At 38.2% G+C, this 72,089-nt stretch overlaps 1 protein-coding gene across 2 annotated transcripts; it reads right to left on the minus strand.

The window, feature by feature from the left end:
* Positions 1–37,033: 37,033 nt before the first annotated feature.
* Positions 37,034–52,710, minus strand: INHBA (inhibin subunit beta A). 2 transcript variants are annotated; one of them, XM_088057904.1, is made up of 3 exons: positions 52,667–52,710; positions 49,495–50,016; positions 37,034–38,534 (listed from the first exon to the last, which is right to left on the minus strand). In XM_088057904.1, the coding sequence occupies exons 2-3, from the start codon at positions 49,880–49,882 to the stop codon at positions 37,648–37,650; spliced, it is 1,275 nt and encodes a 424-aa protein (XP_087914030.1). In that variant the 5' UTR covers positions 49,883–50,016; positions 52,667–52,710; the 3' UTR covers positions 37,034–37,647. The 2 variants fall into 2 exon arrangements, with proteins under 2 accessions (XP_087914030.1, XP_014114160.2); XM_014258685.2 differs by lacking the exon at positions 52,667–52,710 and having other exon boundaries at positions 49,495–50,287.
* Between the last annotated feature and the right edge of the window lie 19,379 nt (positions 52,711–72,089).

Genomic DNA, 72,089 nt, shown 5'->3' on the forward strand with positions numbered 1-72,089 from the left:
AGCCACATCTTCATTGCCCTCCTTTCAACACTGTCTAACAGCTCAATATCCTTCTTATATTGTGGCACCCAAAACTGCCCCCGGGACTTGAGGTGAGGTGGCCCCAGTGCAGAGCAGAGGGGACAGTCCCCTCCCTTGCCCAGCTGGCAGTGCTGTGCCTGATGCACCCCAGGACATGGGTGACCGCCCTGGCTGTGCAGGCACTGCTGACTCACATTCAACTTTCTGTCGACCAGGACCCCCAGGTCCCTTTCCATGGTGCTGCTCCTCCAGTGTCTTGTTCCCCAGTCCATCTGTACATCCAGGGTTGCCCCATCCCAGGTGCAGAATCTGGCATTTGTCTTTGTTCATATGCTTGATGGTTGCCCAGTCCTCTAATTTGTCCAGGTCTCTCAGCAGGGCATCCATACCTTTGATGGACTCAATGATTTCTCCCAATTTGCTGTAATTGGAAAACTTGTTTTAGTGTACTTTTGAGTCCTGTATTCAAGTGATTTATGAAGATGTTGATCACAGGGCCTAGGCTGGAGCCCTGCAGAACCCCACTAATGACAAGTCACCAGTCTGATGTGACCCCATTCACTGTGACCCTTTTTGCCCAACCTGTGAGCCAGTTGCTCACCCATCACATGATGTGTTTATCCAGCTGTGGGCTGAAAATTTTGTCCAGAAGGGTCCTGCAAGAGACAGTGTGGAAAGCTTTACTGAAATCCAAAAAGATTACATCAACTGGCTTCCCTTGATCAGGTGGGTGGGTTACTTTGTCATAAGTGGAAATTAAATTTGTCAAGTAGGACTTTCCCCTCATGGAGCCATGCTGGCTGTGACCAATGACTGCATTGTCCTTCAGATAATCTTCTCCATAATTTTCCTGATCACTGCAGAGACACCAACAGGCCTATAATTTCCAGGGTCATCTTTCTTGCTCTTCTTGAAAACTGGAAGAAGTCCCTACCGATCGGGTACATAAAAGAATAGGAAAAAGGTTCTTGTTTTTTTAAGGTACTGTAAACAGTACCTTAAAAATGCAGTCTCTGTTTTAATATACCATCTTAGCACTATAATCCTGCTAGCAATATACAGTATACTTGAGTTTCATAGAAACAGTCTAGTTAGTGCACTGAATACACTATTCAAGACATAAGAGTTTGACATGTGGAGTACAGCCCCCATGTATGCCAAGAAAAAATGTTGTTATTATACATAGAACTACAAGGAAATTTACATTATCAATGAGGCAATAGTATGTCATGTATTTCAGTTCATAAAATTGACATTTTTAATAAAAGGTGTTAGTTTAATTTAGAGCATAAGCAGAGAACCTAGGCAAATATTTTCCAATTCATTAGGCCACAGGTCCATAGCATGGAAATAAATTCTTCTGATGAGTCCTGTCACCACATTGTAATTCCAACACTGACATTTTCTGAAATTAAGCAGACCCATGCCACCCTTTGCTCTGCTGATGTAACTCCAAATATTTCACGTGAGTTTCCCAGGGCTGTGATGCTGCATAATAGTGGGAGCCATCTCACAGGATGTATATGGGGAATGGAAGGGGTGTTTTTCCCTGAGTAACTGGTTTAAGATTAAGTTGTGAGCTCATGAATCAGGAAAACAAGCTATTTTCAGTTTGTCCTCTCTTCCAAGTAATCATCTTGATGCCCACTCACACAAGCATATTTGTTCTGCATTTGTAGGACTCTAACAAGAGCAGGGTTTTGAGGATCCGAATATAAGCTGTGGATGCTACCCCAATGTAAGGAAGAGAAAAGAAGAAAGACCCAAGTCAGCGCTGCAGCTTCTGTGTTTTTGGGAGGGAGGAATTCTATCATGTGTGGCCTGTTGGAGGGGTTTCCCTACTTTATTGTGCCAACTGGCAAATCTCTTACTGAAACTTCTGTCAGTTTTCAGTATTACTACTAAAAATCAGTTGGCAGTTGTAATCCTTTTGTTTAGATAATTGCAATCCACTGTAGAACAAAAGATTTACATCATCTGCAAAAGTATCCGTTTGTAGATAGTGCATGGAATTTTTTGTTATTGCTGACATTTCCTTTCAGCCATTCATATTTATAAAGGAGTAAAATCTCTTGGCACGGCTTGCTTGGTGATTGCATTCAGGATAGATATTTGGAAACAAATATTGCTAAGCTATAGCACTGTTGATATTGGTAGGTGAGGTTTTTCAGATTGTCTCATCAGATGTGAACTGGTCAGAGAGGTGAGCACATCCCTTTTCCTTTTTCCCTCTTTTTATGAAACAGTCCATCATTAATTGTCGAACACTTAGTTTAGCATAAATTATGCAAAAAACAGTTCACTTATGGGAAATACTTAGAAAACATTTCCAAGTGGAAAAAGTGGATCACACCACTTAACAACAAAGATAAAAAAGTAGTTGGTTTTTTGGGGGTTTTTTTTGTTCGTTTGTTTTTTGAGATCTGGCTAATAATTGCACTGTGAATGATGTCTTTGTCCAACTCATAGATACAATATGGGCATGCTGGTGTTTGAGAAAATACCTTTGCTCTCCCAAGACCCCATTTGGAGTGCTGCATCCAACTCTAGGGTATCCAGCAAAAGAAAGATACGGACCTTTTAGAGAGAGTCCAGAGGAGGCCATGAATATGATCCGAGGGACCTATCCTGCAAAGACAGACTGAGAGAGCTGGGGTTGTTCAGCCAGGAGAAGAGAAAGCATTGGGGAAGCCTTACTGGGGTATTTTCAATATTTAAAGGGGGCTTTTAAGAACATTTTCGCTAAGGCCTGTTAATGGCAGGACAACAGGCAATGGTTTTAAACAGAAAGAGGGAAGGTTTGTTCTGTATATAAGGAATATTTTTTTTTTTTATTGTGAGGTTGGTGAGAAACTGCAAGAGGTTGCCCAGAGAAGTTGTGGATGACCCATCCTTGGAAGTGTTCAAGGCCAGGTTGGATGGGGCTTTGAGCAACCTGGTCAAGTAAAGGTATCCCTGCCTATGACAGGGAGTTTGGAACTAGATGAATTTTAATGTCCCATCCGACCCAAACCATTCTAATAATTCAAATAATTTTGTCATTCTATGATTCTATGAAAATTAGAGTTTCCTTCCATTTCTATTGGCAAGATATTGGGTCCAAAGGGAAAACCATGTGATCCAACACTGGACACAGCTGTCCTTTGTCCTGCAGCCCAACTTCCTTGGCCTCAATGTGAGTGCAGCCATCTTCTAATGATTATTAGAGAAATGGTCCTAATTTGATATTGAGAGGAACTTTGAGGGGAAACAAGAAATCGAGATGCAACAAAAAAAGGTCCCTGGAGACTGAATTTGGAATTAATCTTCCAGAGGTTTATATTGTGTCTACAAAATGTAGCATCATATACACAAATTTTTCAGTTACTGTGTTTTAGCAAGTAATAATATAAGAAGATTTTGCAAAAATTAGACAATTTAAGTGTACATTTCATGTAATTCTCTCCTATGGTTAGGAAATGAAAGAAAGTTTATGTGTGAAAGTATTGTTTCCCACTATCTTTTAATGAAAAAAAACTTGGATTTGGTTGCTGAACAAAATTTTCAGATTCAACAGTGCAAAGTACTATGCTCATACTTTTTTCTAAAGTGTTAAAAGCAAATATTGCACTTGAGGTAGATTTTTTCCTAAAGGTTTGTCACAAGAGCTTTTTAATTTGCTCCATTTCAGTGCCATGGTAACAGAGACATAAGATATCTGTGGATGTGGTATTTACAGTGCTATGTTAAATAATATAATTATAATCCTCTTAAGTACTTCTTGCATAAATCTAGATAGCATTAAACATATAGATTCTCTAGAAAGTATTGAAAGTACAGTACGTAGCCTCACATTAAGTAGCCCGCAACAGAATAGCCACTGAATTTGACAGTGCTCAGCCTAATTTGAGTATTATTTACATTATTTTGTTAAAGAAATAATTCACTATGTCTCCTGGTTATCAGAATTCTTATGTGGAAGTGTAATGCTTGTCATAGATTTGCACTAAAATCAGTGAAAGTATGCAAATTCTTAAAGATCTGTACTTTAAAATATTTAAAAAATCTGAATTAAAATCTGAATCCTGATTCAGATTTATATACCCTAAAGCATTGGAAGCCTTTTCACTGATACTAACAATAACTGGGTAGGAATACGAAGTGCAGTAGTAACCATATTTTTACCATAAATGGTAAGTAGATGACCCTATACTTGTCTTACATGCTTATATTTTTTGTTCTATTCCACTTTTTTTGCAAACAAGTTGTTGTAGCTGTGCTAATTTTTTTTTTTTTTTCAATGGGAACAGTTTCAAGGAAGGACATCTTTAATTGTTCCCTCTTAAAGCAGTAATAGATACTTCCATCTTGAAGCAAGGAATGTCTGGTTTTTGTTGGTTATATTTTTCTGTTCCCCGGATAACATAAAACCTCAAATATGCATAGGCATTATGTATAGTGATTAAGGTTTACATAGTAGAAAACATAAGTTATATATTCAGTTTTGCCACAAAATAGAAGTCCTTTTTTGCAAAGGAATGTCTGTATTTCCCCTATGTCAGTCTGGTTGAAGAGCACATGATTTTCTGTAATTTGTTTTGGTGTGTATTTTTTTTTTTTTTAAGGGAAGCTTTTCTATATTCTAGTTTTAAATAGTTTCTGGGAGAAACTAATAGGGTGCTAGAAGGAAGTTTGTCTTATTCAGTAGCCAAAAATAAGCATAATTGGAAGTTTGTGGAAGGGCATCTTATTAGTCTGGGTCTTGATTCAGATTTGTAGTTGTTGTTGATGTGGTGGTGTCTCCTGTTGCATCAGGCAAGTAGGTGGAATGGGGCAGGTGGTCCAGCTAATTGCGTTAGTGTTTATCATGTCTTGCATGGGGATTTTTACATCAAGGCACAGGATGAATGGATGATTAGGAGTTTGGCAAGAATGTTTTGTGGGAAGTAGCCTAGGAGGAATATCACTATTATAAGCATAGCACAAAATATAAAGATAAGCAGAAGAGAGAGCTTACAATGGCAAAACACAGTTTGTATCAGCTTAAACTTCTGAACTCATAATTTGGAGAAATTGGAGCAGTAGCTATTATCTGAGATCTACATGGGTCACTGAAATCTTTTACTACAGTCTGTGTGCAGACAGAACTTCCATTTCTTTTCATCTAATTGACAATCAAGAGGAAATTTTGGTCCACTGCCGGGACATTTAGCTTGCTGGATTGTGTTCACTGAGGTGATTTCCTAATACATGATGTCGTTGGTCATTTCAAATACCTTTAACCTCTGACTCTCACTACTAATTAAGAGGTGATTCTGTCATTTTGAAGATGAGCCTTCATCTTTAATAGATTTTGCATATTTCGTAGTAAATTCTCAGCTCTGATTTTATCTCTTTAGTCAAGCAGTATAGAGGGACCCAACCCAGATGTCTGCTAGAAATCTGAGGAATGCTACAGATGCTTTTAGGAATCTCCAGCTTAGCAAGATCTGGCAGAACTTAACTACAATCACCATCCCTCTCCTAGGTGCCAATGCATATGCCTCCCATAAGCCTCCACAATACATCTGCTTGTGCCACAGTTTGGCAGCACATATTCATTGCACAATTCCTGCTACCAATGTATTGTTTATTCATCTTTCTCATGGCTGGTCAATGGCAGTTTTATGCAATGTATGTCCATAAAGAAGAGCATTGCTTAGCTCAGACGTTTTTCCCCCAGAAGAACATTCCAATATATGCTGAAAAAGAGTTTCAGTAGCAAGTCTTTCCTTTGTCAGGAAATCTCACATTGTGCTGCCATGAATGTTGGGTTTTTTAATATCTTTTTAGTTACCCATTACTTTACCTATTACCTATTACCTATTTACCTATTACTTATGGTGAGCATTCATATTCTGTTATTGTACACAGTAGAGCTTTAAAAAGTGCATGCTGTCATTCTCAATATTTGTAAAAACCTGCTTCTCAAGTAGTTCCTCATTCAGTTTTGAGGTTACACGGGCAGAACATCAAGTATCATATAGCTGGGCCAGATATCATATCCATTGGACTGCTGGTTATTCCATATACTTAGGAAGTACATTGTCTGTGTAATATCTAAATCTCTACTTTCTTCCTCTTTCATCTTTTTGCAGCCACCAATTCACCTCTTCTAGTTTTTGTTTTGATTAATTATTTCTATAATTTCTCTTGAAGACTTTAATTTGGACTTTTTTTTCTTTTTGTAATTTCTTTTTCACAACTTTTTTCTTTTGACACAAGTGCTTTATTTATAGCTACGTACTTCATTTCATATGATTTTAATGAAACCCATCTTGCACAGCTACACAGGAGTATACAGCATTTATGATATTTTGACTTACTGAGATCATGAGCAGTAATAGAGGTAGTAGAATTATCAATGACTCAGTGTAAACAACTGGAAATAGGAGGGAAAAAGTGCAACAAACTGAACAACTGACTGCACTCCCCATCCCCTGTCCCTGACCTGAGCTTAAGGAGAGGCAGAGCTAATTCAAAACTGCGGTTGAACAAATAATCTGTGGAAGATAAAAGCAGTCTTTTGAAGTTATAAAATAGAATTTATGCTCTCTTGTTTTCCTTTCTGGCTGTCTTGGAGGCAGTTCTCTCAGAAATGGCTAATCTGCATGTTTTGCTATATGTAGTTCTGGCAGCTATGTTTTGCATAGTTATTTAAATGGAGAAAAAGGTTAACTGAGTAAGCAAATGTAATAATATTCTCCAGTGATAGTAAACACTAGGCCCAAACTGAGAGGGAGAATTGAGCTTAGAAAGCAGTTTTACACTGCTGGCATTAACATGTAGTCTTGAAAACACTGACTGGGCTCTGCTTCTCATATTCAGAGCAGGAGAAAATTGAAGCATAATGCTATCTGAATGTAAAAATACTATACTCCAATTTAGTTTTGAGTAGTATGATCCTAGTGAACAGAAGTCAGGTCAGATCAATTTGAGACCAAAAATCGTTTCACAAGCCCACCTCAAAATGTTAAAGCTGGTTTTGCCCTCACAAGGGTATTTTGAGGATTAATGTCCTGTCAGCACTTTGAAAATGTAAAGTGCTAAGTATATATTATTATAACCCTTTCCATTTATTACTTTTATTGATGGTCTCGTGGTTTCCATGACGCTATGTTGATTTGCACGGGATTTTCCTGCAGTGTGCATTTCATCTCATGAAGAATAAAAAAACAAATAGTTCTTTTTAGGCCTTGTGCCTTGTTGGATAATATCCAGTTACTGGGGGACTTGTTTATGACCCACTATCTCTGCTGTGAAAGCCTTACTGCAATACATTATGCAGCTGTTTGTTTTCAACTTTGTTTTCTCAACTGTATAAGCCTCTGCTGCTACTGAGACCCATGTGCTGCTCCTAACTGACTCCTAAGGGGTTCCTGAGTGAAAAGCAGACTTACCACCCACTGAACTTCTGTATTTTTTAGTAGTAGGTGCCTTTTTCTCATAGCTGTTCTGTTGTGTTCAAGGTGTGGGACTGAAGCCAGGCTTGTCAGTCATTGGCAATCAGGGAATATCTTGCTTGTTGAAGTTCAGTCCAGTTTTTTCTGCCTCTTCTGGCATTGGCATTACAGCCAGACCTCCTGGTAGCCAAGCTTTTCTGAGGAAAATTCTGAAATTTATTTCAAAATTTTAGATTTACACTTTGGCTCTGCGACACGTCTGTCTAACTCCCAGCCAAGTCCCCAGGCGGCATTTACTTTTGGAGCAGTTTGCCTTCTCAGCTCTGCTTTCCTGCAGACTTCAGGGATCAAGTTAGGCCAAGAAAAGCCAAACGCATATGAACCATGTGTGCCTTTTGCTTCCTCTTCTATTGAGACTCTCAGCATGGAGGTTGGCCCTGATCTGTCAACAGTGTTCCCTCAGCTGACAGCCTCAACCAGGTGGGTTTTCCTTGGCCCTCATCTCCCCTTAAGACATAAAGAGCTGTGGAAGCCACAGCTGCAGGTCAGCCAGCCCGTCTCTTGCAAAAGGTCATGTGACAGGGCAGAAGTGCAGCAGGTTGTGCCCAAATGCATGGATGAATTGCCACACAATGCAGATACCAAAGCTATCCAAGTCTGTGCTCTTGTGACACTGCTGACATTTTTTAGGGCTTGTATCAACTGCTGTACCTTTAACTATATCTCTCCACATCTTTTTCTCCAGGGGTCCAGGGGGCTTGGGGGTGGAAAAAACCAGAAGGTGTTGCAAAGAGCCTTGGAAATGCTACCGCTTGTAACCTTTCATGTCCCTTGCTGAATCATTTCACAGACTGACATCTCCAACACAGGTCCACTTCTTCCATGAAATACACACAATAAACTTTTTATCACATAGAACAGTGGATTAATGTAGGTTGGAAGGAACCTCAGAGGGTCATCTCCTGCTCAAATCCAAGCTAGGGTCACTAGGTAATAATCAGCAGTGTGGAGCATGCAATATGGTTTCTTTTCCAGAAATCTATCCTGAATATTTTTCTAGAGCATTTTCTTAGCTTAGTCTTCCTCTCTTTTTCAATTTAGTGAGAGAATAGAGTGCAGAGAGAAGGGATAAGAGGATAAAGAATCTAATGATGCAATCAACAATGTTTTGTTTAGCACCTTTGTGGACTAGAGCAGACGTGATATTGAGGAGTAATATTGAAACAACAAAACCTCAAATCTCATGATTCCTCTAGACAGACAGCACTCCAGTTCTGTCAAAGCAATTCCTTCTCTTAGTGAGATAAATTCCAGCTGTCCATGCTGGAGGAATAAGTAAAATATTCTAGCGTCTTAGGATGTTGATTAAAAATAATCAAAGAGCCAAAGGCTTTAACTTTATCCAACAAAACTCAAAAGTTTTGTTCTAAGAACAAAACTTGTTCTTAGAACTTGTTCTTGTTCCTTGTTCTCTATGAGGAAGAACAGCTGAGTTTTCCTGATACACCTAAAAGGTGCAGTTAATGTATTTAATGTGCCTAGTACCTGAACGTGCCTAGTACCTGCTGTATATTCCTCTCAAGGCATTAACTGCAGACTGCTATGGTCTCATGCTCACAGTATTGGTCCAAAAATGCTGCCATATCTACTTGGAATAGCTTATCTCCCTTCTTCTGTGTGCACTCCATATGACTGATGTGAAAAAAGAACAAAAGTCCAGACACTAAGAAAAAAAAATGCTCAAAAAGGAGCCTTTTTGACAGAATGCTTTGGTATAAAAAAGGAGTAGGAAGTTGTAACGCAGCGACTGCTCAAGACACAATTTAAGATCTTTGGGCACTGCCCCTTCCACAGGCATTGAGTGTCCCATCATGGTGCTTTGAAGTGTCTGGCATTGTTCCCACACAAGTCAGACAAGAACAATCAGCTTTATCTCCAAGAGAAACTGTCCTACTTCCGGTGGAGATCTATCTCTGTGTGTGCTGTCTGCTGAGAGGAAAGAAAAACACTAAGACATATACAGAAGAATTGCATGCAGAGGTACCTTTCTTGCATAGCTTTGTGGGCTGGCAACTGACTTCTTTGGCTGTCAGAATAGTCAACAAAAAACATCATGTAACCCGTCTGTATCTTGTGACCTCACAGATGAGTTGATAAATGATGTAAAGTTCAGAAAGTTCCTTGGTCTATGTGTGTCACAGTCCCATGTTTTCCATTGTTCCTCAAGGTGATGCTGAAGTAGTGAAGAAATTGAGAGGTGATGCTTGTTATGCCATGCTGTCTCTGAGGTTACAACTGTCATGTCAGATAAACAAAACAGATCTTTAATCTTAGAAGTTCCAAAGAAGAGAAAAGGACACATATTCTCTCTGGGACCAGTTAGGCTCAAAATAATGAGTAAATGAAATAATATTTCTCTGTTGATCTCAATTAAAAAAAAAAAAAAGAAAAATAAAGTAGAAGATGTTGCAGAGTTTGAGTTTTTTGTTTTGATTTGTGTATACATTTAAGGCCATTGTATAACTAATATAACCTATCTGCAACTTGGAGCGTTAAAGATGATATCCTTAGGAGATTGCTCACATGTATCAAATCCTGAAATGTAAAAAAGACAACATTTAACCTTATTTACTACCTAGAGTAAACCTTAGAGAGGATAACTATATTTCATGTGCTGTAAGAACACTTTCTCTTACAGGACTCTGATATCTACTGTTAATTCTGCACCTAATATTCAGAATTGCAATAGTGTTCACTCTTAAGCTACTGTTTCTTGAACTTACTGAAATATCCAACTACACTGTTTTACAACACTATGGGATTTGGGATCCGTTGTTCTAGAACCATGTTCCCCTACCTGTGATAAGCAGTCAGCTTATCACAGCTGGCCATCAACACATTAAGTGCTTCTGACAGCAGACAACCATCTCTTTTTTTTTTTACAGTTTTTACAGCTTTGTATTTCTTGCCCAGAAAACTTTTCTTCTTTTCTCCTGAGAAATTTTCATAAATCTACACTGTTTGGATAGCCATACATAAAAACTCTTTTCTACCCTTCTACATCTTTAGATGTGTGTGAGAATCCATTTGTTACTAAATCTACATCTGAATATGAAGGAGAAGAGGGATATTTATCCATACACATTTAAGTATTTTGTTCTTCTGGAAAATAATATTCTAAAATCTAACTCTTCACTGGAAAGAATATAATCCTAAATAGAAATGAGTACTGATGTCCAAGGACTGAAGTTTTTCTTGGAGCAGAAGAAGTCCTTCACGCTTTTTCCTCCTAGTGCTGAATATTTAACAAGATTGGTGGTCTGAGAAAATATGTCAGAGTTAGCCCTACTGTGCAGATTACATCAATTAGAGAGAATGTTGGGAGGCAGGGGATCCTCTGGTGTTAATGCCTTGAACAGTCAAATTTTGTGCCAAAGCATCTAGCAGGTTGAAAAAACACCCCATGGATGGACTTTTATGTTGTGTTACCTGATTGCAATACATTTGCAGCTGACCAAAGATTAATTGTCCTCAATTCCTGTTTTTCAGAAAGGCCAAGACCACATTTATGTTGCCCAAAAATCACTCAGAATCAATCACTGTAACCATGTAAACCCTTTGAGTTTATTTCTGTAAAATATGTCTCTGCTAAATGTTAATAAAAGTATTCAGTCTGAAAAAGTTTGGCCACTCACTGGACTTTCAATTAAATAGAAAGCTTTGAATGGGCCAAATATCTGTGTATTTTCAAATTAGTGCAGTAGCTGAGGAGTGACTGTAGGTTTCTGTCTTACTCCTCACATATAGCGTAAAACAAAGTAATAGATGAAAATCTGACTTTCTGCTTTATGGCTATGTAAAAGCATTGAAAGTGACATATGATGAATGTGAGGACGATTACAAAATCTTCATGTGCAATGCAACTTACTTGGCTGTTTCCTTTTCAAGGAAATCCAAGGAGGGCAGCTAGACTGTTAAATCTGGATTATAAAATAAATAGCATTAAAGGGAGAAGCTAACACTGGACATTATTTCTGCATTCACTATATTTTTCCAGTCTCTGGAGAATGATCAAATCTCCTACCAAATAGTAAAATACTTTAAACAAAATAGCTTCAATATATATGCCTGTATATGCCAAGATAGGTCAAATGCTTTATGAAAGGGATGCAGAAGTTCACTGTATTTTTTCTTTTACTTTACACATTGGAACAGACCCAAGTTATAGTATCATAGAAATGGAAAAGACCTATTAAATGATGTGTTTCCTTGCCAGTGGAAGTGTACTTCCAATGTACAGAACTTTCCATCTCAGGCTAATAGGCACCTACCCTGTCATTTGAGGACTCTATTCCACAGCATAATAAAATCACTGTTGGAAATTTTCCCTACATCTCAGCCTAAAAATAGATTTGTTCTCTTGTATTGCCTTACAACTGTAAGCCAACCTTTTCTGTGCTTGCTTCTTAAGAGTTAAACTATCAAACTCTTGTAAATTGTTGTGATATATACTCCAAATCCTGTGAAGTCAAACAAGTGCAAAAGCAAAGTGGAAAATATGTTTTTAAGCTGAAATTCCAGACAAACTGTTTTTATTTACTAGAGGTGAAATATCTTCCTCCTCTTTCACAAAATTTCACAGTTGTATCAGGTCAAAGCTCTTTGGACCAATTCTTACCTTTCTCAATGTCTTCCTGAGCATTTAGATGACTCAGAGATAAGAAGGGCAATATCACTGATACAGTTCTACACTTGCAATAGTATCTCAAATTTGACTTTAGAAACTGCTCAAGAGGTGTGTTTCTTTCATAGAAGTCTGCTACCTCATTTAACATGAGCTCCACTTCAGCTGTTCATAGAAAGAGTTAACTTGGGAAGCAAAAGCCCTAGTGAGCATGTTGTGTGCTGAGCTGGAACAGGTTCCTCCATAACTCCATATAGTAAGTGTAGTTTCATGGGCTTTATAACTTGTCTTTTAACTTGTGCCTTCAATCACTGCATTATTATTTCTTTTCTTACTTCTATTTTATTTGTTTCCCTTAAGCTCTTCATGGTAGGTAATGTGGACTGTATACAAATGGTGAAAAAAGACATTTGAAAGATGCAAAGAAGGTAACAGGCAAACATTCTAAATGTTCATGTTGGAGAAGGCCTGTGTACTTAAGGGGGAAAAAAAAAGGCGCCACCACTGGTTTGCATGGGAATTTGTGGGTCAGCTGCCCATTGTTAAATTAAGTCCATCTATTCATTTTCAAGAGTATTCATTTTCATCATACTACTTACCCTACTTTTTGCAGTGGATACAAGCCAGGTTGGGGATTTACAGCCTTCTATGGCTACTCTTGCCAACACAGAGATCTTGAGAAGGTTTTCAGTGTGCATGAAGAATCTTTAAAACAAAATTTGTTTGCTGTAGGCACTCACTGCTGCCTCTCTTTCCCTTCTTTCTCTCTGCCTCTCCACCACCTTAATTTGTCTGTGGACTTGGCTTCTTTGTTCTTTCATGACTAATATTACCATCTGTGACATTACATATCAAGATAGCAATGCAACATATTAAGTACAGGAAAACCCGGAATGTTTGAGCTCATCCAAGCATTTGTTGCTTAAAGCTCCAGCATTACTTGTAGCCACCTGAAGCATCCCAAAGTTTCTAAAAACACATTGCAATAAAACAGCAGGTTTCCATGTTGTTATTGAAATTGAGATGTAAGACCTTATTGGAGCTGCCTTCTTGCAAACAATCTTGGCAACTTACTCGATTTTATTTCTCACTAAAGGCTCATAAAAAGAGCTTTCTTTTTTATGGCCTTAGCCTAACTACCACCTAGGGCAGCTCATTTTGGGAACTCCCCAACTCACTTTTGTCAAGATCCTGTTCTTGTTGATCAAGTTCCTGCTCTGCAATGGAAGCACCATTCCCAGCTCAGACCTATGACCACAGCCTATGTGAGCTATGCCCTCATGCAGCAGAAGCCCAGCAAACAGGCAGGACCACAAACAAGTGCTTATCTCTGCCACCTTCCGCCCTTCCAAGGGTGATGAGGGGGCAGCAGGTGTGAAGAGAAATGTATCAAGTAAAAGAATCTTGAAATGGACACTTCTCAAGATGCAAGCTCAAAATCAGAATGGAGGTCTCCTCCTCCTGCTTCTCATATAGTGCTAGACAGATCCACATCTTATTTACCTAATAGGGATTGCAGTAACCACTAAGATCTGATATTCTGAGACAGAGTTTTCCCTCCCATTGCTGATTTTTCAGACAATGAGTTGCTTCACTGTTTATCTCAAAACCTGTATTTATCTGCAGACATCAATCTGTCCAATTTATCTCAGCATTAATAATTTTCCACTTCAAGTTCTAGTACCTTCATGTGGAATTCAATATTGAATAACTCTATGTTTCAGACTGTATCTTATTTGCATTATTACATTCTACATTTTAAAAGAAAAGAGCTATATCTATAGCACATAATAAAATAGTGACTTGTGAAGATCTGTGTAAGGTTAGGGGAGTTTCTTCATGTCCACATTAGAAGTCTGTTATCTCTTTTCTAATTTATCCAGATTGCCATTATCACAAGTGAGGTGATAGCAAGCTTCCTCCCCTTATCTGCTCTACCTTAGCACCCACAGCTCCTAAGAGCTGACAAGTTTATGAATCTGCTTCTCATACTTCCATATACATGTGTGGGTATGTACATTATATCACATTTCTATACTTTTTAATTCCCCTGTATTTGGACATTTACAAGTCTTTCATGTCTAAAATGACAAATAATCTAGTAGTTTCCTGATGAAAAAAAAACAACCAAACAAATAAATATAATTATTCTTTCTGTGTAAGTCAGAAATGAGAGCAGTATTTCACAAGAGAGATATAAAAAGCACTATGGTAATGTCACGAGATGGATTTGTTAATTTGATTTGGCATGATAGACTTAGAAAAATATGTAATGGTTGTATTATTCAGAGGAAGGAAAAGGTGAGCTGGAGAAAGGAGGAAACTGGAAGGGCAAAAAAAAGGGGAATGACAGCTGAGAAAGAGGAAAAGTGTGCTTCAACAGAAAGCCCCTCTTCTTTTGCCCTAGGCCTGCAATCAACCCTTCAGGGCCAAAATATTTGCTAGTGGTGACGTCACTAGCCTGTGTTCTGTGTGGACACTGGGTCATTTATGACCACTGTGTTGACATGTTAAGTTGTATGTGATTTATCACTACTGTAGGGTAAATAATCTTCCTATGAACAGGAATTTAGGGATAACCAACATGCATAGATAAATGTGTGCAGACTCAAGAGGGCACAAGTAACACTATAGATGAAAATCTGTCTGCATAGAAATCAACAGAAGTGCAGGTGTTGCCCCAAGTGTGCATACATTTTTAGACCATTGAACACATATGTTGAAATATGTGTGTAACTTACTGTAGTTGCAGTGAGAGATACAGTGTGATACAGAAAGTGTATTCAATATTCATTTGTGTAAGTTGTTCAGATCCTGCCCATTTCTGTAGCTGATGCTTTAAACACTAAAGTGTTATGGAAATACTGATAGTATACACATAGATGACTGAATTAGACATGTGGTTAACTTCTGATGTCCACCCCAAAACACCTCGGGGCCATAATTAAAGTTGATAGTGGCTTCTGTTTGTGAGCTGTCTTTCTGGCTCGGGTCCATGGGACCCCAATCAGCTGAGATCTTACCCAAGGAGGTGGGGCTGGGCACTTTCCTCAGTGGGGTGTAGAAAAATCTTCAGCAATGAACCACATTGCTCACCATCCCTCAGAAGTTTTTTATGCCACTGCTACCCCCTCCCTGTGGCTCCAAAATAGGGTTGATGAGGCACAGGAGACTTTCCCCTTGCTGTGGTCGCTCTTGGCCCCAGGCGCCCGTGGGGCGGCAGCAACCCCTGCGGAGATGGGGCTGGGGAAGGCAGGTGTTGTTCCCACGGCCAGAGCCCAGCTCCCAGGGGGGAAAAGTGGGGGTCAGGAAGTTAGCAAAGGTCAGCCAAGTCCCGCTGGCTCTTCTTAATCCTCTCTTCCACCCACAGCCCCTTGAAACTCCCCTGATTTCTCCCAGTGCGGTGTCTGGGGGAGTTGCTCTACTGCTTCAGGATTCAATTTATTTTTCTCGCTTCCAAACTATGCTTCTGCAGAGTCTCAAGTCAGTTTTGTTTCAGCTGGTGTCGAGCAACACACAGGAGAGATGCCGCTCTATTACACTGGTTTGTTTTTCTTTTCCTTCCCTTTTTTTAAACTTTTTTTTTTTTTTTTAGTATTTTGACAGGAAATCTTGCTCCTTTTTCTCTTGCATAAGTATGAAGTAACCCTGTAAAAACAAATACGATTACTTGTTGTTTACATGTGTAAAAATAAAAGGGCAGTTTTGCTGATCAAGTTATGTCTGAAGACTAGATTTGTATAAAGGATTTATTTATTTGTATTTTTATGATAGCTAAACAACAAAAAAAAACAACAATAAAAAAAATTCTTTTGGTCTACCCAGAATTAAAATTTGTCAGTTTTACTGCCAAACAGCAACATACAAATTTGAAAGAAATGTCATTCCAGGTCAGAAAACATTTCAAGTAGGGTTTTTAACGTTGATTAAAGATAAATATAGGTAAATTTCAAAAGAAACCCTTAATATAAAATGAGAACTGGAAAGTTTATGCTTGAAAACATCAATATGATTCTACTTTCAAAATGCTTCTTTTGACCGAAGAATTTCATTCTGCTGTAATAAAGATTTTTCGTTGTAAGGAAATTAGAGCAAGCTTTTTGAGATCAATGATGCTTCCTTACATAGAACTGGAAAGGTTAGAAAGTGGTTAACTAGCAACCTTCTTAGGTATAGCTGGAAAATGTACTTTTTGGGTTTGGCTTTAAACAAAGCATCCAGGCACTAAACCAAAATTAAAATACATAGGCTATAGTGTCTAGGGAAAGTTTTATCCAAACAAAATTTAAACAAATTTATGGATTTCACTTGGTTAAAAAAATCAAATAAACAAATAATTTTGCACGTATGTAATGGTCTCAAGATTTTGTAATTTCTCTTCTACTTTTAAAACAATAAAACCCAAATGTGGATAAAATCATCTCACTTTTCCCACTCAAAGTGAAGAACTTATTCCAAGTTCTTATGCAGAAAAAATGTGTTTCTTAGGAATTTATGATTAAAACGATATAGAATAAGGGTTTTAGTGCTCTAGTTAAGGAAAAATAAACAACTGCATTAGCTAATCTGAGTTCAAATAAACAGATGCATAAGCTGGGCTATCTCAAAGCAATACAGAACTGAACAGGGACCATTAACACTCAAAACACTTCATAACGTTCAGAGATTAACCTCTTCAAAGCAAAATGTGGCTAGGTCCTGCATTGTTGCACTGAGGGAGTGAGTAGTAACACCTCTACATAGTGGCAAGCTGCAACTGCATATTTGCTGAGCATGTATGCTGGTACACAGTGAGGCTCACATGAATTTAATTTTAAAGATGAAGAGAACAAAAAATGTGGTCTCATTTACTGTTTACTGCAGCCAGCAAAGCTGACCAGACATAGTGGTGTCCAATATGCTTTTGAGTCTTAGCAAAAAATTAAAATTTTCAGGAATGTTAACTTCCATGTGCCACAAGAAAGCCCGTTTGAGATATTACCTAAATGTTGTAAGATGGTATTGAGCCTTGCTTATTCAGCGCTGTGTACAAATGATTGGTGTCTCATTAAAACAATTTCATGATTTTTAAGAATATCTTGGCTATCTGTGCAGCTGGGTTACAGATGAATAGCACAAAATTTGTGCCTTGGTGTATTGTGGATTTTCAAACAGATCTCACAAGCTTTCAAGTCTACAGATTTTTAAAAAAACTCAAACCAACCAACCAATTAACCAGAAAAAAAAAAAAAACAACCAAAAAAAACCCCAAAAACAAAACAACACATAAAAACCCATGGCTAAAAAACCTAACAAACAAAAAACAGAACCATTTGAACTAGGAAAAGACTGTTGTATGTAGGTCTCAGAACACACAAGAAATGAGGGCCTCATGCAATAGTGCTGATATCCTGATAGAAAACAAAAGACCTGCCTGTTACTGATATGAAATGAGTCTTGACTTTTCAGGCAAGAGAGAGCGGTAATTCTGACATCCTAGGGTTACCCAAATCTCATTTTCACCTGCCTGGGGACTCTACGTCACTACAGAACCTCACCTCTCACCTGCTAAAGTATTTTTCCAAGCATTGTTTTGCAAATGCTTTAGATTCAAATCAGCACAGATTTCTTTTTATGAATTTTTGATTAAATCAGACTTCTTCATACTTCTATAAAATAATTCAGAATCACTGTTTGGCTTTTAACATTTCAGTTTATTGAGGGAAAGGGGGGAATATTTACCATTTTTTGAGATGCACCCAAACAAGATTTTTCTCCTCAGGAGTCCAGTCCAGGTTTTACATAGACTTCGGTACAAGCCAGGCTAGGATTTTGGTGTTTTAGCCAGCACTATGTCATTATACATAAAGAAATGATCAATAAGGTTTCTAGTTGCAGAGGTCACTATTAAAACCTTTACAATTGCCATTTGCACATAATTAATGTTACCACACAGTTTACTGTATTCCCCACGCTATGAATGCTGCTGTAAAGATAATTAGGGAAAAGTTAGAATTGTAAAGATTTGAATTTGTGTATTCCTTAATACAGAGTCTCAATGCTATGATTTAAGCTTCCCAATAACTGCAGAAGCTCCAGGGGACTTTGCATGGGAAAGGAAGAACAGTATTTCTTTTAAGAGCTTCTTAAAACTTTGTTCCACATATGAAATCCTCTATAGTATGTACTATTATAACCTAAATAATCTGTACTGTAACTCCAAATTTGCATATTTTAATTACTTCATTCTCTTAGCAAAACGACTGTTTCTTCTGTTGGAAGAATTTCGCTTGGAAATTTCATTTTCAGGATTCAATAAAAATAGCTGTAAGAACTCCTGATGAGCTTGAGGTCAGAGCTTTTAAACAGGTTTCCACGTTTGCCAGTTTTTACAGCCCATTTTGAAAATATGTGCAAGTGGCAAAGAAGCCCAGCTGCGCTGAAATGATAAACATGATGTAGGATGCTTCAGACTGTGGATGACCTCTTCAAAACACAGGAATGAGTCTTGACTTCTCAGGCAATAGAGAGGAGCAATTCTGACACCATAGGGCTTTCCTGCATTGTTCTAGGTGGATACTTATGTTCTTCCAAAACATGGGTCCATGGAATGTTCACTTTTCAGTAGAAAGCCATAAGCTATTTCAGCTGAGATGTGGTATCTCTCTGTTACCCCACAGCCTGCAGTGTAGACAAGTCCGGAGTGTATTTGAGATGTATAAACATAACCACAATCCAAAGAGTTTCATTGTTCAATACAGTTTTGTGCTGTGTTTGGAAATGGAATTATAAATTCCTTTCCATAAAAGCACCCTAAGGGTAACAGATGCCTAAAATATACTGGCTCCATTATCAAGAAGTAGACTATCCAAGCTGAATACACAGCATCAGAGTTTACTGTTTTGCATATAATCTACATTCTTAACATTTTCCTGGAGTGTTGTTAGCTTGAGTTAGTAGGACTTACTGTACTCTGAGCGTTGAAAGATGAATAGGCCTATCAACCGAACGGCATAATAAATTTATTAGGCTGCACACATCGTGTTCCACCTCTCTGTCGTTCCTCATCATGTATAATGTAGCCTAATGCAATATGGCAGCTGTTAGCAGAAAAATGGTGCAGCAGCCATAAAAAAGTGATTTATGTCTAAGTACCAAAGCAGCTAATATTAAGAAGCTGGTGTTTTGGAGGGCAGCGAACAAGTGAAATGTGAAACACAGCATATATATATTCATGAAACATAGGAAGCTGTGAAATGTTGGACTGACAGTGAAATTTTCCCTGGGTATCCACTGTAAGGTCAGATTAATAAAGGGGGTAATTGGTGGTGATGGTTGTGGATGTTCAGAGTTGCCCACACGTCACAGCTGCTTATGCTGGAGTATCAGAAGTATGTTAAATGCATCTCCTGATGGGAGCCCAAAGATCCTTACTACCAAATGACATAAGAAAGGCTAATTTAAGGTGGCAGCTGACAGAAAGAAAAACATATCAAGCAGGAAAGTTGTTCTTAGCAGCCATTATGTAGAGTGGAAACAGTGGGATGAGAGAAATAATGTGGGCCTCATTCCTCCGCTGCATTTTTCTACTGGTGTAAATCAACCAGTTTAAGGCTGCAGTCACAGATTATGGATTTCTCGACAGATACTGAAACTGCATCAGAGAAAATTCTGCCTTTACAACTCTCCTAATGTGACTAAACATGATCATGTTATGTGTTGTCAGTTTTGCCACTGAACGATGTAATAGATTAATATAAGACACGGTGAACTATGGCTGTCACGTCAGATTAATCCTTGGTTTCTGTTCAATGTATTCTGTGTGTATATATACTGAAAACTCACATATGTCTATATGTATATACTCATGCTGCTGCTAAGTGTGATGTTTTTGGTTCAGTGGGTGGCACTCTTCCTTCTCAGTCAGTACTAAACTAGTTCTTCCTCCCATGGTGCTTAAAGCATAGTGGAATATGGTCAGGTCAAAGAGGTTAATAGCCCTACTTTTGTGAAAAGTGCCATGGAATCTCTCTTAGCAAGCAGTGAGAACCTCACATTAACTACCCTCTGAAAGAGAGCCTGTGACTTGCTCAGAGTTACAAACTGGGGTGTTGCTGTAATGCAGAAATAGGGGGAACCATGCTATGTACTTAAGTGACTGAGTTGTCCTGCCCCCACAGACATTTACCAGATGCAGTGAAACTTTGCTTCTGTGGATCTACAAAATCGTACCAAAAGGTAGTATGGCTGGAAAATACTGGAGCTTTTCTTCGGCATTTTTTTAAAAATAAATATGAAAGAAGCTGTCACCTGGATGTGTGTAGTCATGTCGTAAATAATTTGGATGGAGATTTCTCAGACCCTTTGCTGTCATATTCTGGATTCAGTAAGTTCTGAACAAGTTCAAGCAAGTGAAACCTGTGGCAAAATGGCCACATTTTGTGTTGTTGCTAGAGGCCTTGCCTTGGAGAAAATTCCAGTCCTTTTAGGAAAGGGCTATAGGATTCCTAGCTGCTATGCTTTAGATGTCCTAAAGTACTTTCTAGCCACTGGTTAACCAGGATAGAAATTATTCTAACAGAATGTTTTATGCTTTGAAGTTTTGATCATATCCATGGCCAAATGAAACAGCCAGGAGAACTCTATTTTGTACAGCCCTGTTGAGCTCTTGCTCTTTACAACTCAGTGTGGCTAGAAACTTCACACTGGCAGCTATATGAGCTTTCTGGACAGCCACTGAAATTTAGCCATCAAAGTTTGTGTGGGTCCAGGACTAAGTACTGGTTTTGCAAATGCCAGCAGTGTTTTAATATTGTCCTAAAGAGGCTTATGTAACCACAGAGCATTTCTGTACCTAACTCCACAGAGACCCAGTAGGCCACTGCTAACACTGAACTTTTCAATTGTGATTCAAATCACATTGAGGTCCTCAAATAACCATTATCCAAGGGCATCAACCTTGCTGTCCTCTAACGTAGTGATGGTGAGTTTCCTGAAGATGCCACTGCAAATGTGGCTTCACTCCCCTTCTCAGTCTTTCTGTCCAGTGCCAAGGAAACCCTCTTGTGTGTTCAGAAGAGCCCAATCTCTGTTAGCCCATTGGTGTTGAATTCTGCCTCCACAAGCCACTTCAAATACCAATCATCAATCATTTGGGATTCAAATACCAATCATCAATCCATGCTATCATCTTTTATTTTTTCAGCACTGATTTATGCCAGAAGAAGGGAGCATGCCCTGCATTGCCGTCACTAGAATTGACTGACTTGCTGCAGCAACATGCCAAGGAACTCAAGCTGCCTCTGTACCCATGAGTGGTTTTGTCTTTGCCCTGTGCACCATGTGTAGGGAACCTGTAGCTACTAAACATGGCAAAATAGTTTGGGAACAATCCTAGCAAAAGGTGTACCTAGCGCAATAGGAATTCTTAGGAAAAGACTTGGGAAGGACAGCAAGATACATCCCACTGTCTCTGGGATTGAGACACCTCTTAATTGTGTCTCTACACCATAACTGTTTTCACAACCTAGATGATTAAATTCTATTGTGAAATTACGGTACCATACTATTAAACATAAACTTTTTCAGCAGTTTCTCTGCAATCTCTCTATTAGAGGATATGAAATAATATCTTTACATTTCTGGTTTTAAAAAAATCATAAATCCCTATGTTAGACAATACTGAAATAGTATTTCTATATTTATTATGTTGTTCAGTCACTACTTATCCCTTGAAAATTGTGATTGTTTCAGAAGTCCAAATTAGATGTTCAGCCTTAAGACTTATTCCAAGCACACAGCGATTTGTCAGATAATAACACCCCTGCGTTGGTATGGCCTGTTACCTGAATAGATTCCAAAAACTAAGTACAAACCATGTCAGAAATTACTTCAGCTCTCATTACTTTGTGGTATTCAAGGTGAAATGAGGTAATTTTTAAATAGTATGAAGTAAGATTGCATAATAATTTAGGTCAAAAAGTGAGTAATAAGTCATATAGCTGAGATGAGCAGAATATAGTGAGTGTAGAACTGCAATTACAAGGCATGCCTATCATAATTCTAGGTCCTATTAAACTATCCATTTCTTGAAGTCCAAGTAAGAAAATATGTTAACACTGCTTCCAGGAACTGTTCTTACAAAATTTGATTACAAAGGATGATTTGTATTTTTATGGGGACTGAGTGAAACATATTTAGAGATACAAGGAACAAGCAGTATACAATTATTGGAAAGCTGAAGAACTTTTCTCATGTGGTATAGCAGTTATTAAAACTGCAATAGAAAGAAGCAATTCCTGCCCACTACAGAAGGATCTCTTTGCCCAATTATAAAAGGCCGTGTGATACTGGAAGATAAAGCAATTCAGGCAAATTAAAGCATCTACTTTCTTGCCTTTCATTTTTGGAATGGGTGAGCAACACACATGGATCAAAGCAAAGGGCTTTGTTTGTGGCTGCAATCTCTACCATTTGTCTTTTATTTGCCAAATCACACAAAAGCATTCCAAAGCAAATTTTGCCAAATACTCCTAATCTTAAAGGATTATGATTAGGTTAACTTGTTATTCTATATAACTATTTTACTGACTCATCATTTTTATTATTTATGTGTTGTATTTCAGCTTGGTCAAGTATGCCATTGAAAAGAGTATGTTTCTACCTAAGAGTATGCTTTCTATCTTTCAGTGGCAACCTATGCTTTGGTTTTGTGTCCTTCCCCCTTTGCATGAATCACTAAAGAAATCCTTTACTTTTTAACAACTACCTTTGTAGATTAAAGACTTCCTTGATGGAAGCACCATAGCCACCTTGTTTGCAAGACAAGGAATGGGATCACATGTAATTTTCCATCTAAACAAATAAGTTTATATGCAGCTTTACTTTCAGATCAGAACTTCAAAAATCTGTCTTGTTCTTCTTGCCATATCTTAGAATACTTCTCTGACTTCCTGCCTATTCACTCTCTCACCTGACAAAATGCATAAAAGCATTTCCAGGGTCAGTATTTTAAGTAGCTTTACATGCTCCTTCCACCCCAGAGTCTTCCTCAAGAACACCCTGAACATCCTTGCAGTAATTCTAAATTAAGGAATTTATTTGACAGAACTGAGTTTCTGTGACTCTCTTCACATCAGCTGAAAGTACCTGAGCTTGGGTCAGACATCAGCTTTTCAAGAAGATCTATGTTGTGCTTATGTACCTTTTTGGCTTATGTAACTTTTCACTTTTTTGTATATTTTTTTATTTTTTTCTTTGACTGTGTTCAAGTGTTCCATAATGAAGGATATTTCTTCTCCTGTTTATTCCAGAGCTTGTTGGTCAAACTGGACTACATCGGAAGTAATCGAAATGTAGTAACTCCAAATCTCTTCTGGTGTCACTAAGATCAGGTCTGACTCACTTCTCCTATACCTAGTCTTTAAAATCAAATCCGTTCTTTTTCTCTTTAAAACTGTAATTTTATTCTGCTGTACTTTAAATTGTAGTATTACTTTGAAGAAAAAAAATGACATTTCAGGCTTCTATATTTGTCTGACAGTTGTTTCTGTTGCAGAAGTGCTCATTTTATAAGTTAAAAAGCTGTCTTTCCTAATACTTTCCTAAAACTTAGACCAGAATGCACAGGGTGTTATGATTCGAGTTATTGACACACCATCTTGATATTCTGCAACCACTGTAGGCCATTTTACATTTTAAAGCCTCTGTTTGCTTGCACCACCCTGTCTTCTTCAAATCATGCCCCTGGTAACACTGGCAGATTTTTTGCATTGCATAAGAATGTTACAGGTCTAAAGGATCATATTATGCAAGGCAAACGTACACTTCAGTAAAAAAAAAAAAAAGGCAGCTCAGACTTCAGGTTTGAATGGCAGGAATCACAGTTATTAATAACAGTAAAATTTCCTTTTCCTATCAGAAACAAATAAGGTTCTATTCAAGGTCATTCTTTGGGTGCCAGATTTAATGCATAGCACTTTCAGCACAGAGATCTGGCCACCACCAAATGAGTCAGGAAAGCCTTAATTTGCTCTCAGAGGAGAGTCTAAGAAAATTAGAACAGTACCTTTCAGTTTGGCAGAAGTGGTGGTGTGTTCAGCTGCTTTGTCAGGGAACATGCTGCTGAGGGTATACAGGCAGGAGTTGGCAGAGAAAGGGGTTAACTGAAAATTATTGATGTAGGACATTATAATGGCACCAAGCAAACTTCCACATCTCCTTGCAGTCAAAGGTCTGTCTTTCATTTTCTTTTATAAAATATCTCAACCCATTTAGCTTTAAAACTACAACTTCTGTCACATTGAGAATGTGTTGTAACACAAAGGAACAAAAACTGGAAGTTGAGGGAAATTTTAAAAAATGGAAGAAACAAAGAAAAAAATGAAGACATGAAAGAGTTGTGTTTATTTTGGAAAATAAAATAAACCAAAACAAAAACACCATCTTTCCCTTCCCTCCTTGCCTTTTTAAAAATATACTTGAAAATGCAACGTTTGGAAAAATCTACACATGTCTAAATTTAGGGTCTGTGTTACTTTACTCTGCATTTCTTTATCACACTTTGCTCATCCATATATCATTTTGTAGAAAGTCTATGTGGCAGGCTGATGCATGTCTTACTTTATAAATATTTATTACCCACTGGTGTATTCCTATCTTTGAAGTTACAACCACTTCTCCTTTTCAGTCCATGTTCCATCCTTTTTCTTATTAAAAAGAAGAATCTTGTCAAACAATTTTGTTTATGTGAAAATGCTGCGAAGACTAGTTTTGGTTTTAGCCTCATCTTTATTTTAGTTTGCCTTGCTTCCCCCCTCACTTTTCTTTTTAAAAAGCATAGGCCTGGAATAAGAATGTAAACAGCAGGATCTCGGCTGCTGTTGCATGAATGTAGCAAGGCAAACCTGGCCATTCATAGGCTCATATGCCCATGGATCTGTCTCCACAGGGACTCCTAAGACAGTAAGGAGGACTTGAGCTTGAGGGACTGGCCTTTGAAGAAAGTTCAGAGACAATCATCACAGGCTGTAGCTGCTCAAAAATGAGGATAATACAGTTTTGTGGTTTAACAGGAAGGGATCTTAAAAACATATTTAAAACATATTTAAAAACAAAACCCAACCAACTAACCAAAAACAACAACACAACAACAACCAATAAAACAAAACAAACAAAAAACACCCAAACAAACAACAACAAAGACCAAAACCACACATCCAAAAAAAAAAATCCCCCAAAAAAACACCAAAAACCCCAGAAAACCAAAAAACAAAACAAAACAAAACAAAAATCCCAAAACAGACAAAAAGGGCAACAAGAACCCAAAACCACCAAGTATTTGGCTATGTCAGAAGGATAACCAAACTGTCTGGTTTGCTACAGCATGAGTGTATTCTTGCCTTGTTATGCAGAGTGAATTCTCTCTGTCTACACAGGATCACTTTTTTCTCATAATCTGATCCACCATGTTATTCTACCAGAGAAAGTGGGGTAAAGGAAGTATTTTACAGTGCTAAAAGTGACATACCTAAGTGAGAATCAGCAAGTAGCTTTTCCAATCAGAAACATGATCACTTAAATTTATGTCTTATTTTTCTTCCCTATCTCTGTCCCTCAAAAAAAATTGCATGTGAAGAGTTTGAGTAAGCTGGACTCAGAGAGAGCAAAAGAGTGGCCTAATTGCTGTCTTGACCTACTTTTACCCCAGACACTTAAATCCAGGGGTTAAACCTAGCTTCTTCTGGGTAAACACAAAGGAGAAATATTGACCAGATATCCTCAAGAGGTAAAAATCACACTTAATTTTACTGGCAAGCTATGAAAAATCAAGGAATTTTGGCAAATTATTTAGTACATCATAAAGCACTTATCACAGCATAGACTTAGCCCAATCAACATAAAAACCTTTAAAGCCATTTTGATGTTACCTTCTGCAGAAGGAGAGTTAAAGAAGAAGAAACAGAGAAAAACAGAAAGAGAGGAAAGATATAGAAAGACAGTCATATAACCCCTCAACTCCAGTGTTTCTCTGATGTAATGGGTAGAAAACTCCAAGAAGCCTTACCTACTACCAAGAAGGTACAGTTAAGGAACAACATTCTTGCCTCATGGTCAGGCTTCTTACTGGCTCATCCTGGCCCTTCTTCCCAGGTGGGATTTATGGTCTCTTGCCCACTCAGGGGCTGGATTAGGCAAAATTGGGACTGCCTCCAGTGTGCATGACTGACAGACACTGTGGGGCCGGGGGTATGGGGGACAGGGCACTACCTCACCAGAGCAAAGCCTGACCCATGCCCTACTACACACTCCGAGAATCCCAAGATGTCTAGAGAGAAATTATTCTTTTCAATCTCTGACACCTACCAAATGAGAGTTTCTGTTTTACCCTAAAGTCTGCCATTCTCCTTCGATACTAAAAACCGTGTCTGCATTTTCCAGCTACACCAACCAGTCAAAAAAAATGTTTAGCTTCCTTTTCTTACTGGTAATGTGCATTTAGCTCACACTGACCATTATAATGCTCAACTCCCATTCCTGAGGGACAGTTCATTTCTATGCATGCAGCTCAGTTCTGTGCAAGTGTTCAAGGCCAGGCTGGATGGGGCTTTGAGTAACCAGGTCTAGTGAATGGCATTCCTGCCCATGGCAGGGGGATAGGAGCTAGATGATTTTTAAGCTTCCATCCAATATGAACCATTCCATGATTCTATGATTACTGATATTCAGCTGCTCTTTCATTATTTTGTGAAGTTCTTCAACAACTCCATGCCACCAACCTTTTTCTCATTCCCTTTTTCAGATTTTCATGCTTACAGCACAGTCCCTAATGCAGAGCTAGACACTAATGACATCTCTCCTTTTCTGTCATCTGTTTTAATTAAAACTATTACTTGTGTGCTGTCTTCTTTATTGCATGATAGGTTGGTTTCTTTAGGAAGAGTTAGGGGGGTATATTTGTAACATCCTCCTGAAAAATCCAAACTGACTGTGTCAGTGTGTTGGGGGGTTACCATGAACTTGTTAATTCCTTCATAGAAATGAAACAGGTTTTCCATATAGCAAGCACACATTTACCCTTATTGTAATTTATCTTATCTGATCTTTTAGCTCATTCTGAGATATTATGGATTTTGCAGGCTGTTTTCATTCTTTTGCTATTTTATCTAATACGTTTTTAGAATTACTTACTGACATTTCTGTTCAATTTTTCCTCAAATTTGACTTTTTCTACTGTCCCATCATACTGACTTTTGGTCTGTTTTTCAGTACTGTGGCTCTACTGCAGTATCCCTAAATAGTCTGCAAGCTGCTCTGAAATATTCAGCCATCCCTTTTAGCCTCCTGAAGTCTTCATTAAATTTTGCTTTTTATTCTTCTGCTGTAGCAGAAGAAGGTGGAAAGATGGACAAGTACAACTTACCTTCTTCCTATTTCAGAACAACATTATGATAATAGATTGGATTATGCAAAGAAGTTTCTTCTTTTCCTCTTGTTCAGATGCTCTCTGAAGAAGCCATTTGTGGCAGCAAAAATATTAACCTCTGCATCATGACCTGATATTATTATTGCCCAGGAGTAATTGAAAACACTCCCCTGTTGCTGCGTTTTCTCTCTCTGCAGTCTCTCTACTTTTCCTTGGATGCTACAGGCCCTCTCAGTACCTGGGTGGGTCACTGGCAGGGCAGGTCTAGTACTGGACTGCTCTTGTTCAGACTTGGAGTTTCTATTCGTAGAGAATGTCTCTTATTTGTTGACATAATTAATTTATTTATCTGATCTGTCTTCTTCCTGACCAGACATGTGGGGGTGGCATAAAGCTCCAATGCCTGAGGGTACTTTCTTAGGCTATAGAAATAGGAATGGAGGAGCAAAGCCTGAAACCTAAACCTAGAGACAATTTCACCACTACGGCTGTGTACAAATGACCAGGCTGCCCACTGAAAGCGTGAGAAAGGAGTAGGATTTTTATGAAAAGGTATGCATCTGAAAGCATGCCAGATTTGAACCTGATTCATACTAAGGTAGTTTTCCATTGCTGAGAAGGGCCTGAATTGCTTGTGAGGGTTGTGTCATCTGCTAGAAATTAAAAAAAAATGTAATAGTGTGGTATGTCACTTGTTAACCAATCTGTCTGCCCAGACTCAGATTTCTGGCCTCTGTATACTCTCCTGGTGGGAAAAGCACCAGGTTTTGCTGTGCAGGTTTGAGTGTCTGATGTCTGAAAGTGGTGCTGTGTCTTCTTCCTGATTTGTGCCTGATTTGTCCTGATTTCTGGGGCTGACATGACCTTGAGTCAGTGAAGAAGACACATAACTCATATGAGAACCAAGATTTAGACTTTTGAACGGGCTCCTTCAGTAGAAAGACCCTGTGAAACTGTATAATTGCCTTCTGTAACTGGAATTTCTTTACTTCTAGACTGATTTCAGTTATCTTCATGTTTTTCAAAGGTGTTCAACTCTAATCACTCTCATATGTAGTTCAGTGAGGTACACATATTTTCTGCCACCTTACTTACTGCTCGTTTATACTCAGTGATCTTTCTTGGAAAATAGGACTACATTTTGCTTTCAGTTAAGCCACCCAGGTCTGTAACACCTGTTCTGTAACACCCACCTGCCTTCATTAAGATCAAGCCAACTGCATCCTAATTCAGCCATCAGAGGCATTCTTCTGTGTGTCTAAGTTGTGGAGGAGCAGTCTGCTCAAGAGCCCCTCTAGGGATCTCCACTAGTATCTCTTGCCAACTTTCCTCTGAATGTTTTTGTTTGAATAAAGCTGCTATATTGTTTTTGTCTGCTGTTATATGACATTCTAGAAGCCATAATTCTGTTGGTATACATTTCTGTCTTCTCAGAAACAGTAATTTGCTAATGTAATAGAAACTGTATGAGTCAGATATAGTAAATAATTCATAGAATTGTAGAATGAATAGGTTTGAAGACACCTTAAAGATCATCTAATTCCCTGCCATGGGCAGGAACACCTTTCGGTAAACCAGGTTTCTCAGAGCCCCATCCAACCTCACCTTGAACACTTCCAGGGATGGGGCATCCACAGCTTTTCTGGGAATCCTGTGCCAGTATGTCACCACCCTCACAGTGAAGCATTATTTCTGTCATCTGATCTGAATCTACCCTGTTTAGTTTAAAGCCATTCCCCTTTGTCTTGGCACTGGAGGCTCGTGTAAAAAGTCCTCTCCAGCTCTCTCGTAGCCCCCTTTATGTACTGGAAGGCTGCTCTAAGGTCTCACAGGAGCTCTCTTTTCTCCAGATTTAAAAACTCCAGCTCTTTCAGCCTGTCTTTGTAGGAGAGGTGCTCCATCTCTCTGATCATCTTTTTGGCCGTCCACTGGACTTACTCCAGCAGGTCCATGTCTTTCTTATGCTGAAGCCCCCAGAGCTGAACACTGTACTCCAGGTGGGGTCTCACAGGAAGGGATAAAATTTGTTCCTGTGTCCTGTGCCATTCAAAGACAAACCCCTTCCCTCTCACAGTATAGATACTGTCTAGTCACATGGACCTTTTTCCCAGCTCTTTCACTTTTGGTGGTCAGAGTCAATGGCTATTGGAGGGAAAAAGGAAACCTCATTGTTCACTTAACTCTGTACTGCAGAGAATATTTGGGATTCTCTAGCAGACAGTGACTTTCTGCACTATTCTGCACAAGTCAATGCAATTTTAGCAAAGCTGATGAGAAACAACAGTAGACAGGAGAGATGAGATTATATGGTGACATTGTGATACAGCTCTTGTGAAACCATGAAGCACCCAAAGGTCACAGAAGTTGGGCAGCAGGTATTTGCAAGCCATGGATTTGATCACTGTGCTATACTTCTACCAGCAGTATAAGGGAGGACAGTCACTCTGACCCCTACGCAGTACTTCGGTCTGTGTTTGTATTTCCAGGAGACAGACAAACTTAAGTAAGAAATGAATCACTGAGGGCAGCCAAAACTTTGACTCTGTTAGCCTGTTGACAAGCATGGAAAGAATCGTGATATTCACTGAAACTAATCCAGTGACTCAATAGCCAAAGCAGCAGTGTGAAGATGCTCCTCTAAGGTATGAAATCCACACTGAGTAGAAACTATCCATGTATCTTTTTACCAGAATAATTTGGTATTATCTGCCTTTGTCTAACTTGGTCTAATTTGTTTAGGTTTGTTTTTTCAGTATTAGCATATTGTTCTACCTGTGAAAAAGGCAGCTCTTAGTTCTCCACTGTTCTTTTCAGATGGAGCATTTCAACAGGTTTATACAATAGCAACAATTCTCAACAGCATTCTTAAAGGAAAAAGTAAATAAAATGGCTGGAGAAAATGGAAAACGTTTGGATTGCACTATCTAGTACGGCACTCTCTGTCAGAACAGAGAAAGGATAGCTCTCAAGTGTAAGGATCAGTTGTACCAGGTTAATACACTAGCAGTTGGAATCAAGTAACTCTTACGGTTTTATTATCTTACAGCAACTTCCAAATACAGTTGGATTTGTCTTTGCTGGCAATAATAATCGTAGAATCATCTAGGTTGGAAAGACCTTTAATATCACTGAGTCCAACTGTATGAACAGTGATCATAATGAAGGGAAGAAATATTCAAACATGTCTTAGTGGTCTCTGAAACAAATGCTTTCTCTAGCACTGATTGCATTGACTTTTTATTTTTTTTTATATATATTTTCATTAAAAGGAAACCAATTCAGTTCTCCAGGCTTTGTAGAAAGGCTTCCAGTGCCTAATTATTTAAAGGCCTGCTGATAGCAGTGATGCTTGAGCACCATGCAAATAATCCATTTAAAGATCAATTTCAGAATTCTCACCCCACTGGAATGTAGCATTAGTCCATTCATCACCATAGGAATGCAATGACTGGTGAAAACCCTTCATAAATTCACCCTACTTTCAAATATGAGGATACTCAGATAATTTCTCATTAAGAGCAGGAATCAGATGCTTGTTATCAGGCCTCTGATCATTTAATCTGACAACTTATCAATTTATAAATTAACCCATGTTTACTGACAGCTTTCCAAATTTTTTTTCTTAGTAATGAAAATTCCCTTTTATCAGTGTAAGCATCTAGTACTGGATTATTTCAAGGGAATTGTGGTGATAATAGCTGAAGACCTAACAGTCTACAGGCAAATGGAAGTTGCAGTTGGCTTTAGCTTTTGTACACCATGTGTTTCACAAGGAGAAGTGAACAACCTAAAATTCCATTACTTGTTGGGCCATGAATTCAAATGTCCATTTAACATACTCACTCTGAAGAGAAAGATATAATGCTGTTCAGTCCAAAGAGATATTATTTCCCAAGTTCCCATGAATTTCCCAATAAGGAATACATATTAAGGAATGATTACACAAGGCTTGGTGAAACTCCCTTTATTTATTTCACTTGTGTTGTTGCTGCTGTTGTATAAGAAAGAGCAAAATAACAAAAAGAACAAAGTAAAATAAAGTAACAGCTGATCCAAACATTTTTAACATGTTGAAATCCCATTCCAAATGCAAAGACTCTTTCTTTCTGCCTTCTCTTTGCATTGATTTGCACAAGTATTTTCTCTGTGAGCCAAATACATCTCTGGTATAACTTCACTGAAGTCACTGGACTTACACCAGAGGTGTTTTTGGTCCTCTGTCCTGGGTAAATACAGTAGGAATAAATTGGTCACGCAGGCAGAGTGTCTGGCAATAAGTGCACTGAGTGGTCCTGGCAAATCAATAGGAAAAATCTAAAATAAAAAGCCCAAATAAGTCTTTTACTTAATATAGGGCCTAAAAATCTACTGGGAGCTGCTGAATACTGCCCACTAACTGTACAAAGTATAGGTAGCATGCCTTCCAAATATCAAAATACCAGACGGAATGCCGTGAAAATAAATAACTTCTAATATAAACAAATGAGAACATATCAAACTGTTACCTCTTTAAACATAATGTAAATAAAAAAAATACCAGTCCTTCTACACAATAAATATTAAGAAACCATTGACATAGTTGAAATGTACTCATATAAATTAACAACTTTAATTACATTAGCCAAACAGACATTGGTTAAAGCACTGCATGTAGTATGCAAAATAATAATAATAACAACAATAATAATAATATCAACAACAAAACACAAAATGATAAAAACAAAATAGGCTTCATAATATCTTGGCTTTCATAATTTATATATATGTATATACATATATATAGTTGTGTGTGTATATATATATACTGTAGACATATATATAATATGTATATATATAATATAATACAATGTAATATAACATAATATATTATATTATGTCATATTATATTTTATATATACATATTATTATGAAGATATATCTATATACATACATATAGATAATATATATGTGTATATATATATCTTCAACCCATTGTCAATGTATTGTTTTAGAAAGTATTTAAATACAAAGAAACCCATTGAGAATTAACAGATTCATTATATCTCAAAAAATAAATAGCTATAAAACCCAGAAGTGCTGCTTGTTTCAGCCCATGAAAACCTTGCTTCTAGTTGTTCACAAAAGATCAAGTTATGATTTTTATTTACTCATGCTGAAAACGTTTTACTCCACGTGTAATGCAGTGAGAGCATGTGGGGGAGTAAAGCTTTTTTCAGTGTAAGGAAAGGGATTGGCATCTGGTTCTTGTATTGATGCACACTATTGACATGAGGTTTAACTTAAAGAACTTAATAATTTCCATTGTATCTACCTACACTTCAGAAATAGATTTTGCTCAATATATTGGTGCTGACTGGTAGCATTTTAGGAAAGGAGACCCTCTGAAAATCAATGGCATTGCTTACAGAGTAAGGCACAATTCTACAAGAGTAACTATAGTCCATCAATTTTTAATTTTGCACATAGACTTTACAGATGCCTGAACTTCTCTACCTAAGAGATATTGCTGCTAGCTTCTACATGGTCTTGTGGTGTCATTGTTAAATGAACTTGAGGGGTTAATTCTCAACTAAATGCTAAAAAAAGGGGTATATATAATGGAGCCCTACTTTGCTTAGGAGACTGTTTCTGTTGAAGTCAATGACAAAACTCCCATTTCACTCGGTTCTATGGTTTTGGGCACTAGACCATATGAGTGCACAATAATTACAAGCATCTGTAAGCATTTCCTTTTGCTAAAACTAAAGAATACAAATACATTCAGCCCTCCCAAAGAAACATCTTAGCATGCACTTATGCCAGTACCTTAGGCTTTGTATCCAGTGAGCACCTGACATGGAGATGTGGAAAGACAACCAAATGTAGTCAACTCTCAAGCAAGAAGATTATGGAGGTACTAAACAAATGCATTTCTGTGATTAAGTATATATTGAAAATGTATTTTCAATATAAACACTAAGTAGGTTATATGGAAAAGAATGTGTTAGTAGTTAAGAGCCTTTCTTTTTTTTGGTACAGTCATACCTGAAAGTAGAAGTAATTTTTAAGGCTGCATGCCCTAGAACTGCTTAAATATGGTAACAATTTCTATTGCTATTTTAAGTACATGCAGATTTAATTAAATCAAATTATCAGGGATGGGCTATTTGCTGGAATCAGTCAGTCTTGATTAACATCCCAATTTCTTATTTTATTTTATCATACAGTTTTTCATTTCCCCCTGCTTTAAATAACTCTAACCACAAATCAAAACCCCGTGACTGATTCTAGAATTTGGAGGGAGAAATCTTTAAAATTTGTGACTAGTATACACACACGAGTGAAAGCTAAAAAGTAAGGCCTGGGAATAGTAACTTCTTGACTTGAAAACTTCTACCTGTTTTTGGTGTAGCTATCATGAAACATGCTCACAATATCTAAAATCCTATTTTCTTTCCTCACTTGGAAGTTGTCTCAGGCTAGTTTCATGTTTTTCAGGTCAGTCCCTATTCATCACTTTAAATCTGTAAAAATTCAGGATCAGAATTATTTTTTCAAGGATTTTTCTCCTTTAGCCATAGAAGCCATGAGTCTAAAACTACCTTGCTAGTAGACAGTGGGAGCTTTGCCATTGTCATCCAGGGAAAGGTCTCCAATTTCAGGGATTTCAGGTCTCCAATACTCTCTAAATAATCACTGTTGAGAATAATTTTTATCCGTGTGAGCCATCTGACCTCCTTCCCTTACCACTGTGCTCAGAGATCCACCATGATGCAAACAGCCTCATTTAAATGATTTAACGGTGTTGGCTATGGTGCCATTCATTCAGAATCCTTTCTCTCTGTTGACAATGCTCACAGCAGAAGGGACCTGTGATTCGACCTGGCACAACTTTACCCATATAAGTAGTTTTACTGATCTTGTTAGGAGACCAGTTGACATCAAAGGGCCTGTTGACATGAGTAACCATTCTAGGACATATGATGGTATAAATAAGGGTTCTGGGGCATCCAATTTTAAGGCCAAGTACAAAGACCAGTGAACTAAATGATACACTTCTCAACAATTCTTACAGTTTTTGAGGAGAATATCATATTGTGTCCCTGCTCCTGCTGTTCCAAAGCCTGGCTCTGCTTCTAGAAAAATCAACAGAAATTCTGTTTCAAATAAGCAGGGCCAGGAACTTGGTTAAAGTTATAAAGATAAATTAGTTGTGCATCTTTTTTTTTATTTTTTCTGATAGTTTTCCTGCTAGCATTTGGTAACCCTCCCTTTCCCCAGGAAGAAAACACAAAAAACCCAAGAAACTTTTGCAAATAATTTAAATCAGAAAGCCTTGATATTTTACAGAACACTTTAGTGACAAATTTAGTGTTTAACCAATTATATTTTTTCAACTTTTTTTTTTTTTTGCAAATTGCAAACAAGTCTGTAAAAAAATGCGTTGTATAAAAAGTACATAAATGTATAACCCATTAGCTGTACTATGCAATCTAAATATTGTGGAATAAATTAGATAGAAAACTTAGCTATATGCATGTATGTCGATACCTATTCAACAGAGGAAAGGGCTATTTTTTTTTCTTTATTTTTTTTTCTTTTTTTTCCCTTTTCTTTTTTATCTCTATAGATACATACAAATATGGACATGCGCCCATGCGCACATACATATGCACACGCAGAGAACACACACGCACACATGCACACACGAACAGTTTTGGCTGACAAAAAATGAAGGCCCTGATTACACTGTTTAAACATGGTTCTTGCCATGAAGGTGCTAACACACTATCCCTAGCCAATGTGACTGGGTTATATTGTGCTATCTTTTTTCAGTTTTCTTACTTTTCCTTTTTCTTTTTCTTTTTCTTTTTCTTTTTCTTTTTTTTTTTTTTTTGTGTTTTTTTTCTTTTTTAACAGACTGTGCTCTCAGCAAGACAGGGAGCCATGTTAGTACTTCGTTCCAGGAAAGGCATTTAGAAGCCTGTCCCATCAGAAGGCAGCTAACAGGCTTGGTTCAGCAAACCTGTGAGAGTCTGAAGTTTCAGGCTCAGGGTTCTCAAACTCAGTGTAAACAGGGCCTAAAGGTTTCTCCCATTCCCTCTTATCATCTCCCCCTACCCAAAGACAGATGTAAGTTTAACATTCTTTTAAATGTGACAGCAAAAAATTTTTAAAAAACAACTGCTATCTACCTATGCCCTACAGGTTGGACCCTTCAGGTTAGGTATTGACACTGAAAATTAGGTCTTACAGGTAATGCGCAAACCCATTAAGAGTTGTCATGCTAGAGGGTGGTGGTTGAGAAAGCCACTATTTCAGCAAAGACTATATTCCAAACAGAAATCCAACCACAGTTGCCATTTTCTGTATATTTGCAGGAGCAATGGTGGACAGGGCCCAAGGCTGCTTGCAATTTTACATCAACACTTTTTAAGTGTATATCAGCACTTTAGGTTTCTCTAGCACAAATACCATTTTGAACATGTAGCCTCCCACTTGGCAGTAAGAAACAAAAAATCTTTTAACATACTGTGCTTTTCACACAAACATTCATTGTTTTAAGAACAGTAAAATGAAGCCAGAAGTGCTTATACCTTGTGTATCCATACATATATATATACAGAAATATATACATATATATGTATATTCCTTGGACAAAATTGTTTCCCTACAGTGCACATTTGCTGTGCATCAGGGCCAAGTTCAGTGTTGTACATACAAAACAGTACAATTATGCTCAGATGGACCTCAGATCCGAGCACCTTGGATCCAAATCCCAGGGATTTTCTGGGCTTACTTCAAATGGCAATTTTCTGTTGAGGGCACTATTTGAATTCAACTGGTTAACAGATATTCTAGCCTGAATGTAATCAACCCCCCTGACTCTTAATTCAAACCCTCACTCATTACAGGTGAATGGTACCAACCACAAACAGACTTTATAGAGGCTTGCACAAATGTCTTTGGTGTATGTGTCTATTCATTTTAAGGTACAAAATAATAATAATTATTATAATAATAAAAATAGCTATTTTGTGTGCTGTAGCAGTTCTTGTATAGCTCACAATAAGTGCAGCTCTCAACCCCACCCACACCCAACCACCCTCCCTTGCAAATATTTGTTAAATAAGGATTAGACAGGTCAGACACCATTGTAGTGCAAATAGTAAACGATTAAAAATTTTTTTTTACAAAATATAGAAATGTTTGTCTCCAGTAACTGGACAAACATGTTCCTTTCAAGTATCTCTCACTGATGATTTTTTTTAAAACAAGTTACTTCAATTTTAAAAAAAAGTCTCTCTTTTTTTTTTCTTTCTCTTGCAGGTAAACAGTTTCAAACCATCTAGGTTGCATAGTTCTAACATTGTAAGCACCTTTACAGAATGTAACTTTTAATTTCATTAATTTTTTATTCTGTTTTTTTCTTCATTTTTCTTTTTTCCTTTTTTCTTCTTTTTTTTTTTTTTTTTTGTAAATGTAGTGCAGAAGATGAAGGTGTGTACACACCTGCACACTATTGATCCTTGATCAATGTTAAGTACATGTATTTGTATTGTGTCTGTATATATAAAGACATGTATATAAATACATAGCCATATATATATACAAACACAAACACAACACACCTACTCAGTTGCTCTGTAAATGTGGGGGGAAAGCGCCAGTGACTGTAGTGATCATACACATGGCTTTCATTGACCTATTGGACTTTGTCCAAATTTCTGCGGGTTAGATGAGCTGCTACCATGGCTTGACCTGATGGGTAACTAAGGGAGGGAACAGAACTTCCTTCCCCTAGTAAGTAACTAATGTTTAGTATACTATGTAACAAGATAAGGAGCATACTGAAAGGAAGGGGAAATCCCCAACCCATAACCAACATTCAGACCTATCTTATTCAAGCCCAGCTTCATGACATTTTTTTCCTTTTTATAGCTGAAGCCTTTACTGATCCTCCATAATTTATTTTTATTTCTTTTTCTCTCTCTCCCTTTTCTTGCTCTCTTCTGTTTTTGCTTATATTTCTGATGATTGTTTCACTCAAAAAATATTATACCATGTCTGGTCTTTCCTCTTCTTGGGCTTTTGATACATTTTCTTCTTAAAAAGAAGGGTCTTGTGCACACCAGTGTCTATGAACAGCCACATTCCTCCACAATCATATTCTGTATGTCTTTCTTAATGATGTTCTGGCCATCATCATAGTAGAGCATGGACATAGGCCGGAGCTTGGTGGGGACACAACATGATTTGAGGTTGGCAAAGGGGCTATGGCCCCGCATGCGGTAGTGGTTGATGACAGTGGAATGGAAAGATAATGATGAACCAGATGTGCCTGCTATATGGCTGGGACACTCTCCTTCGCAGTAGTTGGCGTGATAACCTGTAGGAGCAATGATCCAGTCACTCCATCCTATGTCCTTGAAGCTGACAAAGAACTGCTTCTTGCAGCAGATGTTGACTTTGCCATCACACTCCAGGCCTCGTCTCCGTCGCCTGTGCTGGCGATCCTCTGAGTGCCGGGCAAGCATCATCAAGAAGGGCCGATGTGATTGCTCCTTCTCCTCTTCTCCTGTGAATTCTCCAGCTTCCTTTTCTTTCCCTTCCCCATCGTCTTCCTTTTTCTTCTTCTTGCCCATTAGCACCAGGCTGGCTCCAGTCTCTTGACACAGGTCACAGGTAATCCGCACATCCAGAGAGTTCTTGCCTTGGTCCAGGAGTCTCTGGACACTGCTGGAGACAGGGAAGATGTGCCAAGTGCTCTTACGGGTGTCCACTGCCTTTTCTGAAATCAAAGTCTCACTCTTTTCACCTTTCAGCCCCCCATCCTCTGTATCTTCTGCTCCTTCAGAATTGCCTTTTGGCTGCCGCTGCTGTTGAAACAGGCGGATGGTGACTTTTGTCCTGCTCCGGTTGGCCTTGGAGACCTTCAGGAAGAGCCACACTTCAGCATGCTCCACCACCGATAATTCACTGCCTTCCTTGGAAATCTCAAAGTGCAACATTTTCTTGGCTGTGCCTGATTTGGTAAATGGAAATAGACAGGAAGAACTTGTTAGTATGTCTGCTTGCATTTTGTTAAAGAGACTTCTGTTACTATTTCCACAGGCATGAAGTGGCCTAGGTTTTCTATTTGGTTCTTTAAATTTTTATGGATCTTCTGTTCTAACCTTCCTTCACCCCCTCCTCAGTTTGTATTTTGTGAAAATTTTCTTTTTAGAAAACTATATATTTGCCTGTTTTCCAGCATATTTTAACCAGAGCATTTTTCATAGTAACAATATAGTCATCTCTTGGCAAATAAGCATCAGCGGGTGCCAAGGGTTCACTTGCTTAAGCTGTCTTTGTGATCACTGTTAGCTGAAAGGCAAAAATGCTTTGTGATGGCAGTCCGTATGTATCATATGCATAAAAATCTACACCTAATATCTGGTTAGGGAATGAGGTCCAGTGCTGCCAATTGTTAAGCAATACTTTGAAAATGTGGAAAAGAGGTTTACCCTTTCTCCCTCCGTAAAAATACATCCTTCATTTGCATCTTAAAACGAGTTTAAAATATCTATTGTTTCAAAAACAAACACATGGTAACATATGAACCTCAGCTTTAAGAAGTTTGCAGAGTTATATTGTAAAGAATTGAAGAACTGCAGCAGGCAGGCTTTTCATCCTGTTAGATGTTAGCTGTAGATGCTGTTCCTAATTTAACACACTGTACTTGCTGTGATTATAGTAATGGTGAATACAGTGAGAAATGAGCTAAAGAACTGTATAATTATGGGGATGGTTCTCTGGCATAATTGTATCAACTTGCTGAGATGTCATTATGATGATTGTGATGGTGAGGAGGTGTTTCTCGGATACAGAGCTCATATCCCTGGCAGAAGTTGGAATGAATAATGAGGGCTGTTTAATGATTTGATCACTAGAGCATGAAGAAGTTAAGAGAGAATGAATTAGCTGGGGGGTGGTGGTGATATTATTTTTTCAAGAGAGGTACTTTTCTCTTTTCTTGACAAAGAAAAAGGCCCTGATGACATCTTTTGTTCCTTCTCAGCATGGAGGCCAGGGTGGACTGGGGTCACATATTTGCAATGTACAGATATCTGGCCTTAATGAGAAAGAAACAGTACTCATAGTTATCAATTTGTCATTAATCTTATTCTTGAGCTGCCCATAGTTCTTTACCAAATTTTCTGTGCAGCAATCCTTCTTGTCAGTGAACCAGAACTTTGCACCCTAAAAACAGCAAATGATGATCAAAACAGAACTGGTTGGACATATACAGGAAAAAATGTCCTCATTGTAGCAAGGCTCTTTTCCTTGCTTCCCACTGTAACTGAATTCACAAGTACAGGCTCCCTTACCGTTCCCCTGTTCACTCATTCTCAGGTAAGACAGAACTGGAGCAAAATCACAAGAGACATCTACCTTGTGTTCACTTGCAGATTCAAGAGTTACTGATTTCTGAAGTTTGTAGGCAAGCTGTGCTGCCCCTTGAGCTACCTGTTGCTTTTCTTCTCTGTGAAGTACCGGCACTGACAGATTCAGCTGTCCCTCATGGCCTTCCCAGGTCAAAGAGAGAAACATTTCTGAATGACACTGTCCGAAGGGCACAGCGTTTTGTTTTTGTTTTCCCTCTAAGTGAGAGTATGAAATTGTAGACTTTAACTGTCACTGAGATATGGAAACACATGGTTTGTGTTAAATGTGCCTCACAGACTGCTGATGCCAGTCTCCAGAGTGAGTTACATTTATTTCTCAGGGAGCTACATGAACCAGCAGGACTGTGCTTTTGAAAAGGAAGTAGCTTATAAAAAAGACAGAGCAAGCTGACCAGTACTGTGAAGCATGATTAAATTACTCTTTTACTATTATTTTTTAATTTATTTATTCAATAATGACTGAATGGCTAACACAGTTTCTTTTCCATGCTGGTAATCAAACTATGTCAAAGCTGCCAGCTGTTTTGGAACAGAGGTCAGCTGATAGACACCAATCTCAGTCCTGATTCAGTTTCAGAGCACGAGGAGTTGTACAATGACATTCCTCCAGACCAAAAGAAGTCTGGTCCAAAAGGCTGGTTGCCTTGTATGCAGAGATGTTTTAGAGTGTTCTCTATGAGAATGGATACTTCTAAGAACCAGCTGGCCTCTGGCTTTATTCCCCTGACTCTCTCTTCTAAAGCAAGTTTCTAACTTTAGGTTATCCCTTTCCAGTCCTGATAAATCCTTTCTGAGGGGGACCTGGCCTTCAAGGGAACCTGAAGGCAGATGATGTGCCAAGGGTGGATTGCTGCCTACCAAGACTCTCCATCCAACCCATTCTGCTTGCTGCCTCTACCCAAGCAAACCTTGGTGGAAAAAAAAGGCGATTTAGATCAAGCTACAGAAAGTCTTCTGGCACCAGCAGCCTCTTCCCAGCCACTGTCTTTCCTCACAACTCACAAACTTGTGTGTGGAATAAGCATGAATTACTGAGAATTGCCATGCTTATTTTGTATTCTTGAGAAACCAAGCTGGGCATGGACAGCAGTTCTGGCACTAGCAGGGGTCCTGTGCATGAGCAGATCAACTGTGCTGGACATGGACAAAAAGCCTGGTCTGGTCATCTGCTCTGGAGAAAGCAGGTGGGGTGTGCAGACCTGACTCAACAGTGGAAGAAGCTGTATGACCCACCTAATCTGAAAAGACAGGCAGTCCTGCATTACAGAATAACGTAATGCTGTTCAGTGCTAGTGCATGGTATTTCATATTCTGCTATTTCCATGCTAGTGGGAGTTGAAAATAGTTACGAAGTGATGTATCTGCAACAGCAAATATTCATATTACCTTTTGCACTGGCCAGAAGCATAGTGATGCAAGCAATCTTTCTGACAAATATTACATGAAAGAAATAGGACCTTAAAAACCCTCTTAAATAGCTTTTAAAATGCTCCTCTATGTGTGAAAGTAGAATTCTTCCTCATTACTAAAAATATTTAAACAGTATGGTGAAAGTACATAAGTACTTGCTTTTTCTTTACTTAAGGGAAGTGAGATTGAACAAGGTAGCCTAAGACATGTCCTTATACAGGGATAACAGCCTCCTTGTAGGTTGTTAGCTACAATAACAGCCTCTCTGGATGTGGTTAGCTACATTTTCAGAAACAAATGGTGGATTAATATTCTAATGAAAAAAGATGCAGGAAGCTTATCTGAGCCTAATATTTCTGAATGAAACAAAATCCTGAAACCTGCATAACTAATAAAAGGTTTTATAGCAATTAAAAAACACTTTCCCTTTCATAGGTCTTTTTAGAAGGAGACTGGGAATGGTGCAAGGTTGAGGATAAAAAGCAAGCTTTCACATTAGGAAAAAACGAAGCTTTTCTGAATTCTCTCCACATTCACAACTAGTTTGTTACGATCACACAGCACAAATGGTATGAATCCTGCAGTTTTTAGGAGGTCACTGTTCTCAGACAAGCTCATTTTGAAATCAGAGTTTGGCCTGTGCTAAAACCAAATTGAGACCCTAGGATCTGGCTTAATGTGGTTACACATCCATTTTATAACAGGATCTTTGTTTCCAAAAGGTTCAGTGCTACAATAAAATAAATTCTTCAAGTGTTCTGAGATTAAAAAAAAAAAAATAAATCTATATTTAATTTTCTTGAAATATTTTTTAGGGATTTAGCAGTCTTTTCTTTTAGGTTTGAATTAATGGTCAGCATCAAAGCTTCAGAAATATATACTGTTCACCAAACTGAAGGTAAAAGGGAGATTCCTGAAATTTGGGGGTGGCATCACTTCCATAATTACATAATTACATTTTGTTTACCCTTTACATTTGTCACAGCAGATTTTCAAGGGTCTTTTTCCATTTGTAATCATCCTGCTCCTCCTGCCTGACTGCTGAGGAAAGACCCACAGCCCAACAGTGATAATGCCTTCATCACTTCCATGCTCATATAAACAGCAGTGTCAACAGCCTGGATTGTTATCATAGCAGAAGGCAGCCATGATATGAAAAAGGAGACAAGGGATTGCTTTGGGCTCCTTTTGATTGCTTTTCCGCACTTCCCTTTCCCAAAACTTTGGAGAGGCCACCTCTAGGCTTTACTGCTGAGCAAAGTCCCTTCCAGAAGGAGGGCTGTGATGCCAAAGGAGCAGTCTTGCAGGGCAAGCAACACCAGCAAATGATGTGAGAAGTGGTTAAAAATACAAGCTCTAAGAAGCAGTGCATATATGGTAAAAGGTTTAATGGAAGGAGTTACTGAATGGAAAGAGAGTGTAGCAGTATATATAGCATGGGAGTTTTCTCATATCTGTTTTTCTCTTCACTAGTGCTCATGCACCTTTTTAGGAGAGAAACCTGAACATGCAAGCAAAGGGGAGCCTGCACAGGTACCCTCCTCTCCACCTCTGGAGCAGCTGGCCAGGGCTCACACGCAGCACTCTGTGGTCAGCACCCGCTCCCAGGCAGCACTTGGGTGATGCACAGGAGCCCGTGGAGAGATTGGCAGAACCCTTGAGGGCCCAGGCACGGGGGGTCTGGAGGGGAAGCCCTGCATGAGGTAGCTCCTGCTGTGCTCTGGCAGGAATCTGCAGGGCCAGTGTGCTCTTCCTCTGAGGCTAAGGATCCTTCCTTCAGTACGGACGGCTTTAACTATGCAGCTGAAGTTCTGTTATTTGCAATTTGCAGCGGGATTCAAGATCAAGCCCTGTTAGCTCAAGCTACATACATATACTAGGTGGGGTTGAACCTATACAGTTAAGAGTATCTTCTTTAGAGTAGGATAAGATAATGAATTTTTTTTTAACTATATGCTGTTAAATTATTAAGGCTTTTTCTTTAATAATGAAAGTGATTATCCTTTATTATGTGCGTAATATAATGAACATTATAATGTGGCTTATTCTTAATTTCTCTTAATACACAGGATTTATTTTCCTTTGAAAAATGCTCAGTGTGTAAGAAGGTGCTATTGCTTTAAATTTCTATGCTTCAATGGTGCTTAATTTTGAAACGTTTTTACATTATACTGTAAGTGAACTGTTTTTCCATACAAAGCAAGCTTTTTTTTCCTTTTTTAGTTGCTAACTTTACTACTGCCTATGTTTAGATTTGGGGGAATTTGTACTGCGTGCCAATCTGTAATTACATTCAAAAGCATCCTTCCCTTCACTTCTCATTTCCGTTCCCCAGGAGACAGAAAAAAAATAGGTTACTAGAAAGGTTCCTCTAAAGAGAGTGAAGAGAAGAGCATGGTTATTGAGAGATAATTGCTCAAAATGTTTACTAATGAGTGACCACTGGAGTTAGATGAATTCTTTGCAGCTTAGAATTTATTCAGAGAATTTAGTGTTATCGTCTGGTAATTATCCCCTAGGCAGACTGATGATTACAAATGTCCTATTGCCACAGTTAGACAGTGGCCATTTCTGTGAATGCATTTCAGCCTATGGATCACTGGCAAACAATTTATTCTGATTATTCATTATCCGACCGGTCATCCAGGTTGCATACTTTCATTCCTGCTCTCTTTCTGTTGCCTCTTACAGTGGGAGGAGAAATAACGGCACAATTAATACCTTATCTTTATGCTCACCTACCATTAGCTGCCAGAAAAGGGAGATTTTGTTGCAAGAGAAAAATAAACTGAAAAAGAAAATCAGGCAAAAGGACTATTCCCAGAGCGTTTGGGGAGGGGGGGGGGGGTGGGGTGGGTTGTGTTGTTGAAGCAGCAGCTACTTTCTTTAAATACCTTTTCTTGAAAAGTTAACCCAAAGAGGCATTGACAAGGTCATTCAGAATGTGAAATAATTCAGTTCTGGTGAACCTTGACTCTCCTCTGCTATTTTGTTAGGAGGGAAGCACTTTACATCCACAGCTTTGAGTTCTTTCCAAATTGAAAGCCCTTCCCCCACATGGCTTTAAATATTTAGAAACAAAAAAGGTGTTTGTTTGGTTGAAGCTGTTTTTTTTTTATTTGATTTCTTCATTTAGGTCTAAAATAGCTCAAGCAAAGTTTAGTATCATTTACACCAGTAAAATATTCCAAGGTAAAAACAATCCCAAGTCTTTTTTTTGTGCATACTTGTAATAATTTTCTGTAAATTCTAAAATTAAGTGGATCAGAGGCTGACAGTCTGTTTTCATTAAAATATTTAATTTCTATGCAATAAGGCCCAAATCCCAAGCCCACTGAAATGAATTACAGAACTTCCAGTTGCTTCCAGTAAACTAAGATTCAATCCTAAATCAACGTTGCAAAGCTCTGTTGCATTAAATGAGATTGCCTTCTCATAGGCATATCTCTAGATATAAATATAGATAGAAGAACTCCTCACCATGAATCACTTATGTGTATGCAAGGTGGATATATCCTGCACAGAGGAAAACACACAAATGCCCATTCTTGTCTGCAGGAATGGTATGGACACAGGTACAGGTATATGAGCATGTCTGCCCTGGCACACCTGTATGTAAGGACATACATGTTCTTATACACACATACAGGCAAATACATATTCAGATATTCCCTACTAGTACACAAAACTGTGGGCCTGGCTACAGAGAGATGGACACATTCAGTACTTTTTGTCTGTCAGAATGTTTGTTATAACATACCTCAGAAGGTATGTTTTTTTAAACTGGTTCCCATCTTCCTAGATTCATCTGTGCTTTCTCAGGTTGTTCTTTAATCCATACAAGCCCCCTGAATTCTCACATTTTGATACAATTAAACAAATCAGCACAGAATGGCTTTCCTCTTCTGGTAGGACTTCTTCTGATTTGGTAGGCCAAGGGGGAAAAGAAAAGAAAAAAAAATACAAGGGAAAATGGGCTTGTTTTCTAAAAGTGAGGAGATTGCAATAAAAAAAAAAAAAATATGAGCAAATCATCTCAGATGATGATTCATTGTCACATTTCTCAGTATCTTGTAAAAAAAAATGTTTATAATTTCTGATCTCTAGATTTCCAGCACTTCTATCATCCATCGGTTTATCTTTTACCTTTCTACCTATTTCCTTCCTGCATTATTTTCCTTGAAGCTTTTAACTCCAGTAAATCCCTGCCTTTTAAACTATAAGAGAGAAACGAGCCCCACTCAGAGCAGCTACAGATAAGCATAAAGGTCTCTGGAATTCAGAATCCAATTAGGTAAAATAAGCGTTTGCAGGAAGGTTGCCTCGTGTGGAGCAAAAAGCCTTAGGAGTATGCCCTCTCGTGGCCGTTCTTTATTCAGCAGGAATACTTGTACCCTCAAATATAATAATTTTCAAAAGAAAATTGTTTAAATTATCCAAAATACATAAGCAACATATCCTTTGGGTTTTTTTCCTCCTGAACTTCAGCTTGGTTGCATAGGGTAGGTATCTTCTGAGAAAATGCATGAATATGTACATACATGTATCCCTCTGCACATCAAAGTTGGCATCACATGATCAAGTCAGTTCACCTTGAATTCTGTATGAAGTAGTACAAAACAGCAGAAGTGGTCTAAATAGCTGGCAGATTTCTCTCTCTTTTTTTTTTTTTTTTTTCTCCCCCTGGAATTTGTCCTGATGATAAACCTTTAGATTTCAGTATTTCCATCCAATAATTCTTATCACCTTCTCAGGGGCTGATGTTAGCAACCCATTTCATTGGTAGTTTAGTTGCCAGGATCAAATTCAGTTGGCAAAATCCCAGACCTGCCTAATAAGCTGTCTACTTAAAATAATAAACGAGTTAGTAGAGTAGTAAATAATAAAAGTATTGAATATCTCTGTTATCAAACCTGTTGGATTTGCTTGTCACAAAATTATATGACCTCTCTCCTCAAAAAACTGTTTTTAAGACTTTGAAGTAACACACAGAACTCTGGCACAGCTACCTTTACAGCAGAACTAATCAAGGTTAGTAATCTTAGTTTGATATGCAAGTAGAAAGTAATTTTCATGTTTTACTTGTAGGAGTGCCAAAGGACAGTAGGGTGCATTTGTAACTTTTGCCCAGTACTCACAGTCATTAGTATTGCAGAGATCTGTCTGGATTTGTTAGCTGTGAAAACTACCTGCCAACTATTTTGCCGATTTCCTGGACATAACTACACCTGTGTTTCAGACAAGTTGCATTTATTTCCCCTCTAATATTCTGAAATCTGTGCTTGTTTGAATTTTGGTCTATTTTAGAAAATAGTCTCAAGCCAGAGCTGCATGCACAGGGTGCTGTTTGTTCATTCACTCAATTTCTTTGTATGTTTGAGAATATGGCTGATGAAAGATGGAAATACTACTTTTTTATAAAGGGAAGTAGTAAATGTGGCATCTGAAAGGCATGGGGTAAGGCTGGTTTATGTCAAGCCATATGAAAAGATACAAGAAGCCTAAAGTCCTATTTTTCTTTTTATACACATTTATTTGAAACAATATGTTTTCTCTCATTTTCATTGATTTCTTATTGCCCTCTATCGAGGCAGAGTGAGTTTGACATTAAAAGCAGGAAACACATTAACCTGGCTGTGAGCAGAACATGTTTATTCTCCTGCTTGGTGTTTAAACTTCTTCATGCTACTCCCAGTTCCCACAGAATGAAAAGTGGAGACTGTCCCTGTGGCTATATTCTATTCCTGTCTCTGTAACTCATACTTCCTATATGACATGTCATTTGCCCTTGTTTTTTGCCTCACTTTCCTTTACAGGAAAAAAATACTGATGAAATATTTGACAGTCAAAACTCCCAGTGTACAAGAGGACAGGATCTCAAGTAGAGCTTAAGTTGTTGCAGCACTGGCACCTGTAAAATGTGGTAGATCCTCTGATGTTAGCAAGTCACCAGATATGAATGGCTGTAGGTAAAGAATATGCTTCACTAATCTGAAGTTACTCCACAGAGCGAATTTATCATTTCCATTATAAGCCCAAACCAGAGCTCGTTTTTTAGGTTGCTAATTATGTCTCCCTTGTCCCAAATCAAAGAGGTATGGAAAGGTAGCAGGTATGGAAAAAACGGACAGAGCAGCCCTCCTGCCTGGGCATCCAGGACTGCCTTAGTATGAAGGAAGAGAACAGTGGCAGGGAGGAGAAAGCATGAGAACACAGTGGATGCCCCTGTTCTGCAGCTCCATAACATAAGTCCTCTTCAAGAAATTTGTCTAGCAGCAGTAGGAGAAGGCTGTGTGAATCCAGCTGAGCGACGTGTCAGTGTTGGTGGCTGGTGGCGGGGGATCGGTGGCGGGATGATTGGCCAGTGTGTGGGCAATGGCTTGGGGTTTGCTGCTCACGTGACCCCAAGAGCCAATGGCTTCGGGAGCCGCCGTTGGAGGGTATTGTACAGAGTAGGCATATATCAAATTCCAAATTCCTTTGTGTCAGAGCTCAGGAGAGACAATAATGTGTTTACAAATGATTGCGACTCGCACAGTGAAGAGAAACCACTGTTCATGCCATATGTGTTCCACTGTGCTCAGAGCGAGCTTCAGAAAACCAGGTGGGGAATCCGACTCATAGATAGCTTAGAGGTTTCCTTGCTTTTATAAATTAATTTCTAAACTAATGTTGAGCTATCCCTGCTTCTAATGACCTCTGGCATTGACAACTTCTTCCTGCTTTCTGAAGTGGAGAGGATGGAAAAACTGAAAAGCCTGAACTCTCATGCTGAAAGAACTGATAATGTGTATATTGACAAGGGCTCCAAAGGCAAGGGCTCCTTGTACAGTTGGAAATCAGACAGCCAGCAGGAATGTCTGCACTTAAAAGCATGCACACTTCTTGTGCATGGCTTCCCTGCAATCAGAACATCTGAGTCAACAGGTTTTCAGGACTGGAAACTCTGAGTGTTGTCTTAATTGTTTATACTGCTGCAGCAAACTTTTAAACAAAAATGCTTGGAGTTCCTTTGCATACTTTGCCTACCATATGCTGTACCAAACAAAACAATGACATTCTTTTAAAACCGTCTTGGCAACAGGAAAAATGCTTTGGCTAGACAGCATCATAAAAAGTTGCTGTTAGTTAGATGATAGACTTATTGCAAGTAACTGCTATTGATGCATGCATTAGCATACTCACATACACTAACAGATATATGTGCAGATGCATACATGTTGAATTAAAATGGGTTCTGGTCCTATTAATGTAGGAACAAGACAGCAAAGTACAACTTTAGAGCTGTTTCCTATGGGCAGTTTATGTGAGCCTTAAGACTTTACTTATTAAATATGTATGTTCTGAGCTCTTACTGCATAAGAGTTAGGGGGAAAAGAACTGTGAAATAGTTCAAAATACACCCTACCAAGGTTTCATTTTTTGGCAGGAGTGTTTTAGGAGTAGAATCTTTTTTCCAGTATGCAGAAGTCTGCATTACAAATTGGATCAGCTACAGCAACTTGTCCCGTTCTATTGAAGTCATCTGACAGTCCCTGCCACTCTTTATTGTCGAAGATGCTGTGTTAAATTAAAAAAAAAAAAAAAAAAAAAAAAGGAAAAACCCACAAAAAAGCCCTTTCACTTCTAAAATCTAAAGCTGCTTCATCTGATTTTCTAACTTCCACTATAATTTTTACATGAAAGGGTTGTTTCTGAAGTAGTTTGCAGTTTACTTTCTGTCTTGATAAACTCCCCAAAAGGCTACAGCCTTTTTTCTTTCACCATGAACTCTGCAATCCAGCCCTTTACTGCAAGTACTCTGGATTTACAGGCAGAGTTTGGAGGACCCTGCTGCAGCCTGACTTTATGTTCAAGACTGGTTAGAGAGCTTCCTCCCTGTGTGACTGACTGTGCTTAGCAAGTGTAATCTGTAGCCAAGACTAAGCCAGAAAAATCAAATTCCTTCAGAGTCCTACCCCCCCATCCCATTCCTCCCTCTCCCTTCCCCCAAGTCTCATCCTACAATCCTGCAGAAAACATTATTGCTGAGGAGAAGAAAATAAGTTAATTGCACTTTTGGCACAAAGGGTATTTTTCAGTATGGGCACAAAGGATATTTTACAGTTTTGTTTTTCAAGCACTCACCTGATTCTGCGAAAGTGATGATTTCTGAGGTTTGCTCCACAACTTCATTCATTTCGGCTCTTCTTCCAACATCATCCTCTATTTCCACATAGCCATCCTCTCCCACCTTTCCCACGTGGAGTTTTTTGATGGCATTTAAAAGTGCTGCCTTGGGCACTGGCTGGGTGATATTAGGTCTGTCCCTCAAGTGCAACATGTTCAGTATGTGCTTCTTTACTGCTTCCACCATCTCAGGCTGTGAGCTGGGCACATCCTTTGAGAGCGTGGCGAGGGCACATGATGGACAGTCAGTGACTGAACTGTGCCCCTCGGATCCTGGGGTTGGGGAACTCCTCACTATAATCCAGCAAAGCACCAACAGTAATCCTCTCTTCCAAAGCAAAGGCATCCTGGCAGCAAAAGTTGTTGTGATTCCCTTTTTAAAAGGCCCTGCTTTTCCTCCCCCTTCACGAACAGTTTTTTTGGGGGCTGGTTTAGTTTGTTTGTTTGTTTGTTTGTTTTTCCTTCTCTTCAGCAAATTCTCTGGAACAAGAACCAAAAGTTTTCTGTGAAGTTTTGTTTGCAGGTTCCCTCTCTGAATGCAATAAGTGCTGTAGATGTTTGTGGCTGTCAGGGAGAAGAGTTCTGACTCTGTCTCAGAGTAGGAGAGAGACACAGAGAGAGGGAGAGAGAGAGAGAGGACGGATTGGCCTAAAGTGAGTGAGTGAATGAGAGAGGGAGGGAGTTTTGTCTGTGAGTAAAGGCTATGATTAGGAAGGGGGAGGAACAGGCAGGCTGGCTTCCTTATGCTCATTGCTCCCCTAACACACACCTCTCTTCAAATATCACTACTCGTGGTTCCTTCCCTCCCCCCCTTTCTAAAATATCTTCTCATTCCTGTAAATTTACTCTTTTTTTTACCTTTTTTTTTTCCTGTGTTTGACCCTCCCCCCCCCCCCCAGCTGTCATTCCCCCCCTTTTTTCTCGCTTTCTTTTTGTTTTGTTTTGTTTGTTTTATTCCTTCAACAGTATCACTGGCTTAACTAAACAGAGGAAACATGAATGAATGAAAAGAGTGAAATCTTTAACGAGCACCTTGCTCTTGGTCCTGCCTGGTATTGTTGGGGATAGCAGGAGATGTTAAATAGCTTGTGAATGAGATGGGAATGAGGGAAGGGGCTCTGAATATTTTGAACAGAACATTATTCTGCCTGGAGTAGAAGAAGAAAATCTTTTCTGCTCACTTCTAAGTGCTGGGGGTTATCAACACTGCCAAGAGGTCTGACAGGCACAAAATAGCACTGTTGTTTGGAGGGCTCTATAATACATGATACACTCCCCAGCTGCAATATGCAGGCACTGAAAGCCTAAGCAGGAGTTGGTACATATATGTGAGATGCCATGGTAATGCCATGTAATATCCCTGCTTCTATGCTATACTTCTGTGCCTGGAAGTTCTTGGGTAGATATATTTAGGTTTGGGGTTAATCAAGCAATGCCTGAAAAGTGCTTTGAATGTGAAAAGTCTTACATGTCATCTGGCCAAATCATACTTGCTTCTGACTCAGGCAAATCCCTCATCGATGCCAATAATAATTCTGTCTGAGTGAAGGCTGAGTAAGATCTACATTTGGCCCATTGTTATTAGAAGGCACTTATTACTTCATTCATTTAAATCACGGAGAGCAATCATAATATTAGAATAAGACATTGGAAATTAAAAGAAATCTAAAGCACTACAAGAAGCAGGAGTTTCAACTAGTGTTAGTAGCCCCTTGTCAGTTTATGCCCCGGAGGGCTTTGCCCTGTAGTGAAAAGGCATTCCCTGTGCCACTGCTATGGCTTCAGGTTGCCTTTACATTCTGTATCCTCTTCGTTCTGTTCCTTACACAGCAAAGTTGAAGTTTGCAAACTCACTTACATTTGAATTTGGTAATGGAAAAATATAGCTCTAACTATAACTTTTGAGCTTCTTCCCTTTCAGGCATTATCTTGCACAGATTTTCTTAGAGCAGCTCCTTCTTTTTTTAGTGTTTACCCTCTTTCTTTTCATTCCTTTCATTCTCTCTCTCGCACACCTCTGTCTTCTCAGATAGGCTTACCTCCTACCCAGCAAATATTCAACTCTCAGTATATTATTGTCAACCGTTGTATTTCACAGTGGAAAGGAGTAATTTATAAATATAAGCATTGAAAGGTCTCTAATTTCCATGAGATGACTACAGGCACATGGGCTAAGAGACAGGCAAGGAATTATAGGTAGAGTAAATGAAACATACAGAAGTAATTGAACAATCAACCAAAGTCTTACAAATGTTATATATTGCTAGTCCTTTTCAATTAAGATCTTTTATAAGTCTTTTACTGTTATAAGGCATCCACAGTACCCCCTCATCTGTGTTTTACTGACCTCAGTTGCTATACTGTTATATACTGTTACACTTACAGGTCTTTCAGCATTATAAACCCTGCAGCCATTCTTATAAACACATCCTTGTAACACAAACCTCTCTATAATACATCGAATTTTCTTGGATCTTGCGAACAGCCCAAAGTCTGTTGTAATTATACGAAGTCTGAAAGTCAGCTTGAAATAGAACTAAAAGTTTAATTGGATGAAAAAATAATTTCAGATGAAAATATGCATTCATGATTAGATGTACTAACAGATGACATAATTAAAGGAGTTATATATAGTTCTAATATAGCACCTATCCTAACAGTGTCTGATGAAAAGTAAGGGAGAGGCATAAATCAAAATAAAATACAGACAAGTATGTCTGGGTTCTTGCTGTGGGGTATAGGTTGCTTGCCATATACTACAGGTACAGTTATCGCATACAATCTCTGTTACATAGAGGTATAGCATATTTTGCTTGCATGCCATGATGATGACAGATTTAATGTAAAGCATAACTTTCTAAAAACCACTGTTTTATAAAAGCGAGTCTTCCAATACCGCTGATACATGGTTTATTTGTACTTACATGTATATGCATATATGTACAAAAACACATACAGAAATGTGTTTGAATACATACAGAAATGGTGGTTCAGACTCTTTCTACAAATTACCTGAACTGCAAAGTTCTGTATATGCATTCATTCAATATAACCCTAACAGTATGCAACAGCATGCACAGGAATTTAAAGTTTCAGTTTTAAAGGAAAAAAAGCTGATTGAAAGTTTTACCTCTCTAGTCCTGACTCTCAGAAGGAGACTGCTGTATTGTGCTTTAAGAACTGCTGAAGTTCCTCTTTGTGGTACTTAAAATGCGAAGCTTTATACTGTACTTCTCATGTGTACACTCACATATAACGTCTGTCAAAAGTGGGCCGGATCACTGTGCTGGATTGGTTAATCCTGTTACATCAGCAATTGACTGTTTTTCCTGTATGAGACACACTTCTGGTAATTATCTAATGGAAACTCCTAATTCTCTAGCATGACAAAATATCGTGGATCAACTTGTAGTGGTGATTTCTGTATCCATTTAAAGACTAGAATTTAAAATCAGACAAAGCAAACATTATGAGTCAGGAAGATACACTCTAACTTGTTGTATTGCATAGCTAGATAGAGATATTATTAGATGTAGATAACACTGTTCTAGTTCAAATACAGTATTTGCCAGATACTTAATTACTACTTTGCAAATTGTTTTCTTCTTCTTACATACTTAAGGATATACCAGATAATCTTTCTGCAAATTTGGATTCTTTTCAAATTCAGGAAAATGCATTTGAGTAAGAATTCTTTTGCTTTGGATGACTTTTTTTTAAATTCAATCTCTGAATAAATATCTCCTTCTGTTTAAATTAGGGATCCCTTTAAAGCTCTTTAAAAAATGAATCATATTGCTCCTGTCCAAGTCTTCTGGCTCCTTGACGTGCAGATTGCATCACACTATTAAAAACTGTTTAGACATCTAAAAATAAATTACAATGAATGACAGGTCACATTTTTTGCAAGTGTGGTATGAACATTTGTGGAATAAAAAAGCAATTTTCATTTCAATTTACATTAATGAAAATCAGAAATAACTATGCCAATTAGGCAGTACAGAAGTAATACATAAAAGGTCAAAAGTAAATCCGAAATCCATCTCCTTTCTTAAACACATATAATAACTGGCTTTATGTGGTACCGTTTATGACAAATGGCATGATCATGCAGTCTTTACTCATTCATAACACCCACTGATTACCAGAAAATCCCCGTCCCTCAGATTTTATTTTTTTTTTTGGCCTGAATCGTACTTATATTTTTATGTCCTGTTGGTAATGTAACTTTAATCTGTCTTGGAATATGGCTGATCTGGATCAAAGAAAGATTTCAAACTTTCAATTTACAGTGATACCGGGGAGTCCTTATAGCATTGTTGATCCCAGCTGGTGTGTGTACTGTATTCACACAACAGCTTTAGTAGAATTAGAAAAAATCAGAAGTTAATGGGAAACATATGATCAGATAGGTTGTTTTGTTTCCCAATTTTAATACGCATATAATAAGTGAAACAGGTTGCAGTAGCTTTTCTGCAATCTGAGTTTGGTGTTCCAGTTGTTACAAAGAGCAGCGCCTTTTTTTTTTTGTTTTGTTTTTTTTTTTTTAATCTTTTGCTTTTTTTGCCTTTTTTCTTCCTCCTATTTTTTTCTTCAGGGACAGTGAGACACTAGCTTCAAGAAACAAGATAACGAGCATGTATGTACCTAGTTAGTCACAGGACTCCATTTTTAGTGGGGGATCCTAAACCCAAGTTTCGCCAAATGACTTTTCCACCTTGCAGTCCTGTTTTCCTCAGGACCAGACTGACTTTGGTTTCAACCGACACCCTAAAACTTTTCGGAATTAGTTGCGTACTGATAGTGCAGTGCCTGTTGCAATTTGGCAGCAGACATATTCTCAGCAAGAGCCCTTACATTGCGCTGGTTTTCCGGGGAGCAGAGCCCTTGCCCTGCGAGGGACGGAGCTGTCTTCTCCTTGGACTCAGAGCGGTGCGGTGCCGCTGGCAGCGTCCTACCCCTGCCGGGGCAGCACCCGGCCGGGACCGAGCTTCTCCCGCTGCGCCGGCGGGGCAGAGGATTCCCAGGGAGAAAGTGTGTGGTCTGTGACAAAACCAGAAAGCTACCGAGTGAAGCACAGCAAGCATGTATGTGATTTATAGCGCAGCATAACTTCTGAAAGGAGTTTAGGAGAAGTGAAAAGCATTATTCATTTCAGAGCATGCTCCTTATTGCCTCGGGGAGTTTGTGTACAGCTTTACCAAAGGCCTAATGAAAGCTTTACTCGGTGACTAATTTTTTTTCACACCTATTTCTCTCTTTATAAATATTTTTCTCCCCATCCCCCCCGCACTCCTTTTCATTTTGTTGAACACAGCAACACCTGCTGGCAGTGGTCCGGGAGTACTGCTGGAAAGACCCACTGATCTAACTCTTCAGACCAGCTGCCATTAAGCACTGCCAAGCCATATTAATGAGCTGCCTCTATTTTTACCCCTTCCTGCCAGAAAGGGCAATTGCTCTTGGGAAAGACTGTAGTTGGGTTTGGTTTTTTTCTTTCTTTCTGATATTTTTTTTTTTTTTTTTTTGTGTTAGCTTCAGAGTCCAGATAATCATTGTTCAATTGGGATTTCTAATTTAAATTCTGATACCACCAGCTGAGACCACATAAAACATTGGAGTGATGCTGAGCCTATCTTGCTGGTTCACAGGCATATTTTAGTTCCCTGCTGGATCAGAAATAACTAAAGGAATGGGACTGAGAAAGAAAGGTTAGTACTCCAACAACCTGTCTCTCTCAGGTTTTTTTATTCTTTTCCTAATTGTGGGTTTTATCTTACAAACCATTTAAAAAATGGTCCAATGCCACTTCATTATTCACCCACTGGATATTGTGTGATTTACTGACTACTTTGGAATCCTGAATTGCATACAACGGTATCTGTCCATCTCCATCCCTGCTTTGAAGAACAGCCACTAGTGAACACACTGGCAGAGATTTCTGTGCAAATCAGATGGAATTTCACTCTGTTGGACCTTATTTTCCTGTAGTAATAAGAAATTATATGCCAGAAATTTATATTTAAAAGTTTCATGTTTCTACTTTTATGTAAGTGGACCAATTAAGGCTGGTCTTGCTGTTGCTGCTAACTCAAATGCTTATGTGCTGTTTAGAGGGGTCAGTGATTTCAAGAATAATTAGTGAGTTGGTCAAAAAATAAAGTTCATCTGAGGATAAGAACTTGGCCTAGAGGGTGGGGTAAATAAGAGCTTTCCTTTCCTTTTAGTATTGATGGATGACACTTTTTACAAGGGGGCAGGATAAGTATAATTTCTATTTTCCAAGAACCTTATATAGAGTCATTCTCACAAATAGAAGCAAGGATGTTAATTTTCTCTCTAAACTCTACCTGTATCTCCTGACATGTCACTCATTGATATTTTTTCTTACCAGCACATGGAACAGTGAGCTTTAACAAAGATATTTCATGTCCATGTTATTTTAGCACATGTTGCCTTCTTACACTTAAAAATAAAAGCCAAGGCTTATGAATACATAAGCCAGGTGATACAGATGATGTTATTAGTGTGATGCAATATGACACAAATATGTGTCATAATCTGAGCTTGTTCAAAACTTTTCATTTGGGGAAAAACCTATTTACAAAGAAAATTTTTTCTTGAATTAATAGAGACAGTATGGATTTAAGTTGCAACTGGTGAGAGTAGTCCAAAGAACTAAAGTTGTTCATTCAGCTTGTTCATTTGACATGTGACTTTTCAGTACATTACTGCAAAAGTCATCTTTTTTTTCTTGAGAAACAGTTCTGTAATATGTAAAGTATCTTGAGTGATGCTGTCTTCAGAGATATTTTGAGATTGTGATTAGAGTCATATCAATGATTTAAATTCCAAAGGGAAGGACCACCAGGTGACAGATCCCATTTGGCTCCAAGTAGGGTGAAAACATTTATAGGTGAATTAAAGCTATTCTTGAAATTCCACTAAAAATAATTTGCATGCTGTTGAAAACTTTGATTGTTGCTTGAAACATACATCAAAATAATTTCTTATGTAATTGTACTTCAGTCAGTGGAGTTTTATGAAGGATATCTTTGCACCAATTTCAGAATAATGGGAAATGTTATTTCTCTGACAAACACTGAATTCTCTGGTCTATGTTCCTTTTACTACAGTTAATCAAATCACAGCACACACAACCAATTAAGGAACAGATTCTTGTTAGCTTTTAGGACCAACTCTTGATGCCACTGAAGTTAGTGTTGACTGTGGGAGCAGAAGTCATTTGAATCCAGCTTTGGCTCTGAGGATAAGTATAAACCACTGATGGACACAAAGAGAAACAAGAAATCATATCTTAGATAAAAGCTGTTCAGATGATTATTCACTGATGTACTTCCCAAAGTTATATTGCCTCTGGATTTTAGCAAGATTTATGACTGTGTTTGTAAGAGGAATGTTAGACCCTTAGTTAATATGAATTGGGGTAGCTCTTCTGACTTCAGAGATTGAGTTACATCAGTAGAAGGTCTGATGTAAGTCTATGTGCTTAATTTATCTTCTACATATTAATGTTTAGGATTTGGCCTTTCCTTTTAAAAACAGATCCCAGTTTTTGTCTTGTTTGAAAGGTCCAATTTCATCTTGGTTTAACTCCCTCTGTGATGGGGATACGTTTGGTGTATTAAGTTTTGATTACTTATAAATCTGCTGATGTGTGGGAGGGAACTGAATGAAGCTCGTAAGCTTTCTCTTTTCACTGAGCTGAACTCAACAAGAGATTATATTGGCAAATCTTCCAAGGTAGTCATCATGTACAGGCCATTGGAAAAAGTTGCAGTGTCACACATCAGCAAATACTCTCATCTGTGAGAGTAACCAGCAGAGAACTGACATAAGTGACATACTGAGGGCACCAACAAGTGAATTTTAAAAAGTAGATATTGATCTTCTGCATGGTTGCTTCTTTGTCACTGTGAATCCCCTGTGGAGCAAATCATTGTGGATGAAGTAAATACATTTTACAGTGAATTTTTTAACAGGAAGCTAGACTGCTTTAAGCTGCTTACTGAATAGAGTGCTAGATGGGGACCCAGGAAATCTCAATACTGTGGCTCTATTATCAACTGCTGGGGACAATTACCTCATGTCGCCATCTGTAAAATTGAGGGAATCGGTATTTCTTCTGAGATCTGTGGGTCAAAAATGACAAGCAAGTCCTTCCTGCTGTTTTGTTTCTCATGGTCACTGATTTTCATGTGGGTTATTGTCCTGGAGTGATTTTGGATTTTGCTTTCCTGGGGGAACCCCATTTAGAGGTTCTCTCCTGAATTTTCCCTAAACTAGGACAGTTATGTAAAATAATGTTTGGACTCATTTCCAAGATAGACACAGGTTAAATCTGAGAGATGGGTTAGCTTCAATTATTATTTTCAGGGAAACACAAGGAATGTGGGGAAGTGAGGGGAGTACAATGAACAGTCATCATTTATTGACATAATGAAGCTGCTCCCCTTTTCTATGCACATATCTCTGCCCCAACACTGTCTTAACAAGTACTGGAGATTACCCTGAGATTACAGGTTCAAATGTAAACCTACCTATGTTTTGATAATTTATCTCAGATTTTTCCTCAAATCTAAGATTATAGCACTTGAGATTTAACTTGGTAGAATGAAGCTGAACTTTTGGAATGGGTATGAGATCCTCAAATGTGGATTTAATTTCTATTCTGTTAAATGTTCTAAGTTGACTTCACATTTTATGGTTAAAATTTTATAGTTGTAGTTCAGTGCAGGTGGGATATGTAACATGTAGACAGTTAAATACCTGCTTGCCTGGTGTCTGCTTACAGACTAAAATGTGCACAAACAACTAGGCTTGAGCCACTCTATCAGTAAGGACAAAATAGTACCTGCCAAGCTCACAGGTCTTGGAGAAGTGCTTTTAAAATGAGCTTTATAATACCCAGTAACAGTTGGGGGAACAGAGGGCTGATAGGCAGCAGTGATGGCCAGTTGCCTAGAATATCAGTTCCTCTTCAATAACTTTTGTATGCCAACTATGAACTTATAAACAGTTATTTTCTTTATTCATTGTCTGCTTATTGGTGTCATGCCCTCATGATGACTCCTCTAAAAGGGGTGACATAAGGTAGCTCAGAATAAAGTTTTTGTGTGCAAACAGGGCTCAACTGTGCGTCTATGCACACATTTTTAATTGCTCTTTTGAAGCTGTCCATTCAGGGACAGTAACCAAGCATCTAGGAAGTATAAAAACAACAAAGAAGTGTTCAGATATTTCTCATAAAGCAGATTCTTTTTTGAGAGGGTCAGTTCTGGTTCTTTTTTTGCCCCTTAAACTGAATTTATCTCACGTGATCAGAGTCAAATTGACAGCTTTGAACAATAATTTAGTCTGCTTGCTCACAGGAGAGAACAGCAGGGACAGCCACAGGACAATCTTCCTCACCCGTGTTCTTGGGTACACTGTTGCTCATGCCCTCAGTTCAACAAGTTCTGGAGACATTCAGCACAGCTGCCAGTCTGCTGTTGTGTCTTGCTTTGAGTGGACAATGAGCTGAAAGAAGTGAATCCTTTCATACAAATCAGCAAATAGCCAATGTAGAAGTGACATTTAGGTAAGTATTCATAAAGGGTATCTGCAGACTAGGGAGAGATGAGTCTCAGATGTATCATTTAGAGGTCATCAAACTTAAAAACGTAATGTGCAGTGACAGTTCAAAAAGCCAACAAAAAAATTGGATATTGTTAGGAAAAGTGTGAGAGCAAGACAAAGGGCACCAGGTTGCCTCTATGTATGGTGCAAAGCGGATGTTGTCTGAAGTTCTGGTCTCGTCATCTCAAGCAGGACATAGGAGAGTTAGAGAAGAGACACTAAAACTGTTAAGGTTTTGGAACGGCTGCCTAATCAAAAAATTGAAAGGCAGCTTGGAGAAGGGAAGACTGGAGGAACGTGTGCTTCGGGAATAGAAAACCATGAAGATGGTAGATAAGGTGAACACTGAACTTTTATCCACCGAATCTTGCTGTTTTGAGGGAAATGCGTTAAAACTAGTAGGAGAAGATTTAAAACAGATACAGAGCTTGCATAATGGAGACTGAACTTCTGGGATTTGTTGCCACAAGAGGCTGTGGAGGCATACAGTATCAGAAGACTCAAGAAGGTCCATTAAAAACTACCAGAGGGAATAGGCAGGGACATATCCTTTAACATCCTTAATACAACAATTGCAGATGCTGGGGATCTTGAAGGGATTGGCCTGCGGAGAGCAGCCTGGCTCACATTTTCTTTCCAAATAGCATCTATTGTGGGCAATGCTGGAATGAGATGAAGGGGTTAGATGGACCACCAGGGGGACTACTCAGGAAGTGTCCTTATGTGGTAGTGAGACACTCCTGTCTCTATGCTGTGGAAAGAACAAGAAAGTTCCTGAAGGTGATTCAGAGCAAAATGTAACTGTTCCTGCCATGAGTCACCTTCAGAAAAGCCCATCTCTTGCCACCAATTTCAAAGGAAATCTACCATAGACAAAAGGAAGTCTTGTGAATAACCACATTTAATCACAACTGACACAGGTTGGGTTTGAACTGCTGCTCTAGAACAGAGAAAAGTGTCATATATAAAAACTTAATCCAGACACCTCGCAGTCATTTTGGTGAGTGCTTTTAAGAGCAAAAACACTGTGTCAGATTATTGGTTAACTTTGATCACAGGCAATTGGAAACATTTCCTCAGCCAGTGATGTTGAAGTATCATGTCAAGGTCTGGTTAAGATGAGAAGTTAAGAAAACTTCTTGTGTATACATTAGACTGCTCTCTCATAGTCTCAAAGCTGAATCACTGGGAAAGACTGCTTCTGCTGTCTAGTTGCAAAGCTGATCTGAATTGCCCAGGTATGGCTGGATGTCCTAACATTCATGGGAAGTCTGCTGCATGTCAGCATCTGGAAACAGAAACAGGCTGTTAGGCTGGAATTGCAGGACAACATCTGACTCAGAAAGAGGGGTGAAAGTCAGGAGGTGATTCTTTTATGTAAAAGCCACCCCAGTAGATTCATTTGAGCTCTCCAGCTCACAGACATGAAATAACTGTTTAAGGGACAGTTTGGTATTTCAATACCTCATCTCTACATACAGTGAGCTATTTTGACATCCAAATACAGACATATTTGGACATAAATTACCAGAGTTAAAGTTATAAGACATTTTTAGGTATGTGCTGAAAATCCAGTCATCCCAGAAGGAAAAGTTAGTTGTTCCAGAACATACTCTGAGATTCAGTAATAGGCTAACATGCAATATGAACTGCACAGAATCTAAACTTGTCTTTTAAATGTGTTCTAACTGAAAAGTGAACCTAAGTATAAGGGATAAAAATTACTGATCTCTGGTAGCATGAATATTTGGTGTATGTATATATTTTTTAAGAAATCAAATTACTAAATGCTTTGAAATAGGTGTGTCACTTTTTTAATTTTGAAGATATGAGGTGGGAATTTGCTGCTCAGGGCTACCAAAGTCTGAACTCAGGAGGGAACCTATGGTGGTTCCCAAACTTTTCTTCCTACTTGACAAAATATGTTGCTACCTACTCATGAACTGTAAATACACACCAAGATGCACAAAGCCTCAGACAGAAAATGTTTAGAATACAGTTAACTGGTCTGTGGTTGACCATTTCAGTATCTGTAGTACTCAGCTCATTTTCTGCATGAGTTTCCAGGTACTACCACTGGGACCATTATTCACTGATTCAGTTTAGAAAATTCTGCTTGTTTCCCTCTCAAGAAGTCTTTGTGAAAATGAGAACTACAACATTATTAGTGTTTGGACAAGAAAATTGTTAGCTTTCATACTCTGTCTTTTGTTTAATAATGTTCAGAAAAGGCAATTGAATTGTCCTAGCTTGGGGAACATTTTAGCTATGTAACATCCAACCTCTGCAGCTCCCCATTGGAACTGTTGTCATAGTACCTGTAGGACAGAGAAGTTGAAAGTAATGTCATATTCCCTTTGTGTTATAAGTGCAAAAGCTGTACACCTCACACAAAAAATGTTTGAGGGAAAAAGCTCAAAGTATCTGACCTCCTCTCAGAGCACCTTGTAGTTATACCCTGGGCTGCCAGGATATAACTACTTACAATGTAAGTGCTGTTACTCTGTAGGGGTAAGAATTCAATTTATACTGGAAGTCTTTTCACATAAGCATTTCAATTCAGTTGGTAAATATTTCCAGGTGGTCAAGTATAATTTTAGGGAGGGCAAATTTGCAGAGGTTAAATAGCAAACAGGATTAGTCTCTATCAATTTGAAAAAAAGAAAATGTAATTAAACACAGCATTTTCCCACAGATGAACCAGAGGCTCAGGATTCTCCAAAACATGTTTAACTTCTTGCGTTGTTGCTGGCAAAATCCATGCTCCAAAGATGAAAAAGCTGCTTTTGTAATGTCTGTAACTGGCAATGAAAAAAAGTTATCACAATACCAGTAGATGAGGCAGAAAATGTGGATAATGCAGCTTTGTGTTAGAAAGACCATTGGGATAGCTTTTGTCCGGTTTTGAGTCTGTGTTTGTGCATTAACAGAGAAAGGGAAGAACTTGCTACAGGCCAAAAGAAACATCTTGCAACCATAAAATGAACCAGAAGAGTTAAAATGGTGTTTCCTATTCAGAAGTTCCACCAGAAGTGTCCTTCATTTCAAGGGCCCTTTGTGCTGTCAGACACTGTTAGCCCCTTGTTAGTCACTGCTAGAGAAAAAAACCCTCAGCAACACACAACTAAGTTTGGTCAGTTTGCTCAGCTGCTGTTGATGTCACTGCTTGCCCACTTAAGAGTAAGTTACTGTAATAATCCTCCCCTTTTATTAATCATAACTTTACAGAAAGCAAGAACAGAGTGACATCATTTTGAAGAAGACTGGCTAAATAATGCTCAGCTTTAGTCAGCTTTGCTATAACATCTCTTGTGTGTCACATCAAAATAATTACCAGCTCTCACTTTCCATGTCTGACCAATCATCCCCCTTTTCCTCCTTTATGAGGCTACAAGTCTCTGCCTATTTCAAACACCTGTTGAAGGTGTAATCTATTTACAGATGAAAGAGAATATCTTTAACTGGAAGTTGGGACATTCCAGGGGATCCATATAAGATGAATTCACTTGCCATATAAAACATTAGTGGTATTTATTATGGTAAAACATCATCATCCATAGTATAATATATTGAAGTGTTTCAGATAGAAGCTATCTCATACTCTTCATGTGATTCCAGCATTGGTAGGTTCCAGTATATATTTTCTGCATGTTTTTGTTTTGGATAACATAAAATGTTTGTGTGTTTGTACATCTATCTGTATAAAAAAGAGAAATAAGTTAAAATTCGAGGACATCTTTTTCATTGTTGATGTTTTGAAGGATAAGTAATTAGTTATTTGCTAAGAGGTCAATATTTGCTAACCTATTGCCTAAGACCAAGGAAGAGGTAGATTCTACCCTTCACTTTTGCCTCCATAGTTCAGTCATTTTCAAGCCAAAAATACCTTCAAGACAAGTGCAGGTGATAAGATTAATTTAGACAGTAAGCAAGGGTTAGTTCATTAGGGCAAGTGATTCTTTCTCACCAGAGAAGGAAGCACACCAGGACTTTGACAGCATGTCATGTTTGTCTGCTAATTAGAGATATTTTTATTATCTGATGCCTTCTCTTACTGTAGAGACTTAGAAAACATCATAAAATTACATATTAATGTTCTCTTTGGAAGGTTAATCATTTGAGCTTCATATGGTTTTCACCCATGAACAGTCTCCTAGGTTAAATTATTCTTGTAATTTTCCCAAAACCCTTATTATTTTGTGTTCCTGTTTGAACACCTTCCAAAAAAAATCCCCAAACCTCCCCCCCAAAAAAAAAAATCTCCCTCCTCAAGCAAACAAACAAAAAGGGATGGTTTGATAGACAGAAAAAGCATGAGTTTTTTAGTCCTTTGCAATAAAATACAAAGAGCTTTGCTCATTTTGTTAATTAATGTGACCTCTTAACTTCTTCTCCTGGGGCAAAGTGCCACATACTGTGAGTATGACAGGTATTCTCTGTTCAAAGGTGCATTGCCTTGGTCTCCATGGTGCTAAGACACCTGTAATGCACTTGAGCAGAACTTACAAAGTGCAGTCAGCAATTAAGACAGGTCACTTAAACAGATCATTGTCAATTGGGTACTCTGCCTAAGTGATCTATATTATTACTATTGCTACTATGACAACAAACTTTCAGTGCCTTGAGCAGTTAACAGTAATGATTAAAACTTATACTCCACATAATGTAACTTGTAGTACTGAGACACTGGAAGATTTGGAAATTAAAATGGAAATTAAAATGATTTGCACTTTTCTAAGTAGTTCCCAATGTGCAATAAATTGTTATCTTCTGTACATGTTTTAAGCTTAGGAAAGGTTGTTTGGCATAACTGAATCTTTAGGAATCAGAGAGACTATAATGAAACTAAGTGGGTTTTTTTCTAATAATCTGAATTTTCTCTATTTTATAGATATTAAAAACCAGTACTTGAGTGATAACAGAGCATTGAGGTCAGCTCCTTTAAGATGTTTGAAAAAATGCATTTGACCTGGGTTTTGTTAACATGGGTACACTATGGCAAACAACATCTGTAGTTATTGCTAAACTTGAAAGTGATCCATTATAAAGCATGTGTGCAATCTCTGTTTTCTTTTTTACAGAAAAAATACAGAACAGAAGTAGTTCTAATGCATGTTTGTTCTTTTTCTTTTATTATTGCAGACATAAAAATTCCAAATAGAATTTGACCTGATCTATTGCTGGTGTTCCTTTTAAACGTGATTTATAAGCTAATTGGGACAAGAAGTATTTATTTCTGCAATTAATACCTACTGATCATGGAATTTTATTAATACTTTTTGCTTCCCTTACCAATTATTTGTAGTCTTCTGCATCTAATTTATATTCATTGAAATAGCATGCTGTTCAATATTTCAGCAGAATCTCAAGGTTTAATAGGTATTAAGGGCTTCAGGAAAAATGGAAAATCATGTCACTAAAGAACACCCATAAAATAAGATGATTTGGAGAAATACATATTACTATAGATAAGGGCCACTTAACCTCATGTCAACTGATCATGCTTAATCTTCCAGTCCACTTAGCTTAACCGTAAGTTGCCATAATGTTTAAAATATCCATCTTTCTCAAAAGTATTTGATTTATATTTAACATCATAATATTTTTCATACATACCATTTTGCCTGATTTGCTCCAGTCTGTCTTGAAATGATTCTGTGTGATTCTGTGAAATATGCTATAACCCTCAAAAAGCGATTGACCGCATTTGAATGGTGTTACTGGAAGAATGAAGAGTACTTGCACTGCTTCTGCTTGTAACATGCTATGCTCTGTGCATAAAGGGGATTTTGGTCTCCAGGCCACTAATCTGGCATCTTTCATGAACACAAAATTCACAGCCAAAAAGGTTAAGTTTAGAAAATAAAGAATTCTGTATCTTTCTGAAATCTCAAGGAAAATATAGGCAGTTGGAAGGGAATTACCCAGTTTATAATTTGGGTGGAATTACTTCATGTGCTTATTCATAAAATTCAGTGTGCCTAGACTGGATAACTTGCTCCCTATGACCTCACTTCAGTATTTTCATTTTCACATTATGATATACTTGAATGTACATTAGCATCATGCTGTAAAACATTACCCAGCGACACTGTAAGTTAGAAGAAATTTTATGTTCTCTAGTATTTGTTTGATTAAGTTTTTGTACGTTAATTTATGAATACATCTGCATACATACATACATATATAAATTTTGTTTTATTTTTTTATTTTTATTTTTTTTGTATGTGAATCCAAGTGCTTCACTAGCCAGTTGTTAGGAAGTAACAGGAGGTGGACTTCTGAAGCATGTCTGTATGGATTGTCCTGTCTGTTTATGCTTTTTAAGCACAATTTCTTTGTCTTGTATATGCATCTCAGACATCATATCTCATTCCTTCCAACGAAGTAGCAGGGGTGAATTTAAGGAGATGGCACTCTGCATCTTCCAAATGGTTGTGATAGTAGAGCAAAGCAATAAGCATTTCTTGCTTCTCTCAATTATATGAGGCTCACTGTCAATGTCTTAACTTCCTTTAGTTATCTTACAGAGTTAATAGATGACAGAGGCTGACTTTTTTCAACTGAGGTGCACCAGGCCAGTCTAGCAGCCTTCAGCTCATGGGGTGTCTTGCTAAAATGTTGCTTTTCTTGTGAAAGCTTCCTTGTCAAGGGCTTTGCAACTTATTTTGGTTTTAGACCAACATCCATTTATTATTTTTGAGCCCTTGTGGATTCTTCTCTTCAGAGATTCTTGTTCAAAAACAAGTTTCCGATCTTCTTGAGACTAGTCTCTCTTTTTGTGCTACATGGCAGAATGCACAGCAGGAACATTGTGCTTCTTAGAGCTCGCAGGGTGACCTAGGCTGTTACAACTCCTGAGACCTTAGGGAGAAAAGTGCACAGACCACTGGGAAGACTGGATGCTGGTCACCATCCAGTCAACAAGGGGTCAAGGGACTTCAGACTTTGTCAGAAGCATTGACACTGTCACCATAGGTCTGTGAAATCCACCAGCTGTGGTCACAATTCACATATTTCCATTTCAGTGATTGTGTGCTCAGTGCCATCAGTACTGGCCAGTCCTTGGTACTGCACAATAGACAGAGAACTCCTCCACCTGTTAAGCTTAATCAGAGTTTTTTTAACTCTGGTGCATTTGTAATGTTTGTCAAGCTGCGTATCACCCCTGATTGGCATCTTTGTTCTTAGATAGTTCTTCTTTGTATTCAGGATTTAAAGTATCCTCTGATGATAGCTTAGATTGCCAGTAATATAAATATCATTACAACCATCATCTCTGGCCTTTGTTGCTGTCTTTCAAAGTTTTTCTTGTCAAAGTCTTTAGTCCTAACTAATCACAAGTCCCATTTTCAACCATCACTGCACTACATTCTCTTTGAGTTCCTGAAAACTGATTAAAATATCCAGATTTTATTCCTGAGAAAACCACTGGGAAAGAAGTCCTACTCACCATAGAGAGAAGATTTGAAAATATCAAAAGTTCTCTATACTCTCTTCTGGGACATGACTGAGCTTTACCTTATGATTCCTCTTAATAATTTCTGTTGTGGCATCATAACAAATGTTTTCTTGAGTACAAACTAGGAATTTTTTCTCAAAATCAAAGAAAGATTTGTGGATGTTCTGTCACACGGTATCTCTGAATTTCTCTGTTCACTTTTTATTATTCAGTTGCATGTAGCTGCATGCCCTCAATTACTCTTTCCTTTAAAGTCCTCATGAGATCACTCAAATGTCCTTTTTTTTGCCTGGATCACACTCCCCCCTGTTATCTCTGGCAGCCACATACAAATTTTGCCAGTAATTCAGTGCTCCCACAGCTTGACAGATTGATTAACAGATTGTTACCAGGCTTACTGTTTAACAGGCCAATTTTTAAAGAAAGTAAAAATTGGGGTGGCAATTACCTTGTGATTAGAACATGCTTATCTGTTTCAGTTTTGGTTTTGCTTCAGAGGTGTCCGTTACAAAATCTCATTTGCATTCACTCTATAACCTTGCCCTTTAGGCTCAACATCTGCATCTTTACTTGAAAACTGAAGCAACACATTCAGATCATTGTTGAAGCCACATCTTGAGTCCTGTCCCACCCTTTCTCCACAGCTGTAATTCTTGTTATTTTATTATTTGTATTAAACAAAGGACCTTTTGCTTTTTCTTCAAAAAGAGTCAGGAAATTCATGAAGTCTGTGTGACTCAATATAACTTCTCACTTCTTTATCTCCAAAAGGCAGTCTTGTTCATGCATACATAGTTCCTTTCTTATAAAAGCTTCTCTATATAATCCTGGTTTTCTTTTCGTATCCTTGTCTGCCCAGTTAGATCTGGAGCCTTTTTCAAATACTTTTTGTCTTTTATGGCATACAAGCCCCTGATAAAAGAAAGGTATTGTTTGGATCTATGGAAGTCATCAGGACTGGCAGAAAAGAATAAGGCATGAAAGCTGCTAGACCATTTTAAATTTTCCCCAGCTGCAACAGAATAAAAAAAAAATCAAAATATAAGTTAAGGAAAAAAACCACAAGCCTCTATAAAATACTAATGAACTATTTATGAAATTTTCTATTACTTCAACCAATTTTTTTTTCCTAAATGTTCATATTATCATTATGAATTTAATTTGAAAATGGTTTCCTAACTACATTTGTGAATTTCTGAATGACTGGCACTTCTGCTGGGACAGAAATTGCAGGTACTTTATCTGTCTTAATTTCCTAAGGAGCGTATAAAGGAAAACTGTCCTTTTCTACTAAGCTTCAGCCCAGCCAAGTCAACATTTTTTCTGGAAAAAACTTGCATATGACTGAACATTTTCCATCCAAATAATTTCAATTGAATTTTATTCTCCAGAACTGCATTATAATGCAGTGTCATATTAAGCCACTGCCTTCTGTCACTTGGCTGTCCCTTTCATTTGACAAGATGCAAGTTCATTATATGCTGTAGTATTCTGATTCTGAGAGATTTAATCTTACAAATTAAGCTATAAAAAGTGTAGCAATTTGCCTTCTGGCAGTGCCACCATTCTTTATGGCATCCAGTTTAAGTGATATGGATGGGTCAGCATTAGATGAAAGGTATCTTTGTGAATGGGGGAGGCTGGTGGAAAAGAGGTTCTTTCTTGTGGCAGAACATGTACCAGTAAGTATGTCAGAAGCTGAAATGATTAATACTGGGATAGGTATAATGCCTTTGGGACAACAAGCAGTGACAAATTTCTGCCCAGCTGCAGTCATTATGGCTCCCAGCCTAAGCATACTTGCCACAATCTATTTTCTTGAGTCTTGCCTCTTTGATCAGTTCTCACAAGACAGTTACATCCTGCTGATCTAGATTTCCATCACAGTTCTACCTGCACAGTATTCTTCCCAAAGTCCTTCTGCACAGCAGAGGTGTGATGTGTAGAAGTTGTCACTCTTCACTTCTGAGCTATTTGTGTTCAACCAGAAAAGGGGAAAAGATGATAGAGTCCAATTCCTGATGCATCCCAGGACACAGTTGGCCCTCCTGGCTGCCAGGGCACTGCTGACTCATTTTCAGCTTTCTAAGCCAAGCAGCACCCCTAGATTCCAGCATCTCACTCCCTAGTCTGTCCATACATCCAGGTTTGCCCTATCCAAGGTGCAGAATCTGGCACTTGTATTTGTTCAACTTCATATGGTTGCTGCTTCCCAGCCCTCTCATTTGTTCAGGTCTCTCTCTGGGACCTCTCTGCCTTAGAGGAAGTCAATAGCTTCTCCCAATTCAACTTGTCAAACTTGTTTGGTATCCCTTCCAGTCCTGTGTCCAAGTAATTTATGAAGATGTTGAAGAGCACAGGGGAGCCTTGTGGAACCCCACTAGTGATAGGTCACCAGTCTGAAGTCACTTCATTCACTGTAACCCTTTGTGCCTAACCTGTGAGCCAGTTGCTCATGCACTGCATTATGTATTTATCGAGCTGTGGACTGGACTTTTTGTCCAGAAGGATCCTGTCAGAGACAGTTTCAAAAGCTTTACTGAGATCCAGAAGGATTACAAGTGGCTTCTCTTGGTCAGCCCAGTGGGTAAACTTGTCATAAAATGAAATTGTTTGACAAGCAAGACTTTCCCTTCATGAAGCCATTCTGGCTGTGACCAATTACTTCAAGTGTTTTTCAGTAACTTCCAGAATAATTTTCTCCATAACTTTACCAGGTACTGAAGTGAAATTGGAATTATCAGCTTCTAGTTGACTGAGACTTCTCTAGATTGCCAAGACCACTGAAAAGCCATTGAGAGAGGTTTTGTGATGACATCAGCCAGCTCTTCGAGTACCCTGGGATAAACACCATCAGACCAGATAAAGGATCAGATCAGTGAAGTGAATAATGCTGGGTTTCATTTGTGACTGTAGATGGATCAGACAGCTTCAAAACTTAGTAACTTCCACAAATTTAAGTTGCTTTCTACAACTCTTACGCTTATTTTTACCTTTTGTTGTATAGACAAAAAGTGAAACTTCAGTAAAATTTAAAATGTGTCTGTTCTTTTCATGCTCCACACATCAGTGTTCAATTCAATTCAATGCAAAAATTCTAATATAGTATGGAGTCAATATAACTAGCTTCTTCTTTTCCAGACCTTTACAATTGGGGCTGGAATTGTCCTGAGAACAGTGGCATAGCAGATACTTTATCTTTTTTTTTACCATAATTGAGTTCCAAATAAAATTCATTTATAGCTCTTGCTTCCTAATAGACAGTAATTTGTATGTTGAAACCTTACTACTAAATTGTAATTTTCAGATTTTAACTATTTCTGGTCAGGAAAGTGTGAACCCACACAGACACTGAATTATCTCTGGCCTCACAAGAAATAGTCCCTCACGTTATGGCTGAGGTCATTATTAGAATATTTTCTAAAGGCTTGTCTGTATTCTTGGGAGACTTAACCCCACAATGTGCTGAGCACTTCTGATAGATACTGAACACCATTAGCTTTCATTTGGATTAAGATAAAACTGAGGACACTCAATCTGTCTTGAAAATGTTTAGTGTTTCGTAAGATTGAACCTTGACCATTTTTCTTTTCACTTACAGTCCCTAAAGAATCTTAAATTTAATTACAAAAACTCTGTTGAAGCTCAGGCAGAATGGACACTAGTACATGCCAATGGTATTTAAAACTGTCAGTGGAGTATTGAATTGCTCTGTCTGGGTTTTAATAGCTTTTTCTAAATGAGCACAAAAATAATATTTAAATCCCACATAATGTAAAAGTAATTAAAATGTACTTTTAATGCAAGACAGTACTTGTAGAAATTGTCAGATATCTCCCCTGTACTTAGGGCAGAAAAGAGATATTGGGCTTTGGAGCAGTTTTTTTAAATCTAGTGAAGGCTTAACATTTCTCTATTCACTCCTTGAAACCAGAGATAATCAAATGATAAGTGGATAGCTTTTTTTTTGCTGTTTTGTTTTGTTTTGTTTTTTAGTTTAATGAAGGCCTCCCAGTGCATATTCCTGTTGGAGGTGATGAATAGCCCCTTTGGGACACTGTAAGCTCAGTTTAATTCAGTATATTCCATTTACACAGACCACATTTCTTGATCAGCCCATAAGGATGAGGGGAGAGAAAAAGAAGCTGTAGACTGCTTTTCCTCTCTTTTTTTTTTTCCTACTTCTTACCACTTGTTTTAAGCTCTGTTTCACAACTGTGGCAAACTGAAGCTGTTCGGATTCAGTCTGGCCTTAATGCTAGAAGACACCTTCCCAAACCTAAAAGCTATCCAGTTAAAGAATTCATTTTAGATGAAAAAGCCACACTCTCTGAGGAAGACTTACTGGGAATGAATGTGAAGAAAGAACTTTTTTCAGCCCAGCGCACAAAACAGCAGCATTTTGGATGCACTGTCTTTTTAAGCTATACCTTTAACACAGCCTCAAATACTTCTTATATTTCCCTTACAATGCCTCTGGCAGCTGATGAGTGCACTCCAACAACACCCTTAGATCTTTGTAGTACAGGTGCAGGTCAGGTGAGTTGTCCCAACGTTGCACCTCCTCTGCATGGGCTTCTCTAGCTTTTACAGACGCTCCCGATGGCTAAAATACAGTGACTGTAGTAAAATTGATGGGGAAAATTAAAAGGAGATGAATTACAGACAATAACACACGCATCCATCATGAATTCCTCTCCTGTAAGTGAGTGGGAGATGAATCTGATTCAGACTTCAAGCTAAATGGGTTGCAAAGTTTTGAAGTAAAGAAAAAATATTCCTCTGGGTTAATCTAGTGGATTTGAGGATTTTTTTGTTTCCCTTCTTACAGCAAAATTCATGCTTTATTTCTCAAAATCATTTTACCCTAAAATGATTTTAGTTCCCAGTAGTTAGATGCTGATGGTGCTTGATGCTGTGTTCTTTCTATGGCACATTATAGTTCTGGATGCTCATTATTATTCATCATCTTTCCTAATTGTGTTACATAGGAGCTGTTTCATGGCCTGTGACATGTGGAGTAGATGTTCTATGCACTGTTTGTAATTAAACATCTAATTCATAGTAGCCTACAGTGCAAAGAACGGTTCACAGATGGTTCCAGATGGTCCTTTCCAGTTCTGTGTTCTCACATTTTTATTACAGTTAAAGGGTAGCAGAAGCAAAAGGTAACTGGCAATCTCTGTAACAAAGATTCTCTGGATTTGCAATGCTCTTAGATCTCCATTTCCTTTGAAAGAAGGAAGGAAAAATACGTTACTTGAAATCAAATGCAGAAATGAAGAGCAAAATACAAGGTTAAAAAGTATTTGTATGAGAAATTTTTTTGTCATACTTGGTTGGAAGGCTTTCACAACTATATTTTATTCATTTTGAGTTGAATAGCAGTGCTTCTCTCCAGCTACTAAATGAAGCACTCACCAACTGTTTTCATCCCTCAGACACCATCTAA

The sequence above is a fragment of the Pseudopodoces humilis genome, chromosome 1 (assembly GCF_049639895.1).
Source record: "Pseudopodoces humilis isolate 2021_Gansu_Grassland_sample_001 chromosome 1, ASM4963989v1, whole genome shotgun sequence".
NCBI lineage: Eukaryota > Metazoa > Chordata > Aves > Passeriformes > Paridae > Pseudopodoces > Pseudopodoces humilis.

Bases quoted from the DNA above. Each gene is read 5' to 3' on its own strand.
- INHBA (XM_014258685.2), bottom strand. From the start codon at position 50,287: ATGAGCATAAGGAAGCCAGCCTGCCTGTTCCTCCCCCTTCCTAATCAT. The intron at 38,535-49,494 runs GTGAGTGCTTGA...TTACCAAATCAG, and splicing joins CATCACTTTCGCAGAATCAG to GCACAGCCAAGAAAATGTTG.